The sequence below is a fragment of the Danio aesculapii genome, chromosome 23 (genome assembly GCF_903798145.1).
Source record: "Danio aesculapii chromosome 23, fDanAes4.1, whole genome shotgun sequence".
NCBI classification, from domain to species: domain Eukaryota; kingdom Metazoa; phylum Chordata; class Actinopteri; order Cypriniformes; family Danionidae; genus Danio; species Danio aesculapii.
The window spans coordinates 7,683,400-7,755,488 of NC_079457.1; the positions used below are offsets into that span (position 1 = coordinate 7,683,400).

At 35.7% G+C, this 72,089-nt stretch overlaps 2 protein-coding genes across 2 annotated transcripts; one reads left to right on the forward strand and one right to left on the reverse strand.

Annotated features, from left to right (window-relative positions):
* Positions 1-21,050: 21,050 nt before the first annotated feature.
* tgm1l3 (transglutaminase 1 like 3) lies at positions 21,051-40,047 on the forward strand. The gene is made up of 14 exons (XM_056448893.1): positions 21,051-21,341; positions 23,648-24,108; positions 24,661-24,852; positions 25,552-25,803; positions 26,950-27,068; positions 28,857-28,964; positions 30,359-30,536; positions 30,621-30,759; positions 31,882-32,074; positions 32,958-33,111; positions 35,519-35,803; positions 37,365-37,525; positions 38,264-38,400; positions 39,572-40,047. Exons 2-14 carry the CDS (start codon positions 23,649-23,651, stop codon positions 39,714-39,716), a joined length of 2,523 nt encoding a protein of 840 aa, XP_056304868.1. The 5' UTR covers positions 21,051-21,341; position 23,648; the 3' UTR covers positions 39,717-40,047.
* Positions 40,048-46,094: 6,047 nt separating this feature from the next.
* On the reverse strand, positions 46,095-54,789 carry tgm1l6 (transglutaminase 1-like 6). The gene is made up of 13 exons (XM_056449570.1): positions 54,405-54,789; positions 54,115-54,306; positions 53,774-54,025; positions 53,535-53,653; positions 53,330-53,437; positions 52,996-53,173; positions 52,772-52,910; positions 52,508-52,700; positions 52,274-52,427; positions 49,929-50,213; positions 48,440-48,600; positions 47,586-47,722; positions 46,095-46,641 (listed from the first exon to the last, which is right to left on the reverse strand). The coding sequence occupies exons 1-13, from the start codon at positions 54,787-54,789 to the stop codon at positions 46,497-46,499; spliced, it is 2,448 nt and encodes an 815-aa protein (XP_056305545.1). The 3' UTR covers positions 46,095-46,496.
* Between the last annotated feature and the right edge of the window lie 17,300 nt (positions 54,790-72,089).

A 72,089-nucleotide genomic window follows, 5' to 3' on the forward strand; every position in this document is an offset into this window, starting at 1 on the left:
GTTCATTCCCCTGTGGCGATCCCTGATAAAGCAACATAATATAAATTGACGGTTCATTCAACTGTGGTGACACCTGATAAAGCAATATAATATAAATTGGTGGTTCATTCCCCTGTGGCGACCCCTGATAAAGCAACATAATATAAATTGGTGGTTCATTCCCCTGTGGCGACCCCTGATAAAGCAACATAATATAAATTGGTGGTTCATTCCGCTGTGATGAGCCCTGGTAAAGCAATATAATATGAATTTGTGGTTCATTCTACTGGGGCAACCCCTGATAAAGCAACATAATTTAAATTGGCGGTTCATTCCTCTGTGGCGACACCTGATAAAGCTATATAATATAAATTGGTGGTTCATTCCACTGTGGCGAACCCTGATAAAGCAATATAATATAAATTGGCAGTATTTATTTCTTGATTTTTTATTTTTTTATGTGAAGCATTTCTATGCACTAATAGATATAATAACAATAATAAAAATAAATTAATGCAATGCAAAAAGCCTTGATTGTCTTTAAACTATATGCTTTCCTCACTTCTTTTTTTGTTTAAAAAATAATGGTAAAATATTCCTGAAAGAAAATGAAGACGGTTAAATAATTTGACAACATTTAATAAAAAAATCTCTTATATTGCAACTATAATAATAATAATAATAATAATAATAATAATAATAATAATACTATTGAATAATAAAATACAATTGGATATTATGAAATTCAATTCATAACCATTATTATGTTAGCAATAGTTCTTAAATTATACTTTGTTGTTTTTCTTCAGGCTAATTTTTTTCTTGAAATCAAATCAAGGAAAATCAAGAAATTGTAATATCTATTAATGCATTTTGACATTTTTTAATATATGCATTTCTTTTAGTTAAAATAAATAAGATATTTTTGCTTAATGTCATAAAAATAGTCCTTAAATTTTAGTTTACTTATATGCTCATTCATTCATTCACTCATTCATTTTCCTTCAGTTTAGTCCCTTTATATATCAGGGGTTGCCACAGCGGAATAACCACCAACTTATCCAGCATAAGTTTTACACAGTGGATGCCCTTCCAGCTGCAACCTAGTACTGGGAAACACCTATACACACTCATTCACATAGTTTATTCAATTTAGCTAGTCTTTGGACTGTGAGAGAAACCGAAACACCCAGAGGAAAGCCACTCTATCAACTGACCCAGCCGGGACTCCAGCTACCTTCTGGATGTGAGGCGACAGTGCTAACTACTGAGCCACTGTGTCACCATCCTTATTTATAATAATCGTTCATTCATAATCGTTGGTTCGGGTCCTGGCTGAGCCTCCGGGTGCTCTGGTTTTCCCCACAGTCCAAAGACATGCGCTATAGGTGAATTGAATAAACTAAATTGGCTGTTGTGTATGGATGTTTCCCAGTACTGGGTTGTAGCTGGAAGGGCATCCACTGTGTATGCTGGATTAGTTGGCGGTTCATTGTGCTGTGGTGATCCCTGATGAATATAGGGACTAAGCCACAGGAAAATGAATGAATAAAAAATGTAATATAATATACTGTAATATAATAACAGCACGGGGCGCAGTGGGTAGCGCTGTCGCTTCACAGCAAAAAGGTTACTGGTTTGAGCCTCGGCTGGGTCAGTTGGCGTTTTTGTGTGGAGTTTGCCTGTTCTCCTGTGTGGGTGTGGGTGTCCTCCGGGTGCTCCGGTTTCCCCCACAGTCCATGCGCTGTAGGTGAATTGGATAAACTAAATTGTTCCTAGTGTATGTGTGTAAGTGAGATTTTATGGGTGTTTCCCAGTGATAGGTTGCAGCTGGAAGGGCTGGATAAGTTGGTGGTTCATTCCGCTGTGACTAAGCCAAAGAGAAAATGAATGAATGAATAATATAATATAATATAATATAATATAATATATTATAATATAATATAATATAATATAATATAATATAATATAAGTTGGTGGTTCATTCCACTGTGGCGACCTCTGATAAAGCAGGAAATAAGGAAGTGAGTGAGATAATATAATATATATTTTAAAAGTGTGTTCCAATATAGAGGATCTGCATGTGATGTTGAATGGCTCTGAATCTGAGTTCCTCAGGGTCAGCTGAAGCGGTCAGGAGTTTCCTGTCTCCACACACTCACTCATAAACTTTATCAGAGCGCTTCTGCCACCCATATACTTTTCTCTTTAGCCAACTCTAAAATACATGTTCTGAAAATAGAAATGTGCCAGCGTAAACCATTAAAGTGTCTGTTCCCAGTCAGGTAGACATTATTATCAACGTAAGACAGAGATTGACATTTGAACCCTCCAATGAGATCAGATGAAGCTTTATCCAATCTACCACTCCAGCTATACCATTGAGACAGTTACACACTTTCCCTCTTATAAAACCCCCACCACTAAACCCTGTCAGTCAGGATGAGTTTAAGAAAACCATCAAAATTGCTTTCAAGCAAGTCATATTTTGGGGAAGAAAAGTACATTGTTTTGAGTGTTTAACAGAACAGTTGGCAAGTTTTGGGACATATTACTTTATCACTGTTAATCTATTGCTAAGTTACATGACCTGTCAGTCATGTCGCCACATCCTGCACATTTCTGTGATAATTATCATATTGAAGTTGCAGCAGCACCTTAAAGGGTAACTATTATGCAAGAATTACTTTTATAAGTGGTTTAAGTGGTTGTGTGGCAGCAGTTTGTGAATATAACCAGCTTCTAATGGTAAAAGTTTATAAAGTTAACTTTTTATAATCACACTTAGAATAAATAAAAACAGTCTGCAGAAACACTTTTACTGACCTCCCATTGTATGTGTCATCAGAGGGGGAAAGCCCCACCCACTAGTGATGATCTGTCCCTCATTAGGATGTTAGTCTTGTTTTTGAATCTGCCATTACGCTGACACTTAGCCATCTGTAGCTCCGCCTTCTTTTGAAAAGAGGATAATCTCATTTGAATTTAAAGCGACAGTCACCAAAGAAGCCAGCCTGATCTTTTGAGGAAACGTAACTATGATTTTTAAAAAGGAGGCGTGGCACCCAACCCCGCACCTAAACCTAACCAACATTGGAGGATAAGCAAATCGTACTAAATTGTACGAATGAGATCATACAAATTTGTACAAATTTGTCACGAAATCAAAAAGTTACTAATTGGCACAAGATCCGTTCATTAAAAATGATGTGCACTTTTCCAATGTTTTAAAAAGATGTCTAATAGACATCTACACAGTAGCCATCATGGCTAAAACAGGGCTAAATTCGGGCTGTCAGTAAAAATCTAATAGACATCTAAGAATAGGCCAAAACTAGACTAGTCGTCAAATAAACAGAAAAGAATGACTACACATATAGTCTGTCTAGTCTGTCTATTCGACGACTGGTCTAGTTTTGGGCTATTCTTAGATAAGCAAATCGTACTAAATTGTACGAATGAGATCGTACGAATTTATAGGAATTAGCCACTAAATCAAAAATTTACAAATTGCCGTGAGATTGTGTTGAAATAGCGATGATCTGTCCCTCATTGGCATAGGATGTTAGTATTGTTTTGAATCTGCCACTATGCTGGCACACAGGCAATTGTAGCTCCTCCCTCTTTTGAAAAGAGCACAATCTCATTTGAATTTAAAGTGAGAGTAACCAAAGTAGCCATCCTGATCTCACGAGCAAACGTAACTATTTTACGTTTTGTCAGTTTAGTGGCTAATTCATACAAGTTCTTACGAGTTCAGTCGTAAGAAAATGTATGATTTTTAAAAAGGATGCGTGGGACCCAACCCCACCCCTAAACCTAACCAACATTGGAGGATAAGCAAATTGTACTAAATTGTACGCATGAGATCGTACGAATTTGTATAGATTAGTCACTAAATGAACAAGTTACAAAGTGCTGCGAGATTGTGTTGGAAAATCCCTTCATTAAAAATGATGTGCACTCTTTCCAGCAAGCATTGTTTGTTTTTAAAAGATGTCTAATAGACGTCTAAACATAGTCGTCTTGGCTAAAACAAGGCTAAATTTGGGCTGTCAGTGAAAATCTAATCGATGTCTAAAAATAGGCCAAAACTAGACTTGTTATCAAATAAACAGAAATAAATGACTACACATATAAAGTCTGTCTAGTCTGTCTATTTGACGACTGGTCTAGTTTTGGACTATTCTTAGATAACCAAATCGTACTAAATTGTATGAATGAGATTGTACGAATTTATACAAATAAGCCACTAAATCAACACAAATGAGATTGTGTTGAAGTAGCGACGATCTGTCCCTCATTGGCATAGGATGTTAGTATTGTTTTTGAATCTGCCACTATGCTGGCACACAGGCATTTGTAGCACCGCCCTCTTTTGAAAAGAGCACAGTCTCATTTGAATTTAAAGTGACAGTCCCCAAAGTAACCATCCTGATCTCATGAGGAAACGTAACTATTGTGCGGTTTGTCGGTTTGTGGCTAATTCGTACAAATTTGTACGAGTTCAGTCGTATGAAAACTTAAGATTTTAAAAAGGAGGCTTGGCACCCAACCCCTTGCCTAAACCTAACCAACATTGGAGGATAAGCAAATCATACTAAATTGTACGCATGAGATCGTACGAATTTATATGGATTAGCCACTAAATCAAAATGTTATGAATTGCCGTGAGATTGTTTTGGAAAATCCATTTATCAAAAATGATGTGCACTCTTCCCAGCAAGCATTGTTTGTTTTTAAAAGATGTCTGATAGATGTCTAAACATAGTCGTCTTGGCTAAAACAAGGCTAAATTTGGGCTGTCAGTGAAAATCTAATAGATGTCTAAGAATAGGCCATAACTAGGCTAGTCATCAAAAAAACAGAAATAAATGACTACACATATAAAGTCTGTCCAATCTGTTTATTTGATAACTAGTCTAGTTTTGGGCTATTCTTAGATAAGCAAATCGTATTAAATTGTACGAATGAGATTGTACGAATTTATACGAATTAGCCACTAAATCAAAAAGTTTGGAATTGCTGTGAGATTGTGTTGAAGTAACGACAACCTGATTCAGTCGTTGTGAAAAAATATTGACCGGAATGACTAAAGCTGCATCCCAAATGGTACACTATGCACTTATGCACAATTTACTTATGCACTTACACACTCAAAACCATAGTATATGAATGTAGTATCATCCCAAATGGAACACTAACATTTTTTACTAAGCAGAAATTCAAACCGTTTCCCAGATGTCGTTTAACGGTTTCCAAGTTAGCGAAAAAATGACCAAACTACCAAAAAATACCTGCCATGATTATTACAGCATTCACCATTGGGTGGCGCTATGATCACTTTCGTAGGAGAATAGTGCTTGCCATAATATCTGCCAATAAGGCAACCCAGGCTCATTCTGAAAACGTACCTCTATATGCATTTCTAGAGACCGCGAAATCCGTCCCAGGAGTTTTTTTTTTTTTTTTGCAGTTTTTGTTTTCGCGAATCCACCAGAGGCCGCTGTGTATGCTTTTTGAGATCTCAAATTTCACTCACAAGTGCCATTTTTGCCTGCTGTTTTCGCGTAAACCCACCAGAGGCCGCTGTTGACTTACTGACTGACTGACTGATCAGCTGACCCACCCTTTACTTTTCCTAACCCTAAGCATTTTTATTGATTGATCAGCGCCCACCCACTTCACTAAACCCAACCAACAATTTTCAAAAGCAATCCAGAAAAAGAAAAGCCCTCGTCTGATTTATACCACATTTTCAGATTTTCAATATTAAGGTTTTCACTTTATTTACTTTCAGGCCATCCAAGATGTACTTTAGTTGACTTTTTGCTTCAGTAGAAAGATTTTTAGCTGAAATCATCGTCCTCGTTGATTCATAACTTCGCCTTCTTCATTTTGCCCGCAAAATTCCACCAAGCAAAGTAAATGTGACTTCTTAACTAACAACTTTTACTTTTGACTTTTTTACTCAACTGCAAATTTAGATTTTGTGATTTCTTGTGATTTACAGTGCTACTATAAAATATCTGGGTGTCATATTAGTCAGCAACCTAACTTTTAAAAATCATATCTCCCATGTCACAAAAACTGCCTTCTTTTATCTGAGAAATATCGCTAAGTCACGAAGTATGCTATCCATCTCAGATGCAGAAATTCTAGTTCATGCTTTTATGACTTCTAGGCTGGATTACTGTAATGCTCTGTTTGCTGGTTGCCCAGCATCCTCTATTAATAAACTTCAGCTAGTACAAAATGCAGCTGCCAGAGTTCTTACCAGGTCTAGAAAATATGATCACATCACCCCAATTTTATCCTCCCTACACTGGCTGCCTGTTAAGTTTCTTATTAATTTTAAAATATTACTTCTTACCTATAAAGCTTTAAATAATCTACCTCCTGTTTACCTGACCCCCTCCTGCCTCGCTACAATACAACCCACTCTTTAAGATCTCAAAACTCAGGGCTTCTGTTAGTACCTAGAAAAGCAAAGTCGAGTAAAGGAGGTCGAGCCTTCTCATTTATGGCTCCTCAACCAATTTTGAATAGTCAAAATTGTAAGATATAAACAGAAATGCAATGGGAAAAGTTGAAAGGCTATAATTGCTGCTAAGGAGTTTTATCCATGTTATAAACATAAACACATGCAAGAGGTTTTCCACACACTTAACGCTGTCAGCAGTTCATAACCAAAAAGTAGAGCATGCTTCCTTTATTTTGCTTTGTATTTTATCTCTCCCCATCAGTTTGACAGAGATCTCGAAAGCCGGTTTTGTTTACTCATGGTGCAAACCTCAAAGCATAGATGACTGGTTTTGTGGTTTGATGTAGCATGATGCTGTGTTTTCAGACTCAATGTGTGACAACATAACTTAAGCTCTGTTTTGTTTTCAACACCAGCTCTTTACAGATCAGAAATACAGATGCAGAGTTTTAAAAATCACACATTTATATACATTCCTGAGGAGTCCTGCTACTAACTGGTGTTGTTTTTGTGGACAGGCATTTGACCCGTTTGACCTCCGTCCTGCATGAGGAAGTGCGTCTTCCTCTTACCAAGCCTGAGGCCGCAAATTATATATCAGTTTTCTTCTGAGGAACTGCTTCGTAACAAGTCTTTTGCAACCAGGAAAGATAGACATATTTAATGTTTAGGTTCATTATTGCATTACATTTTAGCATTCTTTGGTAGACAAGACTTATTTTGTTTCTGATTTGACCCTTGAAAATACTAATGTTGGTGCTATTATTTATTTATATAATAGAGTTCAGATGAAAAAATCTCGAAGTTGAGTCTCAAATTTTCTTCTAAAATGAGCATTTGTCTCAGGCTCCTTTGTATAAGTTCAATAATTTTACTTTTATTGAGATTAACATGTTCTTTTCTTTGCCTTTAAGGTAAAATAACAGAACATAAACATAAAAATGCTCATTTTAGACATTTTAGGACAACTATAAAGAGAAAATATCCAGTGAGCGGCAGTTCTGTGTGTGCAAATGCCTTGTTGATGTCAGAGGAGAATGGCCAGACTGGTTCCAGCTGATAGAAAGGCAACAGTAACTCAAATAACCACTCATTACATCCGAGGTATGCAGAAGAGCATCTCTGAACACACAACACATCCAACCTTGACGTGGATGGGCTACAGCAGCAGAAGACCACAGCGGGTGCCACTTCTGTCAGCTAAGAACAGGATGCTGAGGCTACAATTCGCACAGGCTCACCAAAATTAGACAATAGAAGATTGGAAAAATGTTGATTGATCATATGAGTCTTGGTTTCTGCTGCGACATTCGGATGGTAGGGTCAGAATTTGGCATCAACAACATTAAAGCATGGATCCATCCTGCCTTGTATCAATGGTTCAGGCTGGTGGTGGTGGTGTAATGGTGTGGGGGACATTTTCTTGGCACACTTTGGGCCCATTTGTACCAAATGAGCATTGTGTCAACACCACAGCCTACCTGAGTATTGTTGCTGACCATTTCCATCCCTTTATGACCATCTTCCGATGGCTACTTCCAGCAGGATAACATGCCATGTCATAAAGCGCGAATCATCTCAGACTGGTTTCTTGAACATGACAATGAGTTCGTTGTACTCAAATGGCCTTCCCAATCACCAGATCTAAATCCAACAGAGCACCTTTGGGATGCGGTGGAACGCGAGATCATGGATGTGCAGCTGATAAATCTGCAGCAACTGCGTGATGCTATCATGTCAATATGGAGCAAAACTCTGAAGAATATTTCCAGTTTCTTGTTGAATCTCTGCCATGAAGGATGAAGGCAGTTCTGAAGGCAAAAGGGGGTCCAATCCGGTGCTAGTAAGGTGTACCTAATAAAGTGGCCGGTGAGTGTATAGACAGTATATTTGTTTAGATATTTATAATGTATTTATTAATATTATATATTTTTTTCACAATTTTACAATGAACTGCAAAGTGGGCGATATTATTAATGTATCCTACTACTCAACTATTTTAAAAATGCACAAACTGCTTGTGAAAGTGAAATGTTTACATTTTTACTAGTTAATTTTGTTAGTTAATTTTGAGGATTAAGCTATTATTAAGACTCTATAAGCTATTATTAAGCTAGTGTTTCTCTAATTTGAATAGCTACTATTGTAGCAAGTGACAGACACATTACTGTGGTTTTTGAAAACTGCTATGCATCTTCTAAATCCAACATGCATGAGTAAATGAGTAAATAGCATTTTTATCTATGACCTGCCAATTGGGAACCATTCTTAATATGAACTGCTAGTATGTCTAAAATAATGTAAAGGATAATGCTACAATAGGTTAATGCTAACAACATGTTATTAACATGTAAAAATGTTAACAGAGTGCTAGTGTCATGCTAACAATGATAAGCTAATCAAAGCTAACAGCATACTGATGGAAAAAGTTACGTACGTCTTCAATGGCCTGAGGGTGAGGAAATTTTACATATTAAATATTACTTTGATTTTTGATTAAATATAATGTCAACATGATAGCATTGTTAAAGCTAGCAATACAAATGCTAACATGCTAATACTAATTGGTAATGCTAGCAATGTGCAAAAGGCATTCATGATAGAAACATGCTGACAGGATAATACTAACAACATGTTAGTAACGTAAAAATGTTAACAATGTGCTAGTGTCATGTTAATAACATACTAGTAATTAGCTAATCAAAGCTAACAGCATACTGATGAAAAAAGTCACATATAGCTTTAAGGCCTGAGGTTGAGGACATGAACATATTAAAGATTCAATATGATAATTGAATCAATGTTGCTAATGCTATCATGCTAATGTGCTTATGCTAATACTAACAACATGTTAACAATGTGCTAGTGTCATGCTAATAACATACTAGTAACAAGCTAATCAATGCTAACAACATGTTAACAACATGTTAATAATGTTAGAAGCATGCTATAGTAGACATACAACAGGTAAGAACAAGGTTGCTAATTATGCAAACATGTTAGTACCATGCTAATCATGTTAGAATCAACATAGAAGTAACATGGTAATCATGATAACAACATGTTATTAACATGTTAATAATGTTAGGAACATGCTAGTAATATGCTAAACATGTTGGTAACAAGCTAAGCTAATAATGCTTACAAAATGTTAGTGTAATGCTAAGCATGCTAGACATACAACATGTAAGAAAAAGGTAGCAGAATGGTCTGGTCAATCAGTGCTTTTTTAAGGGCTTTTTAAAACACTATTGGTTGGGTTTAGGGAAGGAGGAGAGTGGTCAATCAATCGATCGGTCAGTCAGCCAGTCGACAACGACCTCTGGTGGGTTTATGTGAGAAGAGCAGGCGCGAATGCAACTCACACGAGAAATTTGAGATCTCAAAAAGTGTACTCAGCGGTCTCTGATGGATTCGCGAAAACAAAAATGGCAAAAAACATAGATCCTGGGATATTTGGCACTCTCCATAAATGTATATAGGGTACGTAATCAGAATGGGTTATAATCTTGATATAGTATTGACTACTATTTTATTCATTATATTGCAAAATAGCAGATGAGTAGTGTTGTTCTTCTTGTTGTGGGATGTGAGCTGAACCTGCAGATGAGTGCATGTTTATTGCAGCATGGAAGTGAGAGGAAGTGAAATGGCTTTCACAGTTCAGCTGAATCGGCATGTTCTCACCAGGTTCTGTTTCCTGGTGGCGTGTGGTTTCACAGCACACACACACACACACACACACACACACACACACACACACACACACACACACACACACACACACACACACACACACTCAGTGAAATAGTAAAAACTCATTTCAGATGTTGTGTCTTTATAGAACACTATTTGTGGCCTGTTTTATATTTGTATACTTATGCGTCAGTGAATATTCTGTTCACATAGGCATATTTATAATATGGTTAAAATCACTATAGAATTTACTATGTATTACTTTAGTATTTTTTCATGTGGGTAGATTTTATTGTACATTTTTAAGGCAGTATTTAAATATATGAATATATGTATATAATGTATATAATGTATGTGTATATATATATATATATATATATATATATATATATATATTATATATATATATATATATATATATATATATATATATATATATATATATATATGTATATATATATTCATTCATTTTACTTCAGCTTAGTCTCAGTTATATATATATATATATATATATGAGCAATATCACACGAGTACGATGTGTCTGTTTATCGGCACTGGTGGGAGGTGTGCCGATATACAGCCACATCGCACTGCGAGTTATACAACAGTTTGACTGCATTCATTCATTCATTTTCTTTTCGGCTTAGTCCCTTTATTAATCTGGGGTTGCCACAGCGGAATGAACCACCAAATTATCCAGCATATGTTTTACGCAGTGAATGCCCTTCCAGCTGCAACCCATCACTGGGAAACACCCATATACTCCCATTCACACACATACGCTACAGACAATTTAGCTTACCCAATTCACCTATAGCACGTCTTTGAACTGTGGAGGAAACCGGAGGAAACCCACGCAAACACGGGGAGAACATGCAAACTTCACACATAAATGGCAACTGATCCAGCTGGGGTTTGAACCAGCAACCTTCTTGCTGTGAGGCGATCGTGCTACCCACTGTGCCACCGTGACGCTCAGTCACGTCTTAATCGTGTATATAAAAAAAAAAATCCTATTGTAAGAGGAACTACTTTCTTCCGCCATTCATTCCCTTCTGCAGCTGATGTTAGGACAGCAGAAACCGTTGCTACTTCACCAACATCACTTCAGAGCTAGTGTTTGAACGATTCTCTTGCGTAATGTCTAAAGTGATGACAAAACAGGTGACTTTGCTGACATTTTAAGATTATAAGGCTGAACGGCATGAAATATCATCAGTCTACAGAGATTTCCCAGTATTTCTCTTGCAATCGGGAAATCACAATAATTAACCCCGAAATAGCCAAAGCAATGCAATCAATGCCAGATTACTGTTATGTCTGTGATAAGGAAATACGCTTAACACGTGCAGGCATTTCTTCTTTCTTTCTGTTTACTGAAATAGTCTCCTGTAGTTTTATATTGATTTGATCAGCTGTAGTTTAAATTACGTTGTATTTTTCTTCCTCTAAAGGCTTATTATGCGGTCTCTGTCGCCATCTTGTGGATGAACATTGTCACTCGTCTTTGCTCAAAGTCAGGCGAATGGCCGTCAATGCGCTGTCTCTCAGAAACTATAAATATTTTAAAATAGGTACTATCCTTATAAATAAACTGCATAGTTGCAATCTAAACAACTATATTCTTGATTAAAAAAGCCTTAAAAGTACATTATGTTGTCCAACTGTTGCAATATTTGTCAAACTGTAGAGTGTTCTCTGCTTGTTGCTGTATGTGGGCGGAGTTAAACAAAAGGGTGAAGGGTTAAGAGTAAGAGGCTGGACGACTGCAGTTACTGGCAGAATATTTAATATAAAAGAACCAGACAGAACTGTTGTATGTGTATATATATATATATATATATATATATATATATATATATATATATATATATATATATATATATATATATATATATATATATAGTTGTTTGCTACTGTAAATGTTACTACATGTCCAGTTTTAGATTTACATACTGATTACAATGACAGTTTTCACAGAGGAACAAACACTGGTTATTATATTTGCATATCTCTAAAGATCGCATTAGCTGGTTTTAGATCAGTTAAAGGGATAGTTCACCCAAAAACTGAAATTTCTGTCATTGTTTACTCTCCCTTCACTCAAACACATTGAGTTCCTTTCTTCTGTTGAACACAAAAGAAGATATTTTAAAGAAAGCCACTGACTTCCATAGTAATTGTTTTTCCTACTATGGAAGTCAGTGGTTACACTGTAAAAAATAAATCCGTAAAATTTACAGTAAAAAACGGCAGCTGTGGTTGCCAGTACTTTACCATTAAAAATACAGTCTAAACTGTCATAGTAATTTCAAATTTTTACGGTAAATTACAGTATTTCATTAATTTATAGAGGTAATATGTTTGTATTTTGAATTACCAATCTCTACTCATCTTTTGTTACACAGTTAGACACATGAACACAGCCATATGCAGGTGGTGATGAGGAACTTACATAATGAACAAATACTCATCTCAAACAACTTTTCCCACAAGCAGAGAAGTGTACCAGAAGGTGCTACTAAACACCAGTATGGGAACACGTATAAAATTAAAGTCATGAAATAAGCATTGTTTATCAACATTAGATGTAACATAAATCTCTAATGTACATCACTGATGGGGAAACAACTAAAAAGATCCACAGTAATGTCAACAAAAAGCATAAAAAGGGATGTGCCATACAGGGAATTCTGGGAAAGTCAATTTACGGTTATACGGCGTATATATTAAGGAAACACACCGTTAACCAGGTTACGGATTTGTACTGTAGCATTTTTACAGTTATTTACCATTGAAATCGCAGCCATTTTTACAGTGTACAAGATTTCAACTTTCTTCAGAATATCGTTTGTGTTCAACAGAAGAAATTCAATGTGTTTGTGATGAGTGAAGGGAGAGTAAACAATGACAGAATTTTCTGTTTTAGTGTGAACTATTCCTTTAACTGATCTAAAACCAGCTAATGCGATCTTTAGAGATATGCAAATCTTATAACCACAGTGTTTGTTTCAACATAAGAAAGAAACTCATAAAGGTTTGGAACCACTTGAAGCTTAGTAATAAATATTTTTACATTTTGGGGGTGAAATATGCCTTTAAGATATGCCACGGACTCTAAAACCACTACTATGACTGTGACAATTCTACTATGATTATGCAGTCCATGCGTGTGTGTGGGAGGTGAAAGAGTAAATCAGCTGCCTTCAGTTTCAGACGATCTCAAGAAAAGCAAGTTACACTGATGGTTTAGCCGCTCAATAATGCCCCCTTTTGGCCACTGCAGGTATTGCATTGAATACTGATATGTAGCATATAAGTTACACATTTAATTAAAAAAAACATTCCTAGGTTAAATATACGTACAATTAGCCCTTCTGTATTTTTATTAATCTTTTTAAGTATTTTTCAAGTGATTTTGAGAAGTGCAATGAAAAGTCATCATTATTAGCTTCCTTAAGAATTAATTCCCCTTGTTTAAGTTGATACTATCTATAGTTTTTAATTAAAATATAATTGTTTTTGTATTTTTTCCTGTAATTTGCTATAAAATTCATAAATAAAATAAAAACAAGATAAAATAAAATCACACAGCGGAATGAACCACCAACTTATCCAGCATTTGTTTTACACAGCGGATGCCCTTCCAACTGCAACCCATCACTAGGAAACATCCATACACACTCATTCCCACACATACACTACGGACACTTTAGCCTACCCAATTCACCTATACCACATGAGCACCGGGAGGAAACCCACACCAACACGGGGAGAACATGCAAACTCTACACAGAAATGCCAACTTGCCTAGCCGTGACTCAAACCAACGACCTTCTTGCTGTGAGGCGACAGTGCTAAACACTGCCGCCATATAAACACAACTTAATTAGTGTCATTATTACCCAGACTGAATCATCTACTGGGTAAATCATGAGACTTAGTGTGGCATTCAATCTTTAATTCTCATTCCCATCTAAACCATAACAATGTAATTATTTTCCTGCATGAGTTTCAAATTGCAGGAACGGCCCAAAGGAGGAAACACTTTGCTTTTATTGCTTATAAGTTGACCCAAAAATAATAAATAACTGCCATCACACCTCTCCAAATGATTTATAAGGTGTAAGGCAGTTTGAAACGAGGTGCTTACTGTGTCCTATACACTTAAATATATACAGTTGAATTCAGAATTATTATCCCCCCTGAATTATTTGCCCCCCTGTTTATTTTTTTCTGTTTTTTCTGTTTTTTTCTGTTTAAAGGGGTGGCCACGGCCATTTTGCTGTTGACATTATTAATTTAAATGTACTTATGTAAATTCAAAATATTTAAATAAATAATAAATAAAATGAAGCCCACTAAATTATTGTGGATTGATTGGTGCCACTGACAAAGCAGATTCACTCCACCCCCCTCCCCATCGTCGTTGACAGGACGCGCAAACACCTTCAATTGACCCTTCGCTAAGACACACCCAAAAACCGCCACACACCAATCGTGGCTTAGCAACCGTAGGGCCAGCAACCGTAAGGCCATTCAAGCTTTCGAGCGAGGGAAACAAGCCAAAGCGTTGTGCATATGGATTGTGCAAATCTGATATCCGCTATCTTAAAAGTTTGGATGGGTTGGTGGAATTTTTTTTCCTTTCCAAAACCTAAAACCCAAGTGGAGGAATACCAGCGTGGATCAAGCTCTGTGAGGGATGCTAAAAGAGTGGGGTTAAATTGGTTTTATTTTCGATATTCTTGACACATTCATTTATAGACGGCAATAACTCACACACCTCTTACCGTAAAAAGATCTAAACTGTGCTTCCTACAAAAATACAAAGCAGGATATGTTTCCCAGCTGTCTTTTCTTTTTTTCCGCTTGATATTATGAGCACTGCTGCGTTTAAGCCCTCGCCATAGTAGTGATGCTAATAGCAGTCATATTTCCATTTGTTTCAAGCAACGAATATTTAAAAATTACAAATCAACAGAACAAAACCGAGACACAATCTGAGCACTTATGATCAATATACTTCACCCGCAGCTGTTTTTCAGTCATTTATAACCCTCATGCCCATGTCAGAGCTACAATTCACTGATGTTTTCATCAATCTTTTGGAGATTTAGTCACTGGTGATGACGTTATAGCAGGTTAGTGTCTGCTTTTATATTTGGTGTCGGATTAATATTTGCTGAAAGAGAAAATCTATTTGTTCACTTCTGCTATTTATACTTTGATTTGCATTTCAATTTATTTATTTTTCAACCTAACTGCAAATTAGAATAGAAACGATATCAAAAGCACACAAACATACTGACAGTTTCTGTCTATGGATGAATTATGTAGAAGTGCCGTCTATGGGTATTTCCTATATTTAATTTATTTTCTAATCGGTTGCCTATTATGTCGTGAATATACACCCGTAATGCATACTACAGTCCCTTTTGTCTGGCTTTCTCAGATATCTCACCTGTTCGCCAAAAATGACTAATTATATCCCTGGGAATGGCTGAGACCAGCAGATACACATTGTATTAGATGTGTCAGGCATGAAAGCTTGACAGGCGAAGCAACAGTAACTAAGGAAAGCGGGGCTTAGCGAAGGGTCAGCAATGGCAATTTATTATTTAACTTAAGGTACATCAATAAAAGAAGCTGTGTTATAATAATGTGGCTCAAAAAGGAATATGGATAAATGATATTATTAGAGTCTGTATAGTGAGTGTGTGTGTATATAGTAATGCCTTTTGTTCATTTGTTTGTTTTATTAATTAATTTAGACATGGCATATACCAGATGCTGTACAATAAAAGTATAAGAAAAAAAATAAAAATAATATATATATATATATATATATATATATATATATATATATATATATATATATATATATATATATATATATATATATATAACTTTTTTTTACTAAATATTGTTTTGTTATTTATTGATTTTAAATTTATTGATTTTTTAGGAATAAATTGCAATATTTCAAGAGTAATTAATTAAATGAATTAAAACCACATTATTTCCTTTACCTGAAACAAAAGTATAACATCACACTGATTTTTTTTTTGTGTGTGTGTGCCACCCTAAGATTTGATGCTGTCTCTTCTGGCCACCCCTAAGAAAATTTTCTGGGGGCGCCATTGGTCTATCATATGTGTCTTTAAGTGTTTGAAACTGGAAATCTCATATCATATAACACAGCCAAAAATGTTATGGTTTATTAGATTAAAAAATGTATATGTAAGTCTCAGTAGTGATTTTTAAACCACACTGAACTGAGCTAAACTGAACTGAACTTAAACACTACAAACTGAACTACACTGTTCAATCTACACTGTAAAAGCGCTATACAAATAAAGGTGAATTGAATTGAATATTTTAGTATTTTGGTTATTGTTAATAAACAGTGCAGCAATATAAATCATATCAAAAAGCACGAAAGGAAGACGGAATACAAGACTCAAATTGTGAGTCTGCATGTAATCTCTGAGAGCACAAAATTTGTGTGTGAGCGGTGCATATTTGAGAGCTTGAGAAAATTAGCGCGCGAGCAGCGTATATTTGAGAGCTCGCAAGCAGTTTTCTCCACAAACAGGAAATCGGTGCACGAGCATCACACAAGATAGAGAGCAAAGTTCTTCAACGTTATGTGAAGAAAACAACGTTATTGTTTGTATGAAGTAGCCTACTTCATTGAGTGTGCCACCATTTTACATTGCTGCTAGACAGATTTGCATCTCAATCTCTTCAGCACACAAGATTCCATTGACAAAATACCAATTTCCCTCAATTTCTCTTTGCAGCATATAGGAGTTGTTGGTCTACTGCTGCCTCATTGAGGTCGTTTATGTAGTTTTAGTTAATCACAAGTTGATTACTGAAGACATAATATAGCACAACTAAACTTAATGAATTAGACAGCAGTAAAGCTGCAATTTCTGTGTGATGTGAGGCAAAATGGACTCTACTGTGGTGGAACTCGTTCTTGTGCAATGTGGAGACGAGACGCAGCACTGTTCAGCACTTTTTCAGAAAATTACATTTGTATTTTCATGTGTATGAGCAATGTTCTTTCATTAAAAAGGTTTGTTTAATAAATACAGATCTTACAACCATACATAATCTGTATACATTTTATTTTTCTGTTAAAAAGACTCAAAAAGTCTCAAAAGTCAAACCATAGGACTTTGGATTTGACTTGAGACTTGTTGGTTTTGACTTGGGACTTGACTCGAGACTTGCCTGTCTTGACTCGAGACTTGCCTGTCTTGACTCGGGACTTACTTGGGGCAATGAATTGAGACTTACTTGTGACTTGCCAAACTGACTTTGTCCCACCTCTGCCCTGAACTGAAGAGTGTACATTTAATGGTACGAGCTGAGGCTGCCGATCTGTTGCAAACATAATAACATTCTCTGTGCAGACTCAAAATGGAGTCCACTCATTATTAACATTGCAACACAATGCAGATCCAAAAGAAAGTACGGTTACATATGCAATAATGTATACTTTTGTTTATTGTAAGAACTAAAATCACAGCAAAAAATACAAGAATAAAACAATTAGACCAAAGTCAAGTTATAGACTCCATTAGAACTGGTTCCTTATTTTTACTTTTATTTTTTTGATGATGATGTTGATGATGATTAAGATGTTAATTGAACTTAATTCCTCTGTTTAATCTATACGGTATTTGTAATGACAATTATGGGGCAGTTTTGATGGTGACAGTTACGAAACCTGAAATCTAAAAGTGGTGTGTCTGTTTGTGTTGCCCAAAAATGATTGACTTTGGGTGTGTGAATAATCAAGGACAATTTCTCGGTATACGCGTGGTTTAGGCTTATAATTGCTTGTAATATGAAGCTGAACTGCCTTTTGTCATAACTACTGAGATGTAAAATATAGAGCTTCAGTGCAATTTGAGTACTGCAGATTTACAAATTTGTAGTGCTGTAAAATATATCTGTTAAAGGGATAGTTCACCCAAAAAAGAACATTCACTCATGATTTATTCACACTCAAGTGGTTCCAAACCTTTATGTGTTTCTTTATTCTGTTGAACACAAATGTAGATATTTTGAAGAATGCTGAAAACCTGTAACCATTGACTTCCATTGTAGGAAAGCAAATATTATGTTAGTCAAAGGTTACAGGTTTCCAACATTTTTCAGAACATCTTCTTTAGTGTTCAACAGAAGAAAGGGAGTTGTAAAAGTTTGAAACAAGTAAAGGGTGAGTAAATGATGGCAGGGTTTTCATTTTTGTGTGAACTACCCCTTTAATCAGCAGATGCATGTAGGTGTTTTCCATTTATTCATGCTTTTTTATTACAATTTTGGAATCTTGATCTCTGCTCCAAAAACTTTTGAGGTTAAAAATTGATCAAAATGACTTTTAGTGACATGTTTAGTAGTTTGAAACAATATAAAAAGCTGAAAAACTACTGACAGCTTATTGCATAGTTTTTGTACAATAATTAGCATTACTCACCAAGACAATATGTCATGACAAACTACTAAAATGCCAATAAAAGATGCCTTGATGAACATTTCAGGTACTAAAGTTGTCAGAAACAGAGATCATGGTACCAATAATGCAGTCTTGATAAACGGATTACACTAATGAATTTCTAAATACTTTTGAATTAATTTAGAATTTTTTATGCTGTCCACTGAAAATAAAATGATAAACTGTAGTAAATATGTTGCTTTTTAGTCAAATAAACGTTTCTAGTAATCTCAAATAACATCAAACTGATAAAATTTTTACCTTTTTTAAAAATTTCTATTAATAGGTGAAGTAACATAAAAACCATGGTCATTATGTTTTGTGGTTTACAGTTGAAGTCAGAATTATTAGCCCGCCCTTTATTTCGGCTAGAATAAAAGCAGTTTTTTAATTATAAAAAACATTTTAAGGTCAAAATTATTAGCTATATATTTTTTTCGATAGTCTACAGAACAAACCCTCATTATACAATGACTTGTCTAATTACCCTGACCTGACTAGTTAACCTAATTAAATGTCACTTTAAGCTGTATAGAAGTGTCTTGAAAAATATCTAGTCAAATAATATTTACTGTCATCATGGCAAAGATAAAATAAACCAGTTATTAGAAGTGAGTTATTAAAACTATTATGTTTAGAAATGTGTTGAAAAAATCTCTCCGTTAAACAGAAATGAGGGGAAAAAATAAACAGGGGGGCTAATAATTCTGACTTCAACTGTATGTATTTTTTGCACTGTAGATCCAATTTCCACTAAAAAATGAATGATATATTGCACAATTTCAAATAAAAAGTGACACACTGAATTACAATTTATAATGTTTGAAATACTAAAACAGCATTTTTATTTTGAAATCACAAAAGTTAAATAGACATTAAATTTGCAACAACATCCTGTTGATGTGAACTCACTCATTCAATTTCCTTTGGCTTAGTGCCTTACTCTGCAGGGGTCACCACAGTGGAAAGAACCAGCAAGTATTGACAAATGTTTACGCAATGGATGCCCTTCTAACTGCAATGATATAAACTCTGAATACATGAATTGATATGTACTCAATAAAAAGATTAAATAAAAACTAAAATACAAAGCTAAGTGAAGTTTGTTTATAAACTCATTTCGAGAGGATCACGTGCTTATGATTGCTTGCGTCCGGTCCTGCATTATTCAGTTTACGATTCACCAATCAGACGATTCCTTAGCCACTATAAATACCCTAAGCTCCATATAACAGCCATCTTCATTTTGAAGAATCCCCCCTTCCACCCCTACTCCTCCTCCTTTACTAGATGGGTGGCACGGTGGCCCAGTGGTTAGCACTGTTGCCTCACAACAAGAACGTCACTGGTTCTAGTCCTTACCAAGCCAGCCGACGTTTCTGTGCGTAGTTTACACATTCTCCCCGTGCTCACTTGGGTTTCCCCCGGGTTCACTGGTTTCCTCTCACCATCCCTAAACATGCAACTTAAGTTAATTAACTAATCCAAATCGACACCATAGACATGCTCCTAGTAAGTAGTTATCTCTTAAGAGCAATCACTATCTGTTCATTAGCTACTACAGCAGGAGAGTTCTCCAGATCTACCCAAGCTCAAACTCCCCTCTCGCCTTGCAAACGGGAGGGAGCCCCGGACTCGAGGATCTTATGAGCTCAGATCTCTCTCCCGGGACAGCATGCCAAACAAGCTTATAATTATTCATCAGCTAAGTGTGAACTCTTGAAAGAAATATAAATAATCTTACATTAACATGATCTAATAGTAATAGCTGTCTAATCTTAGTGAGAATGTCTAATCATCTTTGCACAAAATAAAAAATAAATACGTGTAAAGCAAGGGGCAGCACGGTGGCTCAGTGGTTAGCACTGTCGCCTCACAGCAAGAAGGTCACTGGTTCGAGTCCCGGATATTGGCGAGAGTGTGAGAGTGTAAGGATGTTTTCCAGTACTGGGTTGCGCCTGGAAGGGCATCCGCTGTGTAAAGCATATGCTGGAATAGTTGGCGGTTCATTCCGCTGTGGCAACCCCTGATAAATAAGGGACTATGCCAAAAGAAAAGCGAATGAATGAACGGAAAAGCAAGTGCTTTAATGTAAACCTCACTTTTGTTAAATGAGTACTGCTTAGACAAGAAATGCCACATTTAAGATGTTAGTATGTTTGTGCTGAAAGACAAGACTAATTATTTGAATAAAACAATATGGAATTAGTTTAGAGGAACATAGTGTATTAAAATTAAAGGGTGGTGAACTTGAAAAAAAAACAACTTCTTTTGTTTAGACAACTTAGTTTAATATATCCTGATTATCCAAAAATGCGGAAACAAAGAGGTGTGTCTCTCCAAACTGCTGTTGTATAATTTTCATAAAGCTTAAACATGTTTACTTGCAACTTCTTTTACAATCAATTATCAGAGCAATTATACTAAGCACCATATTATTCCGTGTGATTCATTTCAAATCTCTCCCTCCCTTTCATTAGCCGAGGAATACTGTTGTACTTGTGTTACTCATGTGGATGGGCAGGGAATGGAGAAGTGAATATATACTGGGCTTCAGCAGACAGCGGGGTCACTGCGCCAGAACCAGACTTACTTTGCTTTGGTCATTTTAGTTCGATAAGAACTTTTTCTCTCTGCAGATCACTCCGGAGCAAGAACTGCGAACATGTAAGTATTCAGACTGCTTTATTTGTTCTTCTCAGAAATTATGGACTTCTGAAATGTACTCAAAACTACACTTACAGCTGAACACAGAATGGTTAGCCTTCTTGTAAAATTTGTATTATTTTTAAAATATTTCCCAAGTGATCTTTAACAGAGCAATTCTGACAAAATTTCCTGTTTTTTTTTTTTTTCTTATTTCTTTATTTTTTTTGGCTTATATTTAATGTGCTCAGGACAAACGAGTACACCTTAGTTTGAAAATGAATACTTTTTATCCATTTCTCATTGAATATAGGTCATATATTTTGGTGCATTTAAACAAGACTGATTTATTAAACTGATATATTTATTAAAATTATATTTTAGCCACCAAACATCTTTAGAAATAGAAAGATAATACATTTAAATGTATACAAATTATTGCAAAACAACATTACAAACTACAACATTTCAACAAAATTCAATTTATTGTTTCTTTCTCTTGATTTTTCCTCTTATTACATTTTTTATTTAATATTTTTCCCTAACAAATAAGTTTAAGCTACTAATTTTAGGACTGTTATCATTTAGTTATCAAGTTATTCATTAGATTAGCTTCAGATTTGGCTTCAGCACTGACTATGCTGCACAATATATTGCAATGTTATATTTTAAATATTATTAAATGCTATTATTTAGTTATTATTAAATTATTAATTTTAATTTTGGGGGCGAAGCAGTGGCGCAGTAGGTGGGTTGCGGCTGGAAGGGCATCTGCTGCGTAAAAACGTGCTGGATAAGTTGGCGGTTCATTCCGCTGTGGCGACTCTGAATTAATATAGGGACTAAGCCGAAAAGAAAGTGAATGAATGAATGAATATTATTTTTTTTTTCAACACAATCTCACGGCAATTCGTAACTTTTTGATTTAGTGTCTAATTCGTATGAATTCGTACAATCTAATTCTTACAATTTAGTACGATTTGCTCATCCCCCAATGACGGTTGGGTTTAGGGGTGGGGTTAGGTGCCACGCCTCCTTTTTTAAAATCATACAATTTCGCACGACTGAACTCGTATGAATTTGTACGAATTAGCCCCTAAACTGACAAAACGTAAAACAATTCTTACGTCTTCTCGTGAGATCAGGCTGATGTATTCGCAATGGACACTAGAGCCCTGCATTTGAGACAGAGCCTGTCGGGGCCTGAATTTTTATGCCCTTAGGGCTAGACTTCGAGCCAGTTTTCACATCATTGCTAGCACGCATGTCAGGATTCAGGTCTGCTTTAGAAAATTTTTTTTTTAAAGTTTAATGAGATCTAATGCGTGCGATGCGTTACGGAAGTGCCAGTGATGCCTTCCAGCCATGTGCAATGTAGAACATATGGAAAAAAATTTCCATTGGCAAACTTAAAACTGTGAAAAACGCTAAAGGCAAACTTCTGGTCAACTTTTTTTAAATAGTGACAACTTTAAATGATGAGCCAACTGGTTATGCACAATGCACAACTTGTAAGTTGAGTAAACTCACTTTGGACCACATACCGCTGTCATTTATCGATATCGGTGTCATTTAAAAAACTAAAACTTACATTTAAAAAAACAAACAAAACTCCAAACATTTCTCTAAATTTTATTAATAAACTTTCTATTAAATACAAATCTGATCTATTTTAATAGATCTGTAGTAACAGTAAGCTGTTTGGCGGAAAAAAGATGGGCTACGAGACGGACTTGGGCCAAAAATTTTCATAAGCTGTTGGACAAGGGCGGGGCTACAGCCTATGGCCATATCTATGGCCAGGACTGTGCTAGGGCTTAGATTTAAGGCCCATGCAGGGCTCTAAGAGTCACATCGCATGACATGCAATGATAATTTACATGGGTTTTTAGATCTGTGACTGCATAAAGTTTTTTTAAGAATTCAAGCATAAGTTGGGTCAGCTGGCATTTCTGTGTGGAGTTAGCATGTTCTCCCCTTGTTGGCGTGGGTTTCCTCTGGGTGCTCCGGTTTCCCGCACAGTCTAAACACATGCGCTATAGGTGAATTGAATAAACCAAATTGGCCGTAGTGTATGAATGTGTGTGTAAAGGAGTGTGTATGGGTGTTTTCCAGTACTGGGTTGCAGCTGAAAGGGCATCTGCTATGTAAAAAAGATGCTGGATAAGTTGGCGGTTCATTCTGCTGCGGCGACCCTAGATAAAAAAAGGCACTAAGACGAAGGAAAATGTTTATAATATTTGATGCAGATGCAGTCGTCTAAAGAATCATCCCCATCAATTCCTATATCAAACTGCGCTTATTCATTTGTTTTCTTCATTTCACAGAATGCCTATCGTAAACGGTGGTCTGAACAACTTCTGCAACATCGGCCGTTTTCCCGCCGTCAAACTGCAGGACTGTTACTGGAAAGGATCGGGCTACGTGCCGGTTTACAGCAACCCTTGCGTGAAGCCATGCGTCGACTCATGCTGGAATCCCTGCGTGAAACCTGTTGTCGACCAATGTTGGAATCCATGCGTGAAGCCTGTTGTTGACCCCTGCGGCAAACCTGTCATTAATCCTTGTGGGAAACCCATTGTCGACCCTTGCGGCAAACCTATATTCGACCCTTGTGGTAAACCGGTTGTTGACCATTGCGGTAAACCAGTTGTCAGTCCTTGCGTAGTTCCTCTGCCAAAGCCTTGCGTGAACCCGTGTGACGTGAGACCACACTGCGATCATGACTACAAGCAAGTTTTCCTAAAGGATTGTGCAGATGACTGTCATGCCGCACGGTGCTGTGAAGGTAAGACATTTCACAGTTGGGTCAGTTGGCATTTTTATGTGGAGCTTGCATGTTCTCCTCGTGTTGGCGTGGGTTTCCTCTGGGTGCTCCGCTATAGGTGAATTGAACAAACTGAATTGGCCGTAGTGTGTGTGTGTGTTAATGAGTGTGTATGGGTGTTTCCCAGTACTGGGTTGCAGCTGAAAGGGCATCCGCTGTGTAAAACGTGCTGGATAAGTTGGCGGTTCATTCCGCTGTGGCAACCCCTGATGAATAAAGCGACTAAGCTGAAGGAAATTGAATGAATGAGTATTGCATATCTTTACTGTAAAATGTACAGTAATTTTCACAATGCAGCTTTAAAATACAGTAACATACTCCATAATTGTTCTACAGTAAAATACAGTTCATATTACAGTTAAATACTTTATAATTTACAACAATCATTAACAGTGTATCGTTAAATTGATATATTTGATAGAAATTGATATCTTGGTTGCCAAATGGGCTGATTAAATTATTAGGAACGGTTCGTTCTGGAATTGCTCAGTAATGTTTGAATGTTTGTGTTAGATCTGGTCCTGCAGGTCCGCTGTGTTGACCTGATGAAGTGCTGGAAGAGTCAGAATCGCCAGGAGCATCACACTAACGGATTCCGCGGCGATCATCTGATCGTCCGCAGAGGGCAGTGTTTCCAGATGTGGGTCGAGCTGTCCAGACCTTTCAATCCCAAATGTGATCAACTTCACCTGGAGCTGAAACTCGGTCAGTTAAATCTTCCTGATCACTGCAGTTGATAATCAATATTGTGATTCACGAGTCGTCGTTTTCGGATTATTGTATGTTTTTTTATTAATATTTTGTCATCGTGTTTTAAAAATGTTGTTTTTTGTATTTAGTTATTTTATTAAATGCCTAAATTGGATTTTACTTATTTATTTATTTATTCATTTATTTATTTATTTTATATATATATATAAATCCGTTTAAAATACAAATAAATCTTTTTTATTTATTTGTATTTAATCTTTTAAATTTTAACGCATTTTTTAATATTTTGTTATTGTTTTTTAAGTTGTATTAAATGTGTTTTGCTTTATTAATTCCTAATTATATTTGAATGACTTTTATTAGTTTTTACTTTATTATATTTCATTATATATTTTTATATATTTATAAAATATATTTCATGTATTTTCATCAATGATAATTAGTATATATAAAATAATATTTTCTGTTTTTATTGTAATTTCTGTTAAAGTTTTAAGAGTTTGTTAAGTAATACACTTTATTTCTGTTTTAGTTATTGTAGTACTTTAGAAAATAATAAATGACCCTTGACAAACAGCAGAAAGTTCTTTATACTTTATTTCAGTTAAACATTTTTAAGTAATAAAAATTGTTATTTGCATTAGATAGTAACAAGAACATTTAATATATCTTGTTTTTGCATTTATTTCTCAGGCAATGTTCCATCAATACCCAATGGCACGCTGGTGATTGTTCCACTGGTGGAAGAATTCAAGAAAAATCGCTGGGAGGCCAAGATTGTCGAAAAGTGCCAAAACCGAATCAAACTTAGCGTGTTCTCACTTCCCACCGCATGCATCGGACGCTACAGCCTGACCATTGTGACCTGCGGCCCGAAGGGTAGAGCCACCTCATCATGCAACCCCAGCAATGACATTTACATGCTGTTCAACCCCTGGTGCAAAGGTACGTATTGTACAATATAAAGGATCAGATATTTGAGCCTCTGAATAGCATCTAAATACAATCATCTAAACTGTGAAAGTCTATGTAAAAAACTTCAAAATGTGTGGAAAAACATGAAAGATCTAAAGTAGGGGTGCCCAAACCTTTTTTTATGAAGGGCCAAACACTAAACGTGATTGAGGGTGGAGGGTCAGAGGTAAACATACTAAACTGTTACATTAAAGCTGCCATGGTAAAATCCTTATTTATTAATATTTAAAAATAAATAGAAAAAAACACTAAAATCATATTAATAATTATACTTTGCATTACATTGTTCTCTATCTTAGAGTGAGAGCAATTAAAAATCGAGTGAAAGTGTTTCTTTTTAAAAAATCTGATACATGCACAACATTAAATTGAAACTACGTTTCAGTTAGCTTTTTTGTAGCTCAACAATTAAACAAACAAACAAACAAACAAACAAAAAGTTACATTAAATTTGAAATGACAATCTCTGTTAAAGGCATTTGCTTCAACTTTCCCATCATCCTAAATTTCATCTCAGGTGGGATGGTGGGCCAAATCAAAGGTTACCATGGGCCAACTTTTGGCCCGCTGGCCCTAGTTTGGGCATCTCTGATCAAAAGGGTTAGTTCATCCCAGGGGCAACGCTAGACATAAAGCTCTACTGGGGCACGGCTCCCTCAAACCCACCCATCATATATATATATATATATATATGTATATGTATATATATTAATTTAGAATATATAGGACTGGTCCCGCATTAACTAATGCATGATTCACCAATCAGATAATTCCTAACTCACTATAAATAACCAATGTTCTTACTACAGTTATCTTCACCTTAAAAAATGCCCCTTCCACCCCTACTCCTCCACCTTTCCCTCTAGAAATTGCTAGTCAATTATCCAAGCACGCATGAATAAATAGCAAGGAACGTGCAAAATTAAACATGAAATTTTTATAGATTTAGATTGATAGATACAGACTGATAGTATTTTCTTGTAACAATTGCCCCAATAATCTTTGTATTTTTATTTCACCCTTAACTTTTTTATAAAGAAAACATTTCTCAGTTTGTGCACATATCAACAGTTTGATTTAACTATATTTCTGAATTTCTCGCTCTCTCTTTACCAGATGATGCTGTGTATCTGGATGAAGATGCCCAGAGAAATGAGTATGTGCTGAATGACACAGGCAAAATCTTCTATGGAACTAAACATCAAATTGCTTCCAGAACCTGGCACTTCGGTCAAGTAAGAGCCAAATTAACACACAAAAAAGAGCATTGCAGTGGAATATATTTTATCTGCAGATCTGTAACACAAGCATGAGCATGAGTGAAAAAATGTATATTAATTACTGCATGGATTTTTTAACCGACCCCTTTCAAAGTGCAAAATTAAATTAAATAATAAATATATATATATATATATATATATTAAGGATACAATTAAATAAAAAATTATAATCATAATTCAAGGTGCTGTATGTAAGTTTGACACCCAGTGGTTAAAGTACGTATTGCACTCCTGGATCAAAACAAACGCAATTGCAGGTTGCTAAATTTAGGAGAGGATAGAGTGATTTAAACCGTGTTATAAATAAAAGCAACGGCACCTGATAGAAGAAATATTCTCCATATTAAAAGGAGTTTTTGTCCTAACCAACACCTCGAACGGATATATTAGAAATGGCTTCTATTTCTCACAGGTGAACAACAGAAAACTGACAATGATCACCTCAGGTACACCTCATGCACTTTATTCAGTGCTAAATGCTAATAATGTGAGTTTGAATGCCATTTTACATGACATTTATTGCCATACAACAGAAAGCAACAGCAGATAGTTCACCTCAGATCTTGACAAAAAAATAAACCGTTTGAAATTGAACTTTAGAACACATATCAGTAATTCAGTATGTCTATTTAATACTGTTAAAGATGGTTAATATGTATTAAACAGATTATAAACCTTACCATTTCGTCAGTGAGCGCATATTCTGTGCTTCTGAATGTCTGTATTTAAATTTCTGCCTGTTTCGTCTGGTACAAACAGCCAAATTGCTTATCACTGCAAATCTCGTCATGAAGCGAGTTGTGAGGACACAGGGTTACAATGTAACCTGCTCACCTGATGTTTACATTCTTAATATTTATATAATATGCTATTTAATAATGACTCATGTGGAACTGAATCTGTCTCATTTCGGAGTCTGCTACTGTCCACCGGAGGTCGCATTTTGTTCACGGATGCATGCTTTCAGAGCCTTTCTGAATGAATGAATGGAATATGCGGTTTTCCAGCAAGGCAACCCGGGGTGCTGAAATCTAATTGGCTAGACTGGCATTGGGCAGGTTAAAATGACCAAAACAAAGACAGCCGTTCTAGCATGGAAAACACATTTTCAAAGCAGAATATGTGACTTCAGCATTGTTTTTCAAATAAACAAGAATGTTCACTTAGCATGTTTCTTAAGTATCTGCAAACATATTATGGTATTTTTATGCTTTAGAAGAGTCAAAAAGTTACATACAGCACCTTAAAAAGTTATGTTTGAGGTCTTCTGTCACTTTTGACCGAATGGACTACAAGTGTGACTCTGATTTCTGGAGACCCAGAGGGTTAAAATAGTGCAAACATGTTTCCTTGATTAAATACTCTTAACCTTATTAAATGAAGAGTCTTATGTGCTAATAAATGTATTCCTGATATATTTTGTGTCAAATTTAGGGATAGTTCACCCAAAATAAAAATGTACTCAGCCTCAAGTGTTTAAGCCTAAACCTGTGAGTTCTTCTGTTAAGCATAAAATAATTTATTTAGAAAAAAGCTGAAACCTACTGACTTCCATAGTAGAAAAAACAAATACTACGTAAGTCAATCGTTACAGGTTTCCAGCATTCTTCAAAATATCTTCTTTTTTTTGTTCAACAGAAGAATAAAACGTCTCTATAAAGTACAGTTAACTTTCATTAATATCTGAGTGAAAGGAACTCATTTCATTGATTTCACTGCTTAATTATATTTTCTGCTTATTAGTTTGATGAAGGAATCTTGGCTGCATGTTTGTTTGTGCTGGAGAAGTGTGGTGGAGCATGCAGTGGATGGGGAGACCCTGTTAACGTGGCCAGAGTCGTGTCTGCCATGGTGAGTCCTTAATTTCTTATTACTGACATCTCATGAAATAGGGCTGTGCAATATGATGATACAAATGTGGACAAAATTGTTGGGACCCTTCCATTGAGGAAAGAAAAACTGCAGTGGCCACCGAAATAATTCGAAAGTAATGGTCAAATTAAAAATGACTGAAAAATGACTAATGGAAGTCAGATATTGCTTTTAAATTGTGCTTCAATAGAGACATTAAAAAGGCAATCTAATAAAACTGCCTGGACAAAATTGAAGGCTAGCTACAATGTTGTCCACATCTGTATGTATGTATATGGAAAAAATAAAGTCTATCGCTTTATATTATTATATATTGTTTATATTATTGTGTTAAAAATACATTGTTTACTGTAATACTTCATATGAGAGCAATATCACAGACCATTACGGGGAAGCAGACAGAAACACAAATAACAGCATCGTGAGAAAGTTACGATCTCGAAAGTTACGATCTCGAAAGTTCAATGTTTACACTTTCATTCATTCATTTTCCTTCGACTTAGTCCCTTTATTCATCAGGGGTCGCCAACAAACTGGAACAAACCAATTGACGAAAGTGAAAGAAAAAATGCAGAGAGAAACCAGGCTCAGTTAGAGTTAGACACGACCATTTCTATATATATATATATATATATATATATATATATATATATATATTAGTCCTGGGCCGTTATCGGCGACGAGACTCTTATCGCGCGATAAAAAAAATATCGCCGTTAATCTATTCTCAAAGTTGGGTTGGGAGCTGGGTCTATTCTACGCAAGCTATAATGACTTTCACCTTGATATTTTAGTGCAGATGTATACCTGACCGGTGAGCTCTCTGACAAACAAGTGCCCTTCTGAATCAAATCAGCATATAATATATAAATAAATATATATATATATATATATATATATATATATATATATATATATATATATATATATATATATAATATAATAAATAAAGCCTGAATTTAGCTGCAGTTCGGCAGTTTCACTTTAACTCATGAACATTTCATTCATACGCTGTGACAAACTGGGGTATTATTCAAATGAGCCATTTTAATCTAGATTAATCTAGATTAATTTCGAAATTATGAAATTAATCTAGATTAAAAAAATTATCTATTCCCACCTAAAATATCTATATCTATATATCTATATATCTATATCTATATATCTATATATATATATATCTATATATATATATATATAGATATATATATATATAGATATATAGATATATAGATATATATATGCTGTTTATATATGTATCGTGAAATGAGATTTTTGTCACATCGCCCAACCCTATCAGGAAGCCTAATGTACGTCTATCATGATGATGTTTGGTAAGAGAACTGATAAACACTTTCAACCATCTCTCACAGGTTAATGCCAATGATGACTCTGGTGTGTTGATGGGCAACTGGTCAAACTGCTATGCGGACGGGACTGCTCCAACAGCCTGGTGCAGCAGCAGCGCCATCCTCAAGCAATACCACAAATGTGGAGGAGTACCTGTAAAATATGGACAGAGCTTGGCCTTTGCTGGAGTCACCAACACACGTAAGAGATCTTTCAAAACGGACAAGGAGAAAAGAATGTCATTGTAGATGCGATGCACTTCTATTATTGTTTTCTTTCTCTTAGTGTTGAGGTGTTTTGGTATTCCTGCTCGGCCGGTCACCAACTTCTGCTCTGCTCACGACACTGATGTGTCCATGACTGTAGACATTTATCTTGATGAGAACTATGACTTGATCGACAGCCTGAACCGAGACTCAATCTGGTAAGATTCTATGCAAATTTTAGCATGCGGGGCGGTGACTCAGTGGCTAGCAGAGCAAGAAGGTCGCTAGTTCGAGTCCCGGCTGGTCCAGTTGGCATTTCTGTATGGAGTTTGCATGTTCTCCCTGTGTTGGCGTGAGTTTCCTCCGGGTGCTCCGGTTTCCCCCACGGTCCAAAGACATGTGGTATAGGTGAATTGGGTAAGCTAAATTGGCCGAAGTGTATGTTTGTGAATAAGAGTGTATGGGTGTTTCCCAGTACTGGGTTGCAGCTGGAAGTGCATCCGCTGTGTAAAACATAGTTGGTGGTTCATTCTGCTGTGGCAACCCGATTTATAGGGGACTACGTCGAAGGAAAATGAATGAATGAATGGACTGTAGCACCAGCAATAGTGTCTACCATGGTATTACTAAAGGACAAACACAGATTCAGAATAAAAATATTTGAAAAATGGCCATAGCAGAAAAGTAAAAAATTATAAAACTAAACATTTTTCCTCTCTTTTGTCAAAATGTGCAGTTTTTGCCAAATCCAAATTTGAAAGACTCTAATATATTTGCTTTTATTAACTGTTTGAATAATTTTTTTTCTAATATAATGTTGAATGTGAATACAATTTCAATCGAATTTATTTATTTATTTATTTATTTATTTACATTAACCCTGCCTTAGTGAACATTCAGACCAAACTCTGTGACTGGGTTTTATTCTACTTTTATTCTACTCAAATCATTCAATTCCCTGAACCCTAGGTGGGAATTGAGACTGTGTCTGTGCAATTATAGCTTTACAATATACAAAAGATTTCAAAAGAAAATGTAATGCTTTTAGAGACTGATACAGTTGTGATTTTCTAGATTGATGCAGCAGATTTGTTGTATTTGTTTTTTTGTAGCATTAGTTTTTAGCATTAATGTTATTGTGTGCATGATTATAAAGAATAACAAAATCCTTATTTTCATTAAGCAGCAAATTAAGAGATCTTGGTGCTAACTGTATTCTTCACAATTGTGTAAAGTCTATTTATGCTAAATAGATTCACTATTTGTAAGTAGATGGAATTTATCTAACATACAGCAACCATTCTCCCTATCAAACATTGAATCTTATATCTTCTCTATAGGAGCTACCATGTGTGGAATGAGGCCTGGATGGCTCGTTCAGATCTGCCTGCTGGTTTTGGAGGTTGGCAGGCCATTGATGCGACTCCTCAGGAAACCAGTCAGGGTGTTTTCCGCTGCGGCCCGACCTCTGTTGCTGCCATCCGCAGCGGGCAGGTCTTCCTCAAATACGACGCTCCTTTCATTTTTGCTGAGGTATGATAAAACCTTGAGATTTAGGTGTTAGTTCACCCAAAATGGTAATTTTGTCTTCATTTTCTCACCATTCAAATGGCATAATTGTTACTTGTCAGTTTCTCAGGATTTAAGATGTTTTATTCTATTGTTGACATTTCTTCCAAGTTTAAAATAAAAAGGCTGTCATTTAAAGCCTTTTTTGTGCATAACACATTAAATCCGGTACTAGATTTTGGGTTGAATAACCCCTATTTGCACAACAAATGAAAGCATTTTTTATTGTGACAAATTGTGATTTAAAAAAAACTCTTAATGACAATATTTTTATTTAAAACTTGGAAAAAAATACATTAACATTTAATGATTGCAGTAAATCGAAAGAAAACTGATTTTCCGGTCAGTACCTTGATGGGAGACCACATGGGACAGCTAGGTTGCTGCCGGAAGTGGTGTTAGTGAGGTCAGCAGGGGGCGCTCAACCTGCAGTCTGTGTGGGTCCTAACGCCCCCGTATATTGATAGGGACTCTATACTGCTCAGTGAGTGCCGTCTTTCGGATGAGGTGTTAAACCGAGGTCCTGACTCTCTGTGGTCATTAAAAAATCCCAGGATGTCCTTTTAAAAAAGTAGGGGTTTAACCCCGGCATCCTGTCCAGTTTGCCCACTGGCCTCTGTCCATCATGGCCTCCTAATCATCCCCATATCGTAATTTGCTTCATCACTCTCCACCAGTCAGCTTGGTGGATGCTGCACACTTGTGGTGGATGAGGAGATCCCCCACATTGTGTAAAGCACTTTGAATGTCTAGAAAAGTGCTATATAAATATAAGGAATTATTATTATTATTATTTTTATTAAAGTGTTATTATATCTTGCTTAACAGTTATCTGTTCCTGCTCTAGGTGAACAGTGATGTAGTTTTCTGGCAGAGGAAAGCATGTGGGACCTTCGCTGTGGTCCATGTTGACAAGAATGCAATCGGTCACTGCATCAGCACCAAGGCTGTGGGCTCGGACAAACGTGTGGACATCACCAACCACTACAAATACCCAGAAGGTAAAAATTACAACCATCACTGAAAAGTGAAGTAAATATGATTGACACCTAGTGGTTGAAATAGGTATTGTAGAGCAAACTCAAAATATTGGATAGGGTTTTTTTTTTTTTGGAAATGCGGCCTATCTGGGGACAACTTGACACACACAGTTTGCCAGATTGATGACACCATCATGTGCGAGTCTAACACTAAGCTGCTGTTTACTTTTGTAATATATGTAATATTTGCTAATTAAAACCACCTCATGTGTATTTTTATATATTTTAATCTCACTTCGGACTCTGCTACCGTCCTCTGAAAATCACAGTTTTGGCCACATCTGCATACATTGAGACAGCTTTAGTGACTGAAATGAAATATGCAATTTTTTCCACTAAGGCAAACTGGGGAGCTGAAATATAATTGGGTAAACTGGCAGTGGGCTGGTTATAGAGGCCAAAACAAAGACAGACATTCTGATTCTAAACTCAGATTTTCAAAGGAGACGTTAGCTAATGCTTTTGAGGTAAACAAGTATGTTCACTCAGTATGTTTCTTAAATATCTGCAAACATATTAAGGTACTTATATGTTTTAGAAGAGTCAAAAATGTACATACAGCACTTTTAATAGTGATAGTTCACCCAAAAATGAAAATCATCCTCCACTTGTTTCAAAGCTGTGTTAGTTTCTTTTATTTGCTGAACACAAAAGAAGATATTTTAAAGAAACATTTTCAGCATTTTTCAAAATACCTTCTTTGAATGTTCATCAGAATTAAAAAGAAACTCAAACATGCTTGGAACCACTTGAGAGTAGGTAAATTGTGAGTACATTTATTTATTTTTTTGGTGAACTATCTCTGTTATGAGCCCGAATTTGTTGTTTTGTTTTTGTTTCTTTCTTTCTGTTGCTATTGGCTGGTGTAACTGTGTATTACATCGTCATGTGGGGGCCATTTTATAACAAGGAGATATATTTATTAATATATGTATACAGCTGAAGTTAAAATTTTAAACCATCCTGTGTGTTTTTTTTTGTTTGTTTTTTTTGCAGTATTTCCTATAATATTTTTTCTTCTGGAGAAAGTCTTATTGTTTTATTTTGGCCATAATAAAAGCAGTTTAAAATTTTTTTAAAGCATTTTAAGGTCAATTCTATCTTATATTATCATTTTAAGGTTAATAGTATTACAAGTCTTTAAATTACACTATAATCTCTTAAGGCCCATGGTGTTTTTTACATGCATTTTTTATTTTTCTTTGCTATTTGGGCTTATTAGAACCTAATAAGAATAAAAACCTAAGTATCATCTCTTGATATGATGGACTTTTAGAGAAAAAGGATGTCCATATATGTGGACTCGTGGTCCGAATTTACATAAAAACTTTTCCTGAATTTTTTAATGCATATATAACATTGACATTTTTTTTCGGAACTTGCTTTGACTATCAGAGAGTAAAAACAACATTTTCTTCCATTTTGGACTGTTAAAAATAGGGTTTGGGGAATTTCATATGCTACAGTTGCAGGATGACACTGTATGTCTGTAACAAACTATAAAACATTCAAAGTATTTTAAATAGACACTTAAGAGCTAAAATGTGCTGTCCACGTATGTGGGCACTCAAGCCCTAAGAGGTTAAGCTGAATACTGGTGTCTCAAAAATATCTAGAAAAATATTACGCACTTATAAACTACATAACCTGGAATATGAATCCATTTGTGTTGCTTCTGCCACGCCCATAACTTCTTTGGAGACGTAACATATGTGGGGGCTCGTCCGGGATCTCTCAATTTTAATAATAATAATTAATAATAATAATTTAATAATAATAATAATAATAATAATAATAATATATCCCAGGTATGTTTTTTTTTCTTTTTCTTTTTTTATATTGCTGGTCAATTTGTCCCCTCATTTTAAATAAATATATTTCCTTCACTGAAACTTTCTTTCTCCTCATAACATAAGGGTTAGTAAATAAAATAACCTGGAATTTGAATACCTTTGTGTTGCCTCTGCCATACCCTATAACATCTCTGGAGATGTGACACTCTGTAAAGTCTCTTTCTAGAAAGCCTAGTAAGAGCTTGATTAGCTGGCCCAGGTGTGTCTGATTGAGGTTGGAACTAAACTTTGCAGAACACCGGCCCTCCAGGACTGAGTTTGGGCACCCCTGGTTTATTACATTAATATTAATGAACATGTAGCAGCATTTAGATTAATATATTTGCTGCATGCTTTCTTCTCAACAACAAAATAAAGATTTTAAAAATGTCAGGAGTATGAAAACACTATAAACTATAACTATAATATATAAATATTTCCATACTCCTATAACATCTCTGGAGACATATTGTAAAGTCTCTTTCTCTTGGAGCAGTTGTAATTTTACCTCTTCTTTCCCTCTCCACATCCATCAGGTTCAGAGGAGGAGCGTCGTGCTGTGGAAACAGCTCTTCGTCATGGCTCCAAAAAGTGCGCATATCCACTGCCCTGCGCTGAGGATGTCATCTGTGACATCACCATGAAGGGTGATGGAGTGTGTGTGGGCAAGGACGCAGTGCTTTGCATCGCTCTGAAGAATAAATGCAGCTCAACTCGTAGCGTGACCCTCCACAGCCAGCTGTCGGCTGCTTACTACACTGGCATCCACAAGTCATTGGTGAAGAAGGACCAGACATGCTTCGAGCTCAAGGCTACTGAAAGTAAGAAATGATTGAGAAGCTTAGATGAAGTTCAGAATAAGAATCAGAATGAGCTATATTTGCCTAAGTGTGCGCAAAACACAGAATGTTTTTTTCATGAGCTCAGGATACAGTTCAAGTCAGAATTATTAGCCCCCCTTTGAATTATTTTTTCTTTTTTAAATATTTCCCAAATGATGTTTAACAGAGCAAGGAAATTTTCACAGTATGTCTGATAATATTTTTTCTTCTGCAGAAAGTCTTATTTGTTTTATTTCCGCAAGAATAAAACCAGTTTTTAATTTTTTAAACACCATTTTAAGGTCAAAATTATTAGCCCCCTTAAGCTATTTATTTTTTCGATAGTCTACAGAACAAACCATCATTATACAGTAACTTGCCTAAATACCCTAACCTGCCTAGTTAACCTAATTAACCTAGTTAAGCCTTTAAATCTCACTTTAATCTAGAAGTGTCTTGAAAAATATCTAGTCAAATATTATTTACTGTCCTCATGATAAAGATAAAATAAATGAGTTATTAAAACTATTATGTTTAGAAATGTGTTAAATAAATCTTCTCTCCGTTAAACAGAAATTGGGGAAAAAATAAACAGGGGCTAATAATTCAGCAGGGCTAATAATTCTGACTTCAGCTGTATACCTTCATGTTAATGTTTATACTTTGCTTAGAGGTTAAAGTTCAAACTCAGAGCAGCAGCAGCGTACTATTTCTAACATTAATATTAATGAACATGCAGCAGTGTTTTTATAAAAAAGGAAACATTGGCTGCATGCTTTTCCTCTCAACCACAAAATAAAGATGAAAAATGACAGGAGAATAGAAACAGTAGTGAAAGGGATAATTCACCAAAAAAAAAAACTTAATTACCTCATTATTGTTTCACCCTCATGTGGTTTTATTATTGACCTTAAAATGGGGTTTAAAAAATTAAAAACTGCTTTTATTCTAGCGGAAATAAAACAAATAAGACTTTCTCCAGAAGAAAAAATATTATCAGACATACTGTGAAAATTTCATTGCTCTGTTAAACATCATTTAACTGACTTCAACTGTATTTGTTTTTCCTACTATGAATAATTATAATTTTGTGGTGAACTGTCTTTAAAAAAAAGGCATCCTGTTTATTGGCATCCATTCATAGAACCATTGTACAGACTAAAATCGACTTTAATATCAAATCTTAAAAATCCTATATTGCTTATTTTGTCAACATTTACCAACTCTTTACTTGTTTCAAACTTTTATGAGTTTCTTTCTTCTATTAAACACAAACGAAGATCATTTAAAGAAAGCTGGAAACCTGTAATCATCGACTTTCATAGTGTTCATTTTACCTACTATGAAAGTCAGAGGGTTATATATATATATATATATATATATATATATATATATATATATATATATATATATATATATATATATATATATATATATATATATATATATATATATATATATAAACCTAAGTTCTGAATAGTTCTGAGATCTGTTGATATGTTGTATTACTTTCAATTGAAGCTTTTGTATTTATCAGTGTTTATCTTCCATCTATCTTTAGCCAAAGTTCTGGAGTGGTCTCTGAAATATGAGGACTACAAGAACCACCTTGTGGATCATTCAACGATGATGGTCACTGTTGCCGGACGTGTCACTCAGACTCAGCAGATTGTGGCCAAACGCTTCAACTTTCGACTGCCCACACCCGGCCTTGTTATTTCTGTAAGTTTTAATGACTTAAAATCATACACTTGAAGGTCCCCTGAAAAGTTTTTTAGGTGATAGTATACGTATGTTAGTTTTAAGGATCATATGGTATAAAAATCATAAAGATATAAACCTGATATAAACATTCAAAGCTTGCAGTTCTGACTGAATGGATAAACAGTTTTATTCACGTCACCTCATACTTCAGTTTCTCATCAAATCTTATAACCAATCAAATGCTCTCTAGTATCTGACATGCCCCACCCCCTTCAAGACACTTTTCATTTGAGGCTCTTGAGCTCAACCACTCTCACTGGCAGAGCTGTAATAAAAACTAAACCCTATTGATTATAAACCCTTGTTTTTTTAGGGGACTACTTTATGTCCCATCTATTCATGTTTCAGTTGAGATTATGTCAAGCATTTAATAAGAATACACATTTCAAAGCACTTCATGAGACCTTTAATACTGTATTTGAATAGTTCTGATGTTGGGGTTAGTGATTGGGGTGGGTTAGAGCGATATTACAGACGCAAATCACACCACTCAAAATTTACACTGGTAGTACAATCTGATAGATAGTGCTTTATATTTCATCAACAAAATGTGCTGCCTACCCTTTTTAAAGGGAATGAGGAAAATCTGACTCAAACTTTTGTTTTTTATATAATCCATTTAAAGCAATGCTTATTATCTGAGCTTTTGAAAGTTGTGTCTGTGGTGTTAAGGTCGTTTGTGCTTTTACCTTTCAGCCTGGATGTGATTGTGTGGTAGGCAAAGAAGTGCCAGTCAAAATCACCTTCCAAAACCCGCTGCCCTGCGTGCTGAAAAACGCCATCTTCCGCATTGAGGGACTGGGTCTGAAGCACTGCAGATCCGTCAACTATGGGTAGGAAATTGAGTGTTAAATTATATGTGACCCTGGATCACAAAACCAAGTCTTAAATCGCACAGTTATATTTTTGGTAATAGACAAAAATACATTGTAGACATTGTTCCACACAATTCCTTCATGTTGCCCCAACACAAATCGATTAAATTAACTTAATTGTTTTTTTACAAATTTAAGTGGACTAAACTTAAAGCAATTAAGTTGTACCCCCCAAAAAACGTAAGAATTGTGTTGTTTCAGGTCATTTTAAATAAGTAGTAATTTTTTAAGTGTACAAGTCAGAATCAGTGGCGCGCACAGACCTCCTGTGGGGCAGAAGGGCCAAAAGGGCACTTAGAAAAAGTCGTGAATAGTTCCTTAGGTCTTTTTTTTCATCCTTTATTTATTTGGCATTCTATTTATTTATTTATTCTTGGCAGGGACAGTGTACATTGATTAGCCTTGCTGCAAATGCACAAGAATTAGCCAGAAGGCTATTTTTCATCTGTTGTCCCTGGACAGATGTTAAAATTGTCAACCTAAAAAACAATACAAAAATTAAACAATCAATAAATCAATCATAGTTAAGAGAAGCTTTAAAATAGACATAGTTTTGTAGATCTTAATATAAATGTATATGTACAAATTAAATTAAAAACACCAACATTATGTAATAGAGATAAGAATAGTTAAAACACGTTTAGACAACAAACCATTAAGATGGCAGGCACACGTGGTAACATGCTGGTTAGGAATGATGCCTATTGTAATGCTAATAGGAATGATGACGTCTGATGCTCTATAAAGCAGATTTTTAAATGTTTTGTGAACATATTGTAAGTTATTTCTCTAATGCTGCCAGAGACAGAGTTCCACTCCTGTGCAGCTGTAACCGAAAAGGCACCCTGACCAATTCCATTAACTCTTTCCCCACCCCACTCTCGTTTTTGTCTTCAACTACAGTAGCAGTACTTTATTACTCTGATTACAGTAGTATACGGCAATATCATAATATGTTACTGTAAAAGTTTTAAAATGACCTACAATGCAGTTCATATTGCAGTAGGGAACAGTAAGGAATTAATGTATTTTACTAGCTGTTTTCTTTCCAGTAAAAAACTGTAAAATTACACTTAAGTCTAACAGTGTATACAGCAATTAAATGTGTTCCTTTCTATGTGTTTCTCAGTGATATTGCAGGCCTGGCCACAGTGAACCTGACCGAGAATTTCATTCCCAAATGTCACGGCCCTCACAAGCTTCTGGCATCTCTGGATTGTCCTCAGCTCACTCAGGTGCATGGATTCACCGACGTCGTTGTCAAAGAAAAGTGAACAAGTGCCTGAATTATTGGAGGAGCAGAAACCTTTCGGCAAGATTTTCATATTGATCGACTGGCAGAGTTTAAAGCTTTTAGTTAAATGTAATCTATAGCAAACGCTGAAGCAAAGGGTGCATTTTCATTGGGGAGCTTGCTTTTAGATGTTGCTGTTTGTGGAAGTATGGTTTTAGAATATGTGATCTTTGTAGTTTCACATGTTTTCAAAACTATTAACTACATCAACTACGTCCTTTCATGCAGTCAACCTGACCAAATTTCATTCATTTTAGTTGCATGGATAATCTGTCCACCAAATTGCCTCAATAAACGTCATTCGCTTGCAATACTTGTGTGTTTGTGATGTGTCTTTTTGAATTTGTTGATGAAATGATCCTAACACACAACACCAAGCAGAATAACTACATTTATGGGTTATTCATACAAGCAGCACTGTTTTATTCATGTTTTTTTAGCGGATAGAGTTATTTTTTAACAAATTATAACTTCAGTGTCTAGAGTAGATACTTTAAACACATAACCAGTTATTGAACGCACGCTTTCATATAAATATTCATTTATTTTCCTTCGGCTTAGTCCCTTATTTATCAGGGGTCGCCACAGTGGAATGAACCGCCAACTATTCCGGCATATGTTTTATGCAGAGGATGCCCTTCCAGCCGCACTTTGATGAATAAGGATACGGTGTTGTACTCACTCTACTGAAGACATCCATTAGCCTACATATTTAATTTTGTCTAAACTCAGTTCTAATTTCCAGCAAACAAATAAATGAACAATAATAATGAAGTGTGGTCAAAAAACTGAGTTAAATTCAAACACACATCTTTTCTTGTGCCCCATACAGTGATGCAAACATCTCCAAAACCCCACAGGTGGACAAATCTAAGCTTGTTTGTATTTAAACAAATATAAATATGCATATGATAAATACTACTACTACTACTACTAATAACATTATACAAATGCAAATGCAAAAAAAAAGCCCCCCAGAGATGAGGTAGGCATGGAGGCTGTGGTTTTTATATTTATGTAGGAAATAATAATATTTGTAACATTTCAATCCTTTATTTTTTTTCTTATGTAAAGATGTGTGTATTAAGCTTGAACCAGCATAGGCGCATAACTAACGTGCTCTGCATGGAACTTTAGACCTGCTTTTACTAGGTCAATAGCGTGATCTACTTCAGTTTCTCAAAATAGGAGCGCACCAACAATGCGCCTTAACACACCTCCTTTATAGACCGGAACACCCATGAGTCCACAAAGTGGCGCCACTGGATTTACTATTTAAACAACGTGGTGCAAAATGTGAAAATTACTGTTGCGCTAGTCTGAAAATAGCAACAAATCATGCAAAACACGTCTTGCTCCTTATTGTGCTGGGTGTATGATAGGGCCCCTATATTTCACCATAGCAGATTTTTCCATTGTTCACAAAATCTATATGCATCTCCTGCAATGTTGTGGTATTTGTTTGTTTTTCCAATTGTAAAGAAGCCCCAAATACTTTCATGAACAAGTAATGGCATGTAAAGACAAACCATACAGACTTAGTTGCTTTTCAACTTAGTCCCTTTATTAATCAGGGGTCGCCACAGCTGAATGAACCGCCAACTTATCCAGCATAAGTTTTATGCAGCGGATGCCCTTCCAGCTCCAACCCATCACTGGGAAACACCCACACACTCTCATTCACACACATACTGTACACTACGGCCAATTTAGCTTATTCAATTCCCCTATAGTGCATGTGTTTCGACTGTGGGGGAATCCGGAGCACCCAGTGGAAACCCATGTGAACACGGGGTGAACATGCAAACTCGCTTTAACAAGTCATTTGAACAAGTTATACAAAGTCAGGTTGAATGGGTTGAAATAAGTACCAATACTATTGATGGATGCTTGTAAAATCTTGCATGAAATGTTGGGGAAAAAAGTGCCTAAATACTATATCACAGTTTACACAAAAATACAGCACCTGTCCAACTGTAAAAACAAAAATAAATAATAATATTTACATAATAGGGCAGCACAGTGGCTCAGTGGTTAGCACTGTTGCCTCACAGCAAGAAGGTCGTTGGTTCAAATCCCAGCTGGGTCAGTTGGCATTTCTGTGTGGAGTTTGCATGTTCTCCCTGTGTTGGCGTGGGATTCCACTGCTCCGGTTCCCCCCACAGTCCAAACACATGCGCTATAGATAGTCCAAACACAGTCCAAACACATGCACTATAGATAAATTGAATACACTAGATTGTCCATAGTGTGTATAGGTGATTCCCAGTACGGGGTTATGGCTGGAAGGGCATCCATTGCATAAAACATATGGAATAGTTGGTGGTTCATTTCGCTGTGGCGACCACTGAAACAGAGACTAAGCTGAAGGAAAATGAATAATAATTACATAAAACAAATGAATAAATTAAAATGATTGTTAATTAAAGCAAGGCAGCATGGTGGCGCAGTGTGTAGCACAATCGGCCCTGTGTTTGCGTGGGTTTCCTCTGGGTGCTCCGGTTTCCCCCACAAGTCCAAAAACTTGTGGTATAGGTGAATTAGGTAAGCTAAATTGGCCGTAGCGCATGAGTGTGTATGGATGTTTCCCAGTGATGGGTTACAGCTGGAAGGGCATCCGCAGTGTAAAACATATGCTGGATAAGTTGGCGGTTCATTTCCCTATGGTGACCCCAGATAAAGGGACTAAGCTGAAAAGAAAACGAATGGATGATGAACTAATTAAAGCAGCACCTTCTGCAAAACAGCATACGTTTTCAGCATTAATAATGTAATATTTGTTATTAAATGAACAGAAATGTAATCAAATATAATATAATCAAATGATGTATTACTATTAATAATAATAAATCATATTTTTTTATATTAAACAATTATGTTTTCTTGTTTCTTTTGTAATCTGGTCAATAAATGCAGACATCTTCATACAAAAGAGAACATTTGCACCATTGCACATTCTCATAATTCCTTATTTTACAGAAATGGCATTTAATTGTGAATAGTAAAGTACATTGCATAATGTATTATGTTCATGAATAATTTTGCAACATTGCTCAGACTAATTAACTCATAAAAATCGAGTGAACTGACCTTAAACAGGACTAAAATAGGATAACAATAAATAGTCGCTATTTTTGTTTTCAATTCTGCTTGAAGCCGCTAGAGGCGCTGCATCAAATCCTCGCCTTTACCTGCTGAGATGCCATGGTAGACAACATGGCGGCTGTCGTCGGATGCTTTACGTTTAACGGTTAGTTTGTTACAATGGAATGAAGCGACGTCGCGGTTTCCATAATTTGTTTTACAGCCTATGGTTGACACATCTTGGACCACTGTTCAGGTTAGTAGCCTACATGATCATCAAATATTTTGAAAGATTCATCTATTCATCTCTCAGCGTTGAAACTTATTTGCTCGCACACTTAGCGATTTATTTAAAAGCTGTGGGGTTTTTCCAGACAATTTCAGTGTTAGCCTACATCTTAGCAGTTAAAAAAAGAAAATACAAAAAGTTATATTTTTTCTGTCACATATTCATTGGAATTATATCTTTTGTTTACAAAATCTTTTACCTCAAAAACGCTTTCAGTCAGTGCAAGATGTAAATAAACCAAGAGATGTAAAAAAAGGTATGTTATTTCATATGTTGTCAATGTGTTATGTTAATACTAAATATGATTATTGCTTGTTATTTAATAATTGAATGCCCTTGTCTTATTGTTTGTTGCAGTATTTAAAAAAGGACAAGTAACCAAGAGCTGTAATTGAACTTAAAATTTGTTAGAAAAAAGTTCTGCGGGTCTTAAAATGTTTTAGTCTGTCCTTTACAAGTTTAAGGTGTTATAGTTAACCTAAAAATGAACAACTTTTCACCATTTACTCACTCTTTACATGTTCCAAACCTGTTTGATTTTGTAATATCCGAAATCTTGATATACAAAAGTAGATATTTTGAAAAAAGTTGCGAGTTTTAACAAATTCCAGTATGCACATTAAAAAGGTGTCGGTATAAGCACACCATCCACATTTCTCTTTGCTTTAATTTTTAAAGGTGATGAGGCTGTTATTATACATACAATTTTAATAATTTTAACAATTTTAATGCATTTTAACAAGCTTTATAAAGCATATTATGTAAAAGACCTTAAAATGAAAATAAATAAACAAACAAACAAACATAGAGAAGTCCATATTGTAGCCAACAAAGGAACCACGGTACAATAATATACGGCACAACAGATCAGAATATCACAATAAGTTTTAGTGGCACATGCCAGTGATATTTACTGACATGTATTGTCAAATTACTTAATATTATGTATTGTAGCAAAAAATTGTTGTTTTTTGTGTGTGAGGTTGGAAAATTATGTCTCAGTTTGATTCAAATCCATTTTATAGTCCATCATTGGAAGGTAGTTGTGAATAGATATTTGTGAATTCACTTTATTTAGATACATTTCACCGAATAGATGAATTACCAGTTTGTAAACATTCAGGATGCGCGCGCATCGAGGTTGCAGAAAAAAACCAGGAGCGCCAGCATTTACAGCAAGGGAATGACATCCGGTGCGGTACAGAGTTTGTTGTTGTATTAGAGATAAGTTATATTGATTTGCATAATAATATAATATATGTATTATTTACATAATGCTTTCAGCGTATTATAACAGCTTGTCACCCAGTGATAACCACAGTTATTCAGCAAAATGAACGTTAAAGTGAGCGGCGTTCATCTGACAGGTCCATTTGTGATAGCACCCTTCCAATGGATATTGGATAAGACAGAATGACTAAGCATCCTGCCCAAAAATGTACAAGTATCTCACTGAAACTCCAAGTGATTTTACAAAAGAGAAGTTAAAGGCCTACAGGTCTTTGGATGCCTACACTTTTTGTTCTGTGTGGTCATGTGCAAGAAATAATGTTCCATGATTACCAGATTTAAAACTTTGTTGTGCTAAAAACCGAGGTTCTGCCTAGCCAAAGGCAAAGAAAGAAGATGGAACTAGGGTTGGGCCGATAGACGATGCCATCGTCCATCGCCGGTGGCTGATAGACACCACGATTCTGAGGTGGCATCGCGATCCTCCGCCCCGCCCCTATCGCAAGTCCGCTTGCGAAAAATACACACTTAGACCACGTTTACACTAATACGCCTTAGTTTTTAAATGGCATTTTAGAACAAAAACGATCCACATCCACTCTGGCGTTTCACCTAGCATTTCTGAACAGCTCTCCGTCCACACTGCTAAAAACGCACATCACGTGACCACACACACACACACTGTCATGCGCTCGAGACAGCGGGTCCAGGCAGTCAGCGGGTCAGTACACTGCTTCAGTTTTTCGCTTTCAGGCTTGTACTTAGTAATTTTAGCGAAAGCCTCAGATACTGTTGGTTGGTTCCTGTTGGTTGTGTACTTTTTTTACCAACCCAGTTTGTCGATGCCATTATAACGACACATCACTCTGCCTATTCATGCCAGAGTCCTGCGAAAAAAGTGATTGACATCTTTATATATTTATGATTTGGTTATAAGTAAAGCAAAGACCATGTGGGTCAGGTAGTTGAAATGGTAGGCTACAAATAATTAATTTGTTATGAATTAATTAATTATTCATAAATAATAAATTCACCGCCGCCTATGACGACGATGCCATCTTCTATCATGATGTTTCTTATTAGACAATGTACGATGTCAAATTGGTCGACATCGCCCAACCCTAGACGGAACTGTACAAGGCCTGGGTAATCATCAACAAGCAAAACAACTGCATTCTGACAGCGAACTGCACCTGTACATCAGGATATGTGAACTTAGATTTTTTCATTTCATTCTAAGCATTCAGTGTCCACAGTTTAATTCACCATATTTAACTGTTTTTGCTGAAATCATTGCTGCAATCAAAAAAGAGTAATGTGTATGATTCAGCATAGCGTGAACTAACCTGATATGAAATGAGAACTGCAGAGTCCAGCATTTTAATTAGGTCCTCACTCGATTCAGCTCTTATAATAACTGTTAGCCAAAGACGTCTGCGGTTGGCATTAAAAGCAGTGTGGTGTACGGCAAATTTTTTTAATTTGGCATCCTACCGCACAACACGACACGTTTGCGATTGCAACTGGTCTTTTTTTGCAACCAGTATGCGTGGTTGAACCCGTGTGACGTCATGTGTGACGTAGGTTGGTAATTCTCCTATACAAGATTTATTTTTGCTTTTCATGTAAAATGCATCTTGTTTCTCATCAAAAACAGACATGATTCAGTGTAATTGAATTTTTTTTATTATTATTGATGCTGAAGGTGTACAGACAAGAGTAAATAAACACCATAAAGTTTTAAAGACCCCGGAAAAAATTATTATGATTTAAAATCTGCAGTTTCTATTACTCATAATACCAATCGTTGCAAGAATCACTCAACAAATTAGCTATCACTCTATATCGTCATTTCATTTGCAATCCATGATCATAATCTGCACTCAAGTGAATCACCAATTTTCAAATGCATGCTTAAATCAAGTACTTAACGAATAAAAGTGATTAATCGACAGACTGAACTTAAATCATAATATTTAGAAGAAAAATTCCCAAGAACAAAATCAAACCAGAGCATTCGTGTTTTTTTGAGATCAATGTTAATTCAGTTTGCAAATCAATCATTGGAAATTTGCATAGGAAATTTTTAGTGAGACATTTAGTCAGCAGCACTTTCTTTCCAATGAAACTCTTCTTTTTTGATATTTGATTGGTTTATCAGTGCTGTTTGACAACCATGTTGGTGAATCCGTGCACCTGAGTGAGCTGAGGACAGTCGAATGATGCCAGCAGTTTCTGTGAGCCGTGACACATGGGAATGAATTTCTCAGTCAGGGACACGGTGGCATGTCCAGCGATATCACTAAAGAAAGAAAAACGAATTACATTAAATTATTTGAAAAATGTAAGGTAACACATACTGTAATGAGTATAGCATTGAGATAATTAGATATTGAATTTTAATGTTGTTCTTGTTAAAGGGATAGTTCACACAAAAATGAAAATTCTGTCATCATTAGCAGATTCATTCATTCATTTTCTATTTGGCTTAGTCCTTTTATTAATCAGGGGTCACCACAGTGGAATGCACCGCCAACTTATCTAACATATGTTTTATGCTGCGGATGCCCTTCCAGCTGCAACCCATCACTGGGAAACACTCATACACTCATTAACAATCACACACTACGGTCAATTTAGTTTACCCAATTCACCTATAGCACATGTCTTTGGACTTGTTGGGGAAACCCACGCCAACATGGGGAGAAAATGCAAACTCCACACAGAAATGCCAACTGACCAAGCCGAGGCTCGAACCAGCGACTTTCTTGCTGTGAGGCGACAGCGCTACCCACTGCGCCACCACCTTGCTCCGCTAGCAAATTTAATCCAGCTATTTTTATGCACATATATATCACATAAAAATGCTTGACGTGAACTGAAAGTTGTGCATAAATTAAGAAAACATTAGCATAAACTGATGGAAACACATTTACCAAATAAATCCCAGCATGCACATCAAAATGTCATGAGATGCCATGGGATGGCATGTATAGACAAACCCAGCAGAGCGACCACATTATAAAACATCAGAAATGTTGTTTTGGTTTTTTTAAAATCCCTCAGCCAAAGTCCATCATCACAGTGGTTTAGTATAGTCATCTGAGCATTTCACTCTTGATATTTTACAATATCTTTTTAGAACCACTTGAGTGTTACTAAATTGTGAAGGAAAATGTCCATTTTTGGGGCCAACTATCCCTTTAGATGAATATTTAACTGTGGAATTAATCAAATCATTTTTACCCGTAGTTAATAACTCTGGCTTGCTTCAGTCCGAGTCCCACAAAGCGGAATACACTGTTCTTCAGGACGCAAGAAAGTGGATTCTGGAAGGTGACTTTGACGGCCACTTCTTGACCCACAACAGCATCACATACAGGCTAAAAAACACACATAAGCCATATTTTAGCATTAAAAACATTTAGACTTATCAAAGGATATTAAAGGTCCCGTGAAGTGCTTTAAAATTCAACTGAAATGTCACTTCAACTGAAACATGAAGAGAGGCCGGGACATGTAGCAGCCCTACCCCCTTAAAAAAAAAAAACAGTAGAGTTTTGTTTTTACCACAGCTTGGCAAGTGAGAGTGGTTGAGCTCAAGCGCACATAGCATTAGCATCGTGAAGAGGGTGGGGCATGTCAGATACTAGAGAGCTTTTGATTGGTCAGATGATGTGACCAAAACTACAGTATGAGGTGATGTTAAATAAATCGTTGATCCATTAAGGAGGAAGTGACAAACTGCAAGCCTTGGATGCTTGTTTTTTCTTAATGTCAATTTTGTCACTGCTTTGGAGCACATTAGCTTAAAGATATTCTTTAGACCAGTGTTTTCCAACGTTGTTGCTGGAGGCACACCATCAGTGCATATTTTGGATGTCTCCCTTATTTGACCCATTCATTTTAGGTTTTGGAGTCTCTTCTGATGTTGATTCAGGTGTGTTTATTAGGGAGAGGTTAAAAATGTGTACTGTTGGTGTGCCTTTAGAAACAGGGTTGGGAAACACTTCTTTAGACTAACATACTAACTAAACGTACATCTAAAAAACGTTATTTTCATTGAGTTTTATTTGGTTAAATGGTAACTTCAGACTCACAGCGAGAACCAGGTCAGGAGTGCGCAGTCTGAAGTTGTACTGGGTGGCCAGAATCTGCTTGGTTTGAGCCACGTGTCCGAAGAGGTTGAGCATCAGTGGAGCGTGATCCACCAGGTGCTCCTTGTACTCATCATAACTCAGGGTCCATTCCAGAAGTTTGCCTATAGTGGAGAACAAAAGAGACAAATTAGGGTTCTCTTGCTGGAAATTGCTTAAAAATACTTGAATTTCAGACATATAGATTCAAGGCCTGGAAAGTACTTTAAAACAAACACAGGTCCTTGATAGTGCTTGAATTAAATTTAATTGTTAAATGTAATTGTTTTGGTTTCATTTTTAACAATTATACTCAATTTAAAAAAGAATAAAAAAAAAAAAACATGAGAAATTCTTAAAAATCTTAAAATAAATTTTTGTTCAGTAACACTTACAAATAATGCACATTTTACCAATATTTCAGAAACTGCATTTTATTAATACCAGCAGTCAATTCAGCTAATTTTATTAAAGTTCTTTGAACATGACTTTTTAAAACAGTAAATTTTTAATGTAAATATTAAGTATGTGTGAAATGTTACGTTTCATTACAATAAGGACACATGGTGCTATTTATGCTGGGGCATGAGTTACAAAGGTGCTTGATTTAAAATTAATGGTGCTTTAAAAAGTTCTTGGAAGAATTTGAATTTGCTGTTTATGAAAGCATGCAAATATGAAATATTTGCTTTTATTACAAGTCCTCATGTAAAATAATTAATTGATTCACTGTATATTATTGTATTGGTCCCTGATATTGGCTACAACTTTACACATAAGCTGCACTACATTAAGTGAAGTTTATTTATAAACTAATTTCGAGAGGATCATGTGCTTATGATTGATTTCATCTGGTCACGCATTTGCCTACGATTGATTCATAAATCAGATGATTCCTAACTCATTATAAATAACCAGAGTTTCTTATCTCAGTATCTTCGTCTTGAAGAATCCCCCCTCCCACCCCTACTCCCCCTCCTTTCTAGATGGTTGACACGGCGGCCCAGTGTTTAGCACTGTTGCCTCACAGCAAGATTGTCTCTGGTTAAAGTCCCTACTAAACTAGTCGACATTTCTGAGTTTGCTCGTTCTCCCTGTACTCGCATCGGTTTTCTCCGGGTTCTCGGGTTTCTTCCCACAGTCCAAAAAACACGCATCCTAAGTAAACTGAACATACCAAATAGGCATCAAAGTCAAGCTCCTAGCAAGCCGTATATCTCTCCTTAGCCATCTATATTTGTCATTAGTCAGAAATAAGTTGGGGGAGTTCATTGAGACCTACCTGAGCTCAAACTTTCCTTTCGCCCTGCTAACGGGAGCCCAGGGCTAAAGGATCTTATAAGCTCAGGACTCTCTCCTGGGATAGCATGCCAAACAAGCTTTATTATCAGCTAAGTGTGAACTCTTGAACTGTGGCATCATTTATTTCAACTGAAACTTAATTTTTTCTCACTTTCAGAAGACTTGAGCTCAATGGATGTCTGGTCTCTCTTCAGGTAGGTCCTCCTGACACCAGTGTAGTACATGGCTGCAGCATGGCTGTAGAGGGTGATGCTACGAGGCTGGTTGCATTTGTTTTTTAGATTGATGGAAAGCACGGCATCCTTTCCCACCAATGGTCCATCACCCTTCAGGTTGACTTCACAGACAACGTCCTCTGGGATGGGCAGAGGGTGTGTGAGTCTCTTGCAGCCGTGGCGAAGAGCAGTTTCCAGAGCAGTCAACCGATCCTCAGAACCTGATCAATGGAAACAAAAGAAAGAGGTGAGACTTAAAAGGGCTCTTGCATTCACGGTGAGTCACAGGTATGTCAGCTAGTTCACACGCCACACCTTTTTGCTCACAACAAGGAGTAAGGGATATCTTGTTTATTTCTAGTGGATGAGGTGCAGGGCATTTGGAGTCAAGCTGTGGTGAAGAATCATGTGAGAAATTGATTTTTAAACACCCTGATATACTCTCTTAAATGTATTTTTTAACAGCGCATGGCTCTGTATGCTCTGTATGCTTTGCAAACAGCTGCACTCTGCCTGCAAGTCCTTACAAATACCCCTTGAACCTAAAATAATCATTAATACAGCTAGAAAAGGTTTAAGTGAATTACAAGTGTTCATAATGAGTTGTTAAAATAAATCTTGTGAATTTAAAAACCAACTTGCATGGCTCAGTTAAACTCACAAACGTTCCCCCTTGTGAGCATTTGAGAGTAAGGTTAAAAACAAGCCTAGAGTGCTGTCTGCTATTTAAAATTTCGCTCAGAATTAATTCAAGGAAGAATAGCGATTTTGTTTTGAAAATCTCAGAATCGATTTCTCATACAATTTTCCACCAAAGCTCTACTTTGGAGGGAAGATCTCGGCTGAATATATGCCGGTCTCCAGTTATATAACAGGCACCTAAAAGCCAATCAATTTTGACTTTGTTTGAAATTACATAATCCCATTGCAAGCAAGTTAATTTTTTAGCGCCTACTCAATAAGTCGAAGTTTAACCAGTGAACAGGGTAAGTTGCACCTTCATTTTTTTATTAGCATTTTTACCCTTAGAATTTCTATGATCAAAGATAGGTAGAGTTGATATTAGTGAATATAGCCAAATTTGTTCTAAATATTGATGTAGTCAAAACTCTCAAACTACTTTGCAACTAGTTTCTTTGGACAATCTGGAACTAAATAAAGTGTTCAAGGCTAACAAAGGATGGTACTAGAAAGTAGTTTAATTTATTTCAAATTATGCTCCAAAAGCTATTTCAAAAGCTGCTCCAATCAGAGTATGAGTTAGGCCAGGGATGGGCAAACTCGATCCTGGAGTGCCGGTGTCCCTGCATAGTTTTGCACCAACCCTAATCAAACACACCTGCTTGTAGCTTTCTAGTGATCTTGAAGACACTAATTAGGGGTGTTCAGGTGTGTTTGATTAGTGTTGGAGCAAAACTCTGCAGGGACAACGGCCCTCGAGGATCGAGTTTGCCCATGCCTGAGTTAGGCCTTTCAGCCAATACAACTGTCAATTTCTTATGATCATGATGGGCAGATAAAGATCATGAATATTCAGGCCTTTGAGGACTCTCAGAAATAAAGGTCTGAGAGCTGTCACTAGAGCACTACCTATTTAGATGGTATAAAATTGTGCCTAAAAGGTCCATATTGGTACATCAATGGTACATATTAGTAAAATTCAGTAACCTAAAACCTCCAAGTGGTACACATTTTAAGTACTAATATGTGGAGTTTTATAAACTAATTTTGAGAGGATCACGTGCTATGATTGATTGTGGCTGGTCCTGTATCATTGTTAACCGAATCAGGTGAACCCTAGCCCTTAATAAATAGCCCAGTTTGTTTTACTTCCAGTATCTTCGTTTTTGAAGAATTCCACCACCCACCCCATCTGCCCCCTTTCCTCTTTTAGCGAGGGGAGCTCTCGAGAACTTCCTGATCTCTGACCCCCTTCTATGCTATACGACCAAGCAGGAGCCCTGGACTCAAGTATCTCCGAGCTCAGGGTTGTCCTCCAGGACAGCATGCCAAACCTGCAATCAGTATCAAGTAATAGCTGAGTGTGAACTCTTGAAGTACTGTTAAAGTACCTTCGACAACTCTTTTACTGTACCTAGTAAGCTTTCTAAAAACATTTTGAAAAACTGTGTGGGATTGCTGCTGCAAATATTTAAGTAGCTCCCCTTAACAGATGTTATCATACTCCAATCTTTTAAAAAACGATATTGAGAGCACCACACAGATCACTGGAGAAAACCACACAGAGTTGCTCAGATCTGAGTCATGAATGTGTTTTTACCACATGGGTGTTTGTAGAGGTTTGTGATATCAACACGTTGATCTGATCCGACAGCCTTGGTGCTGATGCAGTGACCGACTACATCCTTCTCAACATGGACGACGCCAAATGTTCCATTACTTTTCCTCTGCCAGTACACCTTATCACTGTTCACCTATAACACAAACAGGAATCATAAGTGGTTATGCTAATCTCTGCGTAACAGAATGCTGTAAACTCAAGTAATTAACGCACTTCTGCAAAGAGGAAGGGCACGTCATGCTTCAGGAAGGTCTGGCCACTGCGGATTGCAGCTACTGAGGTTGGGCCACAGCGGAAGAAGCCCTGGTGGGTCAGCTGAGGAGTGGAGTCAATAGCCTGCCAACCTCCAAAACCAGTGGGCAGATCTGCACGGGTCATCCAGGCCTCATTCCACACATGGTAGTTCCTATAAGGAAAAAAAAAAAGATGAACTTCCTGCTCATTCAACCCTTGGTACAAAATCCTTATGATGCTCACCAGATTGAATCACGGTTCATCTGATCAATGAGCTGAAACTTCTCATCCAGATAGACATCAGTGGTCAAACTAACATCAGTGTCGTGAGCAGAACAGAAGTTTGTGACCGGACGAGCAGGAATACCCAAACACCTCAACACTAAGAGAAAGAAAAGAAGAATATAAGGGCATTATGTCTACCAACACTTTTTTTAAACCCTTCTTCTCCATGCATGTATTCTTACTTGTGTTAGTGACTCCAGCAAAGGCCAAACTCTGTCCATATTTGACAGGTACTCCTCCACATTTGTGGTATTGTTTCAAGATGGCACTGCTGCTGGACCAGAGTGTTGGAGCAGTTCCATCTGCATAATAGTTTGACCAGTTAGCCATCAGCACACCACGGTCTTTGTTGGCGTTAATCTGTGAAGAAGAGATGATTGAAATTATTATTTTATTGGTGTTGCTAGCTGCTCGCAGAAGGATTACTAATATAACGTTTCATAATAATTATCAGCCAGATCATTTGGCATCTTATGTGGGTATTACCAACATCAAGAGAAGAAAATGAAGACTCACCATCTCGGAAACCACTCTGGAGATGTTAATGGGGTTTCCCCATCCCGAGCAAGGGGTACCACTCTTCTCCAACACATAGAAACATGCGGGCAGGATTCCCTCCTCAAACTGAAAGTCAGAAAAGTAAATTATAATTATGTTTTGTTTTTTATGGAATTCTATCAGAGATGCATCAAATGAAATTAAAAATAAGATTGACTCTCACTTGACCAAAGTTCCAAGATCTGCAACCAATCTGCTGTTTTGTTCCATAGTAGATTTTACCAATATCATTCAGCACATACTCCGCCCTCTCTGCCTGATCACTCAGGTACACGCAGTCCTCTGATGAAGATAACATTATAAACTTTAAATGGAAAAGCTTCAGCAAGTTTTATTTCAAGTCTATTCTTGTTTCTACATTCAATATGTATTGTCATATTCCAATGTTCTTTAAATGTGTACCTTTGCACCAGGGGTTGAACAGCATGTAAATGTCATGTTCAGGCACATATGGTAAAGTGAATTTTCCTGCTGTACACTGAGTCACAACGCTGAGTTGGTATCGTCCAACACAAGCTGTTGAGAGAGAGCTCACACACAGTTTGATTCTGTTTTGTCCATGCTCAACAATTTTTGCACCCCAGCAGTCCTTCTTGAATTCCTCCACAATTGGGACGATCACGTATGTGCCGTCGCGGATTGATGGGATGTGGCCTGTAAAACACACAAGGACAAAACAATTCCAGTAAGGATACAAATACTGCTGCAGATCCTCCGCATTTCCTCTATTAGTTGTAACTAACCAAGTTTGAGCTCAAGGTGGAGTTTGTCAGAGGTGGGATTGAAAGGACGGCACAGATCAACCCACATATTGAAAGACTGTCCTCTACGGACGATGAGTTGTTCATCATGGAAAAAGTGTGTGTGGTGCTCCTGACGATTTGGTCCAGTCTTGCATTTCAAAAGGTCAATTTTGATCACTCTGAGGAGATCTACTTGGGAAATTTAAAAAAAAATCAATAGTTATCAGACAGATCATTTGACATGAATAAAAAAACATGTTTTATTATGCATTGAAGGACAAAGATCTCACCATTGCCTCCAGAAACTTGCTTGCTTATACTTTCATCCTTGTAGTCCTTGATGATGACTTCCTTAGTCTTATAATCATGGCATGGAGTGACTAAGCTGCAAGGATTAGTGTGAGGTGTAGCCCATGAAGTAGTGCAAGGGTTAATGCATGGGCTGGTGTGCACATTTGCGCATGGGTTGGTGTGCACAGTTGCCCATGGGTTGATGTGCGTATTTGCGCATGGGTTTACACATGGGTGTGTGTAATGGCTAGAATGATGGCTGGCATACGGGTGGGTGTAAACCATTGGGTAGCATGCTCCTTTACAGCTGTTGTCCGTTTCATGTTTAAAAACTGGGAAACGGCCAGTGGTGCAGCTTTTGCATGGGTTGTTTACGAAGGGCATCCTGTGAGGGAAAAAAAAGGGTAGCACTATTGTGGCTCAAACCAAGTTTCAATTGCCTCTATCAAATTGGCTTATTATATGCGTAGGCCTGTCCTAATAATCAATATATCGACTTATCGTGCAATATTTGAAGATGACTTCAATAATTTTTGCCGTTGCAATATATATTTACAAATTCACAAATAACAATAAAGCCATTTTACTACATTTACATTCTACCTTCCCGGTGTCAAAGTTTATAATTGGACATTTACCTAATAGGACATTTAATAGTATAGATATCAAATATATCAAATCATTGAGTCTAAATAATCATAAGAATGATAAATATGTGTTATAAAAGTGTTTTGCATTATTATGCTGCTATTTAATCATTATATAATCAGTGGCATAAAATGATCTCAAAATGACAATAATAATGCTTATCGCAACAATTTCTGTGACAATATATCGCACGACAACAATTCCTTATCGTGACCTTCCTATATATGCATATTAATAAGATATTTGCTGTTTTTATAGTGATGTTGACTGTAGTACTTACAAAGTATGATGTTACATCCCAAATCTTACCCAACACCTAAACACAACTACCATATTACTAACTATTAAATAGCAGCAAATTAGGAGTTTGTTGTGCTAAAAGTCTTAGTTAATGGTTTGTTAAAATGAAACGCAATCTGTTGAATAAAGTAGGAATAAAATGTTCTTAGGTAAGGTAAGTCTTAAGTGTATGTATTGTGATTGTGTTGTGTATGTTTTGTTGTTATATGTAAAGTAAGACAGATCAATTTTCAGTCTTAGCTGAACAAAAAAAATAGTACAACAATAATAGTAAGAATTGTAACTTAATTTAGTGTGTGACTTGAAAAAATTGTGTGAAGGGTGAACTTAAATATACAACAAAATGTTATTCTTTTAGAAGTTTAGGATAATTGTTCATATTGCATAAGTTGAGCACCTACCAAATTATTTTATTGAATATTCCATGTTTTAAATCCATGAATATTCAAAACATCATGTCAGACTTCCAAAATATTTATTCCAATTGATTAGAAAAATACCTAAAGTGTCTAATGAATATCTGTTAAAATATCTATTGACTTTAATCATCTTATGGTGGATAAAAAACTATGAATATGTGCAAATAAGAGAGCAAATATCAAGACAAAGTAAAGACAAAGTTACATTACTTACATGATTTTAGTCCTTGTCCTTGTTTGGTAGGAGAAGAAAGAACTTGGTTTACTGAAGCAAGTGATCAGTAGGTCCTGCTTTAACCAGCGTGTCTTTCCACTGCAGCCCTTGATATTTATACACCTCATGTCCATCTCCACCCCTCCTGCATCCTCTGTGAGAAAGAAGAAAGGATTTTGGGTGAGTGACATGTTAATTTGATTGTTCTGGTTTTGGGAATTAAGTTGAATCAATGTCTTAGTCTAATTGTGCTGGAATGATGATGGAGTTTCAGAGTAAGGAGAAAATGTCGATTTATAATCAAGACAAAACGCCAGTGCTAGACTAGTCATAGCAAGGTCACAGTCCTGATTCCCAGAAAATGCACATGTATACTTGGATCGTATGCCTTCAGAATTGCCATAATGCATCGCTTTCTAGATTCAGTAAAGTATTAGAAACATTCAAGAGAGATTTTACTTTGTGAGATTAAACTCTGCCATAATGAAAATTACCCCCATTATGCCTGCCTTGTTTACTGTTGGTTGCTAGGTTGCCAATACTATAGTGAGCCACTCTAACAACTTGATGGAAAAGCACCTAATTCTCTTTTGTTTTTTGTTTTGTTTTGCTAGCTTTGAAAATATTTAAATTTTCTTGATTATTACACCAGAATAAGAGTATTATTCCGTACATAATTGACATTAAAAAAAAGCAGATCTTCATTTTTGTATTGGTCTTGGCACACAATTTAACTACAGAAGAGTCTAGCGTTAAATAGGAAAATTATTTTAATAATCATTTTTTGAGTGAGATGCTAATGGTCTAATCTGATTCAATGATCTATGCCAAGCTAGAAGTCGTCTAAATAAATGGAAACATGGTAAAACCCCTTTAACTCTAGGGGAGGATATAAAGTTAAAAAAAAATATGCATAAAGTGAAAAAAGTGGAGCAATCCTTTAAAACATTTTTGTTAATCATATACATTTTAAGTACAGACATGACGTACTGAAAATCTCCTATTTGAGCACTTCCCAGATTTGGTTACAATGGACCCTTTTCACAAGCTTGTTATGGCGCGTTTAATGATCACCACCATCTTAAATCCTTAAAAGTTTTTAATAGTTAGATTTTTTTTTTAAACAAAACCTATGAACATTTATATATTTATGTATGTATTAGATCATCTTTGTATCAAATTACAAAAAACGAATTACCGCTTGTGCGAGGTGTTACTAATGCAGCGTTTATGGGACAGGACAGTAAATTTGACGTTATTCTGCCGTCATCAGTCTCACACATTTTTTTGTTTTTCTGAACTTTATAACATCATCGTGGAGTTTTATTTTGTAAGTATTTGAGCAAATAAGATTGTAAAAAATTATTTGTTGTATTCTCCCATTTACTGCACTCTAAGTTTTCCCAATTATGATGACTTCCGCTACTGCGAAACGCTGAAATGTGAAAAGGGTCTAAGTTTCCATCACTCTATATTAATGCACATTTTAAAGCATTGCATGAGAAATGAATGAGGGAAATGCCATATTTTGAATAAAAACCCCCTACTTTGAAAAAAAAAAAACATTTGTTTATGCTAACTTGAGGTGGTTTGGGACTTTTGGAAGATGGAAATGCATTTGCAGAATAAACTTTGCTAGAGCAAAAATTACCCCCATTGTAGTGAGCCGCTCTAACTACTTGATGGAAACTCACCTAGCTCACAATTGATTTTAGTTTTTTTGCAAACTTTTAAGAGTTTGAAAGTTCCTTGATTATTACGCCAGAATGAAAGTATAGTTTCTTGTCTTATCGACATAAAAAATAGCAACTTTTCATATCCCTTTGTTCTTAGCACACAGTGTTACAACAGAAGAGTCAAGCTTTAAATAGGAAAATAATCTAAACTTTTTTGTTAATCTTTTGAGTGAGATGCTAATGCTAATCCGATTCAGTGATCTATGCTAAGCTATGCTAAAAGTTGTCTAAATGGATTCAAACATTTTAAACTAATCATTAACTTTAGGGGAGTAGTAAAATAAACGTATTTCAGAATAAATTGGAGTGTTCATTTAAAACATTTTTGTCGATTATGTTTTAAGTAAGAACAGATATGACATTCTGAAAATATCCTATTCGAGCACATCCCAGATTTGGTAACAATAGTTGAGTTTCCATCACTCTGAATTAATGCGCATTGTAAAGTATTGCATGAGAAACGAATGAGAAAAATGCCATATTTCAAAAAATAAGTAAAAATAAAACATTTTTATGCTAACTTGAGGTGGTTTTGGACTTATGGGAGATGGACATGCATTTGCAAAATAAACTGCCATAGCGAAAATTACCCCTATTATTGTCCCAAGAGCCAGTTTCTGTGCCTGACGCTCGAGTTGTCGTGATCCTAACCTTGACCACCACCCGCTCCATAATGCACCAGCCCCTTACGGCTCCCCTTGCAGGTGGTGGGCCTGCAGAAGGATTGTCCCACGTCACTTCTTCGGGCTAAGCCTGGTCGGGTTCCGTGGGAAAAAACCCAGCCACCAGGCGCTCTCATACGAGCCCCAACACCTGGCCTGGCTCCAGGGTGGGGCCCGACTGCACCATACCAGGCGACGTCACGATCCTCTGTTATTTTACTCATAAGGGGTTTTTGAACCGCACTTCTGACCTGTCACCTAAAACCGTTTTGCCTTGGGAGACCCTACCAGAGGCATTAGACCCCGACAACAGCTCTTAGGATCACTCAGGCAGTCATCTTGGGGTTTTGTTCACGAGTGAGGGAAAAAATGGAACATAAGATTGACTGGTGTATCGGTGCAGTGGCAGCAGTAATGTGATCGATGTACCGGTCAGTTGTGACAAAGAAGGAGCTGAGCTGAAAGGCAAAGCTCTCAATTTACCAGTCAATCTACATTCCTACTCTCACCCATGGTCATGAGCTTTGGGTCATGAGCGAAAGGACAAGATCTTGGATACAAGTGTCCGAAATGAGTTTCCTTTGCAGGGTCGGGGCGCACCCTTATAGATATAGTGAGGAGTTCTGTCACCTGCGAGGAGCTCGGAGTAGAGCCCCTGCTCCTCCACATCAAGAGAAGTCACCTGAGGTGGCTCAGGCATCTATTTCGGATGCCTCCTGGACGCCTACCTTGAGAGGTGTTCCAGGCATGTCCCACCGGGAGGAAGCCTCGGGAAAGACCCAGGACACGCTGGAGGGACTATGTCTTTTGGCTGGCCTGGAAACGCCTCGGGAGGAGCTGGAGGAAGTGTCTGGGGAGAGGGAAGTCTGGGGTTCTGCTGCCCCCACGACCCGGCCCTGGTAAAGCGTTTGAAAATGAATGAATGACTGACAGCTAGCGTTGTTTACCATTGGTTGCCAATACTATAGTGAGCCACTCTAACTATTGGATGGAAACGCACCTAACTCTCATTTGATTTTAGTTTTTTTTTTTTGCGAACTTTGAAGAGATAGAAAGTTCATTGATTATTACACCAGAATGAGAGTATAGTTCTTTGCCTTATGGACATAAAAAAAGCAACTTTACATTTTCCACTGGTCTTAGCAAACAATTTAACGTCAGAAGTTAAGCTTTAAATAGGAAAATCATCTAAATATTTATTTTTTTGAGCGAGATGCTAATGGTCTAATCTAATTCAATGATCTATGCTAAGCTTTGCTAAGAGTTGTCTAAATGTTACTCCAACGGTCCTACACTACCCAACCAACTCCGAGCTGGTATCGAACCGGCAACCTTCCGCATGGGAGTCGGTTGCTCTATCAAGGAGGCTTCACTAGCTGGCCTCAACTACATAAATTTAAACATGGTAAAACTCAACTTTAACTCTATGGAAGTAATAAGATGAGCTTATTTCTGAATAAAATGCAGTGTTCCTTTAAAACGTTTTTGTTAATTATATACATTTTAAGTACTAGGATATGTGACATTCTTGGATAATACACATGCATGCTACTCGATTTTAATTAGCGAAGGATAGCTATTGCCACTTACTACACCTACTTTTACTAGGTCACATTATACATTGCTTTGCAAATTTCAAGCAGTGTCTGTGTTTCTTATAATGCATAGCAACAATAAAAATGAAACATGACACATTAAGTGAGACAGAGTTGTGTTTCTGACATTAATTTTAGAAGTAGAGCAGCGTCACTGCTAGCTAAACATGATTCATCATTACCTTATGCATTTCAGGTTTACATAGTAAGTGTTAATGTGCTGGGTGTGGATTAGTTCTACTTGGGGTGCTCATTAATGGTTTCGCATATAGTTTTGCGTGTTCATTTTTACATTTGTACCCACTGGTAAGTAATTTTTTTATAGATTTTTTTTTAACGTTCAGTCACTGTATTGTTGTGAGAAGTACAAGAGGTACTGCTGAGAGGCCTGAAATGTCCTGATAATATTTAAGAATGAAAAATATAAATAAAGAATCAATGTTCCTTCATGTTCTATCAAATGTATCTCTTATACAAATTTTCTCTTTAGAAATCACAACATGAAGCACCTCTTAGGTTGTATTAATAAATAGGAAAATCTAAACGCTTTTCCCAATAATTATTATTCCAAAGCAGCTTTACAAAACGTGCACGTTATCAGTACATTAGTCAAAATTACAGAAGTCATTAAAATAATTGAGTGCGCCATCAAATTTAAACATGGCATTATAATTTGCTTTGACTGCATTTAATCGGCAACATTTTATCTTGTCGTTACATTTTTTTCCATGTTTTTTTAAATAAAGTAATAAATTAATTTAGATTTGTATTGTATTCTTAATTTCCACATTTAATTGCAGATATACAGTATAGTAGACTTATCTTTTTACTCTGGAAATAAACAAGAGAATCAAGAAAGAGTCGAAAATGAATCAAATAAATAAAGACTTTTTAAGAATATTATATGAATATGGTATTATTAAACTACCATAATCATAAAGTAACTTTTGTATGTAATCAAAGTAAAATCTGACAATACAGATTTGTTGCTTTTAACCAATCTGCTCTCAGGTTGCCTGTGTTTTTCAAGCATATTTTGTATTTTATCAACACACATTTAAAATCCCAGAATCATCATTATCATTATAAATAATATTCCTAATTACAAATCTTCCGCTTAATAACATTTGCCCAGGGGTGTATAATACTTGGGCAATTTTATTTAATTACTGCGCTTAAGTATTATTTTGGGAGATTTGTACTTTGCTATCATTTAAATCACTGTCATTTAAAACAACTATGGGTGCTTTTTTATTAAGAGAATTTTCAATTAATGCGAAACATACATATTATGTTAACAATAACAACATATTGCGCAACAAAGAACATATGGCAAACATTGAACACATAAACAGCAATAGAACAACTGAAACAAAAGAAAAGAAAGAAAACAACAGGAATGTATATAATCAGAAATGAAAATCAGAATCACATTAGTAGTGTATTAAATAGTACTTCGGATTCATAGTCGTCATAATAAAAATAATAATACTGAAGTTGTTGATGATGAAAGTAATATTCTGTGATGTTAGCTGCAGTAATATCAATAATAATAAGGGGAAAAACAGTAATTATAATAATGACATATATCCAACATATACCACATCTTCTGTCAGTGATCAATTTTATTTTTGTTTTTTTGCATGTAGCAAAGCTGCATTTTAGTCCTTATACACAAAAAAAAAACCTGATGACACTATATTTATATTTTTGTCTCTGTAATGCACAACAAACTTAAGTATTGTAAGCACTCATTTTGCATGCTTAACATACAAGAACCCACATTAAGTGTGTTTCTGCTTGTTATAGTGTAGCTTTGACCAGAGAAAATTCTGTTCAAGTTTCATTGTGACTCATTATGATCTCTCTATGAAAATGCAGTTCAGTAAAATGTATTATTGGTTCTTACGTAATGAAATGATGGCTGTGATGGAAATTCTGTGAACAGATGCTTGCGTAAAGTATCACTCATTGAAGGGAGTGATTTATACTAAACTAGTGCTATTAAACGATACATTTTATATAGGTTTATGAGGCTACATAAAATGTGTATTTTATGTATCTATTATGCATATATAAATACACATGTAATGTAAATATTTCTATTTACATGTGATATTGTAAGAGGCTAAATTATCATATGCTTTTGTTTCTATGACTAAACATGTCTTTTTGACTCAAGAAGGTCCATACTGACTCCAAAGGCAGATACTGATAAGATCAGGCCCTGGTATGTGGACTTTGGGGGTTTTACGATGTGGTCACATGTTGATTGGTCAGTTTGAATGTCTCAGCATTTGGGCTTTAGTCACATGGTCAAGAAAGATACAAAATAGGTGGTAAAACGCTGCTCTGCCTCTTTTTCCTGGCCGCTCCTTTTCATCGTCTCTGACTCTACTGCAATCAGGCTAACTTCCTGGCATGCTCTCATCGTCTCTCTCTCCCCCCCCCCCCCCTGTGTCTCTCCTTCTACCTCTGGTAACTTTAATTTTACATTTAAGCTGGGTACAATTTATATCATATGCTTTATCATTCCATATTTGATCATTTTATACAGTTATTTTATAATTAATTCAGTTGTAACCAAAGAGAATTGTTGTCAATAAATCATCTCATTATCAAGTATTTGTGAATTACTTTTGATTTAACATCAACACTTAATTGCTCCATATTGCAGTACAATACAATCATATAATATCAACGCTCTCCCACATTTATAGCTATTAATCCTGCCCTTATTTCTGTTTTTGGTATAAGATTGCAGAAGAATGATTTGACTAGAATGTAGTTTTTTTTACCATCAATACTGATTTTTTAGTCATTCGGCAGAACTACAGTTCGAACCACTGTGGTTTTAAAACCCATTCCTACAATATCTCTATGATACAAATTTTTTAAATGTGTGTATTAGAGATGCCACAATTCTTAATATAATATTGAACCGTTCGGGACGACATCCACGGTTCAATACGAGCTTGTGAATTGCGTTTTTTTCTGTTTTGCGTTTAAATAATTTATGTGCATTTTATATCTCCCCGAAATGACTGTGTGAGGAAACTCCTCCCCGCTAGTAAATATTCAGTCTCTATGCACCCAATTTAGGGGGCACTTAACCATCATTCCACACTTTAACATGGCGAGCGGCGGTGAAGTGAGTAGGGTTGCCACCCGTCCCTTAAAATACAGAATCGTCCCGTATTTGAGAAACAAATGTCGCGTCCCGTTTTGAATCAATGGACGGGTTTTGTCCCGTATTTATCATTTTTTTAAAAGTAGCTTTTCATGCAAATCATCCCACACGCACTTTATGAAGATGCCTCATTTCCTACTTTTGATTGGGTAATACTTGATGTCATCGTTAGTTTGATTGGTCTTTGTCCAGTGAGGAGGGCGGGTCTTTTAAGTGGAGTCTGTCAGGTCTTGACGGAGTAATGGCAGATTCTTCTCCGGGTAACCCAGGTCTTAAAGTTTCAGAGTTTAAAGGCAAGCGACTGCAAAAGTACCGCAGAGAGTCGGAGGAAACAAATACCTGGCTGCAGAGTGTTAGAAATTGTTATCAAGCCAACTGCACGATTTGTCGGAGAGCGTTCTATGGCTCTTGCGGGTCTGTCAGGCATGCGACAACATGCCTCCGGAGAGTTGCATTACCCCAAGTCTCTCCCGAAGCAGACATGGTAATGACAGTGAATATCTAGCTCAAGTATGTATATGTATGTATATTATTTTTTATTTATTTATTTATTTATTTATTTTTGGTAATTTACTGATTTCTTCATGAAATAAAAAAAAATCTGAAAATAATAAATATATATATTTAATATTAACTGAGTAAAACCATGTCAACAACATGGGTCACAATGGGTCACAAATTTTAATTTGTACAAATTCTGTAAATACACTAAGTGGATCACATTCCAATGTAATATTATGATTTGTCTGTTAAGGTTAAGTCAGGCACATAAGCATTAGTTTATTACATGAAACACTACAGTTAATACATTAATAAACAACATAATGCCCATATAAAGAAAATAAACTAGTAAATTGCAACTTTCCATATTTTTAAATTAGAAATATTCTATTTGAAAACTTTACTAATGTTTGTAGCTAGTTTATGTATGTGCTGTTTCCATGTTACTGCAAATAATGACAAATATTTTAGCCAAAAATCTGTTATCAACACCACCCTTAAAATTAGGTTCATAAGTATGTTCTCCTCTCCTCTAGGTTACAGCAGCTGAGGTAATGCAGGTGTACCACACTATTAAACATAACATCAGCTATATCAGTGCTGCAGAGTTGTAAAAGAGAAAGACTGACTGCATTTGTTTACACAAATTTCAATAAAAGACATTTTATTTTAATGTCCAATTATTTATTTTCTTCCTGAAAACATATTTTAAGTTGCGATCTGGCATGCTATTGGGCGTGTGATTGGGGATGTGGCCCCTAATGGAGTATGCGTTCCTTATTTTTTTGTATTAAAAGTGGTAAGCCTAGAAGTGAGGCAACAGCACGAGGAAGCGCCGGCGTCTTTCAAATGTTCAGTGTGAGGACATTTCGGTTTTACCGTTGAGTATAATGCCAATGACAGAAAAAAAACGGTGAACAAAAAATGACAGTTTGCAAGCATTGTTTTACACGTATAACCATAACTGCACGTCTGCGGTATTAACTATTGTTAACAAACACAACTTTGGATTTTAATAATGCACTAGTGAATGTTGAACTGTGGGTAAATGCTCAGTGAAACTCATTTGCTTACCTTTGACCTTAAAAGTGCAGATTTTCATATTAAAGCATGACTTTTTTTTCAGGTGTTATTAAGACTTTGAAAAAATTAAACGTAGTCATAGATTTTTGTGGAATGCTTTACATAACTCAAAGTAAGATGCTTGTAATTATATTAGTATATGCACACACCCATAGGCTTAGCCACTGCCTATATAGATCTGCTGTAGGACACACAGAATGGGTGCTTATATATACATTTATTAATTTTTTATGTTATTGCACACAAAGTAGGCTAATTATCTGTTCACAATTAAACCACTCCCTTTTAAATGTGTTATTTAGTTGCTTTATATACTCAGATGTATAGTTAAGACTAAATTACACATCTTTAGTATAGGGACCAATTCTCACTATTAGTGGCTTATTACCTGCCTTTTATTGTTATTTTGGCTGTTTATTAGTAATTAAAATGCACAAATTTTGCATGATCATTTTCTACAGGGTGAGCCATTTATTTGGATACACCTTAATAAAATGGGAATGGTTGGTGATCTTAACATCCTGTTTGTGGCACATTAGTATATGTGAGGGGGAAATCTTTTCAAGATGGGTGGTGACTATGGTGGCCATTTTGAAGTCGGCCATCTTGGATCCAACTTGATTTTTCAATAGGAAGAGGGTCGTTTTACACATCAAACTTATTGGGAATTTCACAAGAAAAAACAATGGTGTGCTTGGTTTTAACGTAACTTTATTCTTTCACGAGTTATTTACAAGTTTCTGACCACTTATAAAATGTGTTCAATGTGCGACTCAGTGTGTTGGATTGTCAATGCAACCCTTTTCTCCCACTCTTCACACTGATAACAACACCGCAGGAGAAATACCAGCACAGGCTTCCAGTATCCGTAGTTTCAGGTGCTGCACATCTTGTATCTTCACACCATAAACAATTGCCATCAGATGACCCCAAAGATAAAAGTCTAAGGGGGTCAGATCGGGAGATTTCGATATTTAATTTCGATACTTAAATTTTTAGACTGTTTAAGACCCGCAGAAACCCTGTGTTAGTGAGGCCAGCAGGGGGCGCTCAACCTGCGGTCTGTGTGAGCCCTCACACCCCAGTATAATGAAGGGGACTCTATACTGCTCGGTGAGCACCATCTTTCTGGTGAGATGTTAAACCGAGGTCGCGACTGTCCGTGGTGGTTAAAAGGTCGTCTGTGTATGTCCTTCGAAAAAAAAGTAGGGGTTTAACCCCGGCATCCTTACCAAATTTACCCACTGGCCACTATCTATAATGGCCTCCTAGCCATCACATATCATAATTGGCTTCATCACGCTGTCTCCTCTCCATCAATCAGCTGCAGGTGGATGCTGCACACTGTTGGTGGATGAGATTTTTTAATGCATTATTAAAAATACTTGTTAACATTAGTTAATGCACTGTGAGTTAACATGAACAACTTCATTCTCATTAACAAATATAAATAAATATTTGATAGATTATTTTTTCAAACTAGTAAATACTTGAACTAAAACAAGCTTACTGACTGTAAAGTGTTACCTGCAGGCTTAACCCTTGTTTGTGAATCACACTTGGGGTCTTGGCATAAAGTACCCTCAGATATTTTTTTTTTTTTTTCAGTATTATCAATCAATTTTATTTTTGTTTAATAATGTTTTTCTATTAAAGTTGTCATTTTGAGAGGGTTTTGTTGTAATAATATTTATGCAGTAATTAACATCGACTTTTCCCATATTGAAAACAATAGGATTTTTGCAGTATTTCAAGGTAAAATAGAGACACTGCCATTCAAAAAATGGAGATTAGCACCATCTGGTTGTAAATAAAAAAAACATGACATGGTGTTCTAGTTTTACTATCTCTACAAAGCTGCTTGTGATTTCCTTAATTGTTTAGACATTACTAAGGAATTGTGGATTTAAAAAGAAAAACGTGTGTGTGTTCACATACCAAATGCCAATGAAGTCAAGAAGGGGTTTTCTACCATTTTGATGATTCCGTAGTTTTTTTTTTATTAAAAAAACAATTCTTAGTCTAAAACAGGGGTGCCCAAACCTTTATTCACAAAGGGCCAAACACCAAACTTGATTGAGGACTGTGGGCCAAAGTTAAATATACCAAACTGTATTCCAATTTGGGTAATTAATAACATTTAAAATAACTATAAAACATTGCTTTATATTAAATATTGCAGTGTTTAAAATAGTTTTTTTTTATAATGAATTCATAACAGTAAAAACAAAAACAATCCCATTAATAACAAAATGGAGTTCGATGCTGAATACCCAAGTCCAGCTTCACCTCCTTGATTTGGTCACTGATTTCTTCTGCATTGTTCTCTGTCCTTAAAGTGACAGTATTACAATTATTTAAATCTGATTCATTTGCATTTAATTAAAACATTTAATTTTAGTTTGCTTTTTTGTAGCTCAGCATTAAAACAAATAATCCAAAAACGTTATGTTGTATTAAAAATGATGGTCTCAATTAAAGGCATTCACCCCCCAACCCTCCCCATCACTCTCTTCTCAGATTGTATGGTGGGCCAACTCAAAGGTTACCGTGGACCAACTTTAGGCATCTCTAAAATGACCAAAGACTACCAGAGGGTTAAAGGTGGTTACAACAATGAATAAATAAATACCTTAAAAATGTTCAAGTAATGTTCAAGTAAAATACACAATCTAAAGTTGGTTCTCACCATTTTTGACATATTCTTTATCTTCTATAGACATATGCATTGATAAACAATGAATTAATTCAAGTCTGTGTGTAAATTTGCAGTCTTTGTTTTTTTCATTGTTGAACATTTCAGGCTTGAATCATTGCTTACTCTTGCAGGCCTTAAAATCAGTGTCCATTTGGCTGTTCTTCATTTTGGACCCTGGTGTAGTATTTGACCACAGAGCATCATGGTACAAGGTAAATGAGGCCAACCATCAAACACTTCAAGAACAACACGCATAGACTTAATGCACTTTATTAAACATACACATAGACATAACTTTAACTGTTAAAAGCTATTAGTTAATTAATTAGTTATTAGTAACTAAAGTTATGATAACTAATAACCTGAACTTTTCAGAATTTGATTGTAATAATGAAATAATGCGCTGCTTTTGAAAAGCTGCTTTGATAAAAATAATTCTTGTGAAAAGCGCTATACAAATAAACTAGAATTAAATTTCATAATTTACATTTATTCTGCAGAATGAAGAAAAGCACATCATCCTTGGCCATATATGTTCATCTTCCTCTGCAGGATGACTTTAGTGGTCACCTTTTCAGTGCAGGATTATGGGTAAGTACCAAACATGCTCTTCCTCAATACCTGATAAATGTTAATAAAGGAGACATTTTAACATCAAGATATTTTCCAAGTATAAATGGCTACACCAGTGTTTCCCAACCCTGTTCCTGAAGGCAAACACACCTGAATCAACTCATCAGAAGATTAGACGAGACTCCAAAACCTGAAGTTAATGGGTCAGATCAGGGAGACATTCAAAATATGTACTGTTGGTGTGCCTCAAGGAACAGGGTTGGGAAACACTGGGCAACACTACAATACTGAGATATTATCTTGTGGATGTTTAAGAAAGAAAGAAAAAGAAAAAAAGACAAAGAAAGGAAAGGAAGGGAGAAAGAAAGAAAAAGAAAAAAAGACACAAAGGAAAAAAAAGAAAAGAAAGTAAGAAAAAAAGACAAAGAAAAAGAAAAGAAAGAAAGAAAGAAAAAAGACAAAGAAAAAGAAAAAAAGAAAAGAAAGAAAGAAAAAAAAGAAAAAAAGACAAAGAAAGAAAAAGAAAAGAAAGAAAGAAAAAGAAAGAAAGACAAAGAAAGAAAGAAAAAGAAAAGAAAGAAAGAAAAAGAAAAAAAAGACAAAGAAAGAAAAAGAAAAGAAAGAAAGAAAAAAAGACAAAGAAAGAAAAAGAAAAGAAAGAAAAAGAAAAAAAAGACAAAGAAAGAAAGACATTCAAAATATGTACTGTTGGTGTGCCTCAAGGAACAGGGTTGGGAAACACTGGGCAACACTACAATACTGAGATATTATCTTGTGGATGTTTAAGAAAGAAAGAAAAAGAAAAAAAGACAAAGAAAGGAAAGGAAGGGAGAAAGAAAGAAAAAGAAAAAAAGACACAAAGGAAAAAAAAGAAAAGAAAGTAAGAAAAAAAGACAAAGAAAAAGAAAAAAAGAAAAAAAGACACAGAAAGAAAAAGAAAAAAAAGAAAGTAAAAGAAAAAAGACAAAGAAAGAAAAAGAAAAGAAAGAAAGAAAAAGAAAGAAAGACAAAGAAAGAAAGAAAAAGAAAAGAAAGAAAGAAAAAGAAAAAAAGACAAAGAAAGAAAAAGAAAAGAAAGAAAGAAAAAAAGACAAAGAAAGAAAAAGAAAAGAAAGAAAAAGAAAAAAAAGACAAAGAAAGAAAGACAAAGAAAGAAAAAGAAAAGAAAGAAAGAAAAAGAAAAAAAGACAAAGAAAGAAAAAGAAAAGAAAGAAAAAGAAAAGAAAGAAAGAAAAAGAAAAAAAAGACAAAGAAAGAAAGACAAAGAAAGAAAAGAAAAGAAAGAAAGAAAAGAAAAAAAAAGACAAAGAAAGAAAAAGAAAAAAAGACAAAGAAAGAAAGACAAAGAAAGAAAAAGAAAAGAAAGAAAGAAAAAGAAAAAAAAGACAAAGAAAGAAAAAGAAAAAAAGACAAAGAAAGAAAAAGAAAGAAAGAAAGAAAGAAAGGTTTGGAACCACTTGAGGGTGAGTAAAATTCATTTTGGGTGAACTATATGTTTATGAGATTATAAAATGATTTCATTTCCCAGTATTGTGGCTGGAAGGGCATCCACTATGTAAAACATATGCTGGAATTGTTGGTGGTTCATTCCACTGTGGCGACCCCTGATAAATAGGGGATTAAGCCGAAGAAAAATAAATGAATGAATAAAATGATTTGCCCTTTGTTATCTGATCAACTCTCAACTAAATGCAATCATTAATTAGATAAACTGAAGGTCACAATCTTTTGGATGTGTTTAGACTTGCGTATTAGAAATCCTCGCCCCTGAATGGGACTTGTTTCAGTGTGTTTGCAGAGTAATTGTTCTCCGTGAGCTTGAATTAGTACAGCGAGTGTAGGCAGGGCTTGCTAGTTTCACTACACCATTTATGTCAGATTAATCAGGTAATTACACAGCATTTTCATATACTAAAAAAACTGTACAGTGTCATGGTTTCTGTTCAGATATGATGCAAATCGCTTCATTATTGTCATGTCATGCTAGTTTGTGACGAACTTTATTTAATAAATGGGATATAACTGGGATATTTGGGATATAACTTTATTTTATTTATTTATTTTTTTAAATGGAAGACTAGACATATTGTAATGGCAGATGACTTCGATCAAGTGACCTACTTGTATTTACCCTACAGTGCTGTACGTGATTTACTCTTAATACATTTTCAAATTAGAAGGTTTATAAACAGGATTTGAAAGAAATCAAAAACCACCAACTAGACTACTACTTAACCATTTTTGTACATAATATTCATCACATAATGTTGCTCCATAATATTCACTTAAAAAAATTTACAACAAAAAAGAGACTTTAAATTTGCTCATTTGATATAAATTGTACAGTTTTTTGCCATCTGCTCAATGGTCATATCAGCAGCCATTATAATGCAATAGCGCTATGTGAAGAATAGGCTTATAGCAATGAATAGGTCAACAGTTGAATTTTATTTTGGTTCAGTTGATGTTAATGTATACAAAAATATTATACCATCTTTCAGGCCAGTTTGTCAGCAACAACTTTTGAATAATTTAAAATACAAAAAAAATAAAAGTATAATAATTCCTTCTTAAAAATAGCCTCATTGTTATAAGGACAGTTCAGAATGTGTTAACATTGAATCTTGCTTCACTCATATTAATACATTTTGTTTTCATTTATTGAAACATTAACTTTTCATCTAATATGCTTTCTATGCCTATAAAAATCATTTAGAGATGAAAAACCAGCCAAAAATATTTCAGCTAATGGATTAACTAACCGACTAGTTGTTTGGGCGGTTCCTGAGTAATCGCAAAACACAAACAAATACGATTATAATGGCATATTCAGTATATAAGCTAAAGCTATGAATGCTTGGACATAAATGTAAAAACATTTAAAGCTTAAGGTATGATGGCGTTGGTAAAGATTTATTTTTAGCGTTTAGCAAAGCAATAAATCGCTATGACTGAAGGTTTGATTAATAATTCTCCAGTGAGTTTTACGTGTGGATTTTCTGAACGGGGGCGCCCTCTAGTGTTGAGTTGTAATGGGGGGAAAAACGACAGCACTCGATTATTTAAGTCACATTATCATATGTGTACTATTCAATTTGGAAAATAATGGTGACCACTAGCCGTTTTGACATTAAATGAATATCTATTTTCATGTTACTAGTTCTTATTTTTTAGATACTAGTAGCTCTTCCATTAAGTACTCGTGCTTTTTCATTACTAGTGTTTATTCAGACCTGGAGCCAGCTTACTGAAATAGGAGGTTATTTTTTCTGAAAAAAACGGAACCTTTTTGCCACTATTTACCTCATTTTCTATGTAATTATATAGTTTAAATACTGCATTTTAGTGACTTTAAGCACAATTTTTGCTGTATGGGCTTGATGGATGGTGATCATAACCACACTTTTTAATGTACCAAAATATTTTCAACCCTTTTCCCAAATTACTTCCCATACTATTTTATTATTTAAGTGTTTATTCACAGATGTTTAATTACACTGTAAGTTTTATATTACCATTTATTAAGAAATATTGAGATTAGCATTTTAAATTAGATTTTTTAGAATAAGGGAATATGAAAAGATACTTTTTTTTAAGCTACAATTTTATTGTCATCTATCATTAAATAATTTTTAAGGGATCTGTTAAAACTTAAAACAAACTGGCAAGTACATTCAATTTTCCTCATTCAGAATTTGGACTCACACATAATATTCAAATATAATAATAATAATAATCCAACAGAAGATTCCTCTTGGTCATAGCCTTTTTTGGTTTCACAATTTATGATAGCATAGAAGTCAAACATGGGATAAATGAGCTCATATAGGGGACCAATTCTGTATCTTTGTCAGGTCTTTCGATATACCCGAACCCCCCCACCCCCCTGACTACGGGCCTGTTATTCATTAGATACTACCACCTATTCTTAAGATACTAGTGCTTATCATTAGACACTAGTTATTTTGAATTAAATAGCTTTATTCCAGTTGGGACTAATAGTACTTATTACAGGAAAATTTTGTTACTAGTCACAACAGAATAGTCACTAGTCACTATTAAAAT

Excerpts from the sequence above, each read along its gene's own strand:
- tgm1l3 (XM_056448893.1), top strand. The coding sequence starts at position 23,649 with ATGCCTATCGTAAACGGTGGTCTGAACAACTTCTGCAACATCGGCCGT. Across the intron at positions 27,069-28,856 it reads GAACCTGGCACTTCGGTCAA|TTTGATGAAGGAATCTTGGC; the intron begins GTAAGAGCCAAA and ends TCTGCTTATTAG. Across the intron at positions 37,526-38,263 it reads CACCCGGCCTTGTTATTTCT|CCTGGATGTGATTGTGTGGT; the intron begins GTAAGTTTTAAT and ends TTTACCTTTCAG.
- tgm1l6 (XM_056449570.1), bottom strand. The coding sequence starts at position 54,789 with ATGCCCTTCGTAAACAACCCATGCAAAAGCTGCACCACTGGCCGTTTC. Across the intron at positions 52,911-52,995 it reads TGCTGGAGTCACTAACACAA|TGTTGAGGTGTTTGGGTATT; the intron begins GTAAGAATACAT and ends TCTTTCTCTTAG. Across the intron at positions 50,214-52,273 it reads CCTCTACAAACACCCATGTG|GTTCTGAGGATCGGTTGACT; the intron begins GTAAAAACACAT and ends TCCATTGATCAG.